This window comes from Drosophila mauritiana, chromosome 3L (genome assembly GCF_004382145.1).
Source record: "Drosophila mauritiana strain mau12 chromosome 3L, ASM438214v1, whole genome shotgun sequence".
NCBI classification, from domain to species: Eukaryota; Metazoa; Arthropoda; class Insecta; order Diptera; family Drosophilidae; genus Drosophila; species Drosophila mauritiana.
The window spans coordinates 22,684,299-22,745,246 of NC_046669.1; the positions used below are offsets into that span (position 1 = coordinate 22,684,299).

The window sequence follows — 60,948 nt, forward strand, 5'->3', positions numbered from 1 at the left end:
TCAAGTTTAGATAATATCATTTTCATCATTTGTTTAATTTCGTCAAAATCATCTTGTGTATTTTAGCTTAATTGAGTTGAAGCAGGCTGTTTATCAGGTACAATAGTGTGTTGAGTTTATGGTAGCTTATGTAGTTACCGCTTTATTTAATTACTAAGTACAATATATTATTGTTTTATGCCGTAAGCTTGTTGCGCGGCGGAGCTGAAGTTCAAGTGTGTCCAGTCTGACGATATCAGAAGATATCGTCCTCCAGGAAAGGTCTTGGCGTTAGTACCTGTTTTCGCCGTGATGCCAGACCGGGCTTCAGTCTGGGCGCCACAAGTTTATTTGATGGCTAGTTTTTATTTAAGACTTCGGCATTCTCAACATACGGCCACACTATAGGCAGCAATCGGAACAAGATAGCAACGCTTGAATATCGATAGTGGCAACGCCGCTCTCCGATATCGATTATCGTGGTGAGTTCGGCGGAGTTGCCAGGCACGAGAGATGGTGAACTTATGGACGGAAGGCGAGAATTTCAAATTGTAGAGGCGACTGAAGCAGTGGGTGAGGAAAATCTCGATGAATAATCGATAATGTCAGCTGTGACACACTAAAGTGAGGTCATACTAGATGTAGCAAGAAGTAGCTAGAATATACCAGACTGGATGCAACCCTTATTAGCCGCATCCGATAAGTTTGGTATAATTCGGTATCGGAGAAAAAGTGTTGTTCAGCTGATCGTGGTTTCCGCCGATGGCCTACGCCTCGGCTAATGTTTCCGGTTTGCCTTCTTTTCAATCAGAACTGTCAACGAGTCAAGTTACGAAAGTGCGTTGGAAAATTTTAACTTTCAGGCATACGTGTTTTTTCGTCGCGCGAAATATCGGAAGTACTGCTTTCCTTCGCCTATAGTGGTGCGCGAGAGAAGTCCGGCGTGTGTTTCCCGGCGATATTAAGCCGAAGAGATCAGCGTGTGTCACAGCCATCTCACTGCCGCCTTGCCGCCAGACCCTAGTTTCGACTGGGTCAATTACAGGTTAGTGAATTTCGAAAAAATGGTGAACTGTAGTTTTGATGCGGGAAATATAATCGCAGACGAAATTGAAGCCCGGAGGGTCTTCGCTGGGCATCTTTTACGTTCGCATCACTGCCCGGGTCCCACGGTTTTACGGAGCCGCCACCGGCGGGCAAAAGGAGAGACGGTAACTGCGCCAGGCCGTGAAGTGGAGCGCCTTCCCAGGGAGCCGGAGCGAAGGACCAGCCGCAGCAGCAGGACCGCAACCGCCCTAAGCCGGGACCTCCAGGAGGCATATTTAAATTAATCAAAAATGCAACCTTAGTAGTGCTTAAAGTGAGGTTAGAGTTTTTTTTTTATTTTTATTTTTTTTTTTTAAACTTATTGCGTTATTTATTGGATCTCTTCTCTTCTCTTCTCTTCTCTTCTTTTCGATCTCTTTTTGTGAGACTAACAATAATTATTCAAATCTTATTATATAACTTATATTAATTACAAGGTGAAGTAATTGTATTAGTTAGAGAGGCCCTAGGATTTCTTTGCTGGGCTGGAGAATCTTTGCGCTTCAGTCGGCTCTGACTGTAGACTCGCGAAAGCGACTTCGCGAGAGGATTTTCGTGTGCGGCGAGCTTTGCTTGATGTTTACTTTTTTTCATCTGAATTTCCTCATTGACAAGGTTTATGTGGAGGTCTCTATGGATGCTTTCGCTGCGTAGGTACCATGGTGCCCCAGTGATAGTTCACAGAATCGTGGACTGAGCTCGCTGTATGATTTCAATGTTGGTTTTTGAAGCGTTTCCCCATAGTTCACAGCCGTATGTCCAGATGGGTTTCAGCACTGTATTGTAGAGGAGTACTTTGTATTCCAGACTAAGGGGAGAGTTGTAATTAATAAGCCAGTGAAGATTGGCTGCTTTAAGCTTCATATGAGTCCTCTTAGATTCTATATGTCGTCGCCAGGTGAGGCGTCTATCTAGGTGAACGCCGAGATATGTTACAACGTCTGCTTGTGGGATAAATGTATGGTTCAGGGTACAGGGTGGGCAGGTTTGTCTGTTCAGTGTGAAGGTTACATGTCTGCTTTTGGTCTCGTTTATCTTAATGCGCCAGTCCGCAAACCATCTTTCCACTATTTTAAGATTGCAGGCAAGTTGCTCTGTTGCCTTTGCTGGGCATCTAGATCGGCTAAGTATTGCGGTATCGTCAGCAAACGTAGAGGCTGTGAGCTGATAGTTTGTAGGCATGTCTGCTGTGAATAGGGTGTAAAGAACAAGGCCCAGTACACTACCTTGGGGGACTCCAGCATTGATAACGCGGTCGTGTGAAGTTGAACTGTTACACCTGGTTGAGAACACTCTTTTGAAGAGATAAGATTCGAACACTTTGTGCGTGTTCTGGGGAAGCAGTTTTGTTATCTTGTACATTAGTCCTTCCAGCCAGACTCGGTCAAATGCTTGTGCAACATCTAAGAATATAGCTGAACAGTATTCCCGGTGCTCAAAAGCGGTACGAATTTCGTTTGTGATGCGATTGACCTGTTCGATCGTTCCGTGATTTTTGCGAAAGCCAAACTGATGCGATGGTATTGTATTTCGCCTTCTTAAGTAGGGAGTTAGTTGTTTTAAAAATGCCTTTTCAAACAGTTTCGAGAGACACGTTAGGAGACTGATTGGTCTGTAGGATGAGGGTTGCGTTTTGTCTTTGCCTGGCTTGGGGATCATTACTATAACCGCCTTTTTCCACCTTTGGGGATAGTATCCAAGTTTCGTAATAGCGTTGAAGAGATGGCATAGGGTCAGAACCGCACACGGTGGGAGTTCTATGATCATTTTTGGTGCCACCAAGTCATGTCCAGGTCATTTTTTGGGATTAAAATCTTTTATGATAGATGCTATCTCACTTTGGCTGAATGTTACTGGATTTATAGGGGGCAAGCTTTTAGTTACTACAGGGAGGACAAATGAGTTGCTAGCAGGATTTGGTTGGAATACTTTCTGAAGGTGATCGGCGAACGCATTAGCTCTATCTTCGTCGCTGCGTATCCAGCTTCCAGAGGGACCTCGCAGTGGAACGACTGTTTCTGCCGGTGGCTGTATGCAGTGTAGGACGGGCCCGATTGTGGCGGAGTGTGAGCGATGTGGGTGGTCTGAACGCGTATTGATTCTCCGCGTTTATTAAGGCCGTTCTTTAGTTCCTTGTATACTACACAGCCACGCCAGTTCGCTGTGTGACTTTCGCCGCAGTTGCTGCACATTTTAACAGAGATGTCTTCCTTGTTCTTATGGCAGTTCGCTGTGCTATGACCTTCACTACAGACTACGCAAATAGATTTCAGCGTACAGTACGCCTTAGTGTGGCCATATTCTTGGCAGTTAGTGCACTGCACTGGGCGATTGCGCTTGTGTGGCTCTTCCACTGTGATACGCCGATGCAGTAGGAGCTGTAACTTGTAGATTGGATGAACTTCATTTTTTTTCAGTGTCTGGCGCTCTGGCTCCAACTCGATTTTGAACATTGGTTGTGGTTCCTTATTTTTGTTTAATATGTTCATGACCATTTTTGCACTAAAGTTCTTTTCCTTGAGCGCTTCTACGATTTCAGTGGTCGAAACAGTTGCCTCAATCCCTTTGAGAACAACCTGTAGGCCCCTTGCGCTTTTTAGATGGTATGTATAAAAGTTTTTTCCTGCTTCATCCAAGAATTTGGTTAGTAGACGATGGCTATCCTCGGTTTCAGTTTGAACCTTTGTTTTATTTATGTTCCCTTTTCTTAAGGGTATTACGTAAAATGAGTTTTCTCCTATAAGTGTGGCTATTTTGTTCCCTAATGCACTTGAGCTTTTTTCGCGAATGTATTTTGGAGGAGGCTTGACCTTCTTAGGTGACTTTGCCGGTTGTATACTTTCATCAGTAGAATTTGCCAGCAGCTCAAATCTGTTGGTGTTTTCTGGCGTTTTGTTAGTGAGCATGTTAGCATTGTCGCGTGTAATTTTTGATTTCTTTTCTGTTTGTTGACTTTTGTAATTTTGAGGGCTAAGTTTTCTTTTTATTGTTATGTAGCGATCCATTCCAGTCTGTATGGTGGACCCGGCGTTCTTGTTTACGTTTTGGCTTGCTGATAGCGCAGCAGAACCGTTAAATTGTGTTTTTGTTTTGATCGGTGGCTCAGTAGGAGCAAATGCTTGCGTCGACGAAATTGAGCGAGCTGACGATACCGTTCCAGTTGTTGTTGTGATTGCAGTTGCAGTGGTTGTTGTTGTCACAGTACTAGTCACCGTAGGTAAGCGTAAAGAAATTTCGCAAGTGTTTGGAGATTGGGGGTTTTGTGACAGTAGTGAGGGAGAGCAAGAACGCGCTCTTTCTTGAGTTGTTGGCAATGGTAAACTTGTCAGGTTATGGGTGATTGACCGCTCGCTGTCTGCAGAAGTCGCGGAGACATAAGAGAAGTACGCGTTGTTTCGTTGCAATGAGAGCCGGCGATCGTCTTGCTCGCGTTGTCGCTGAACGCGAGTGTCTTTCTGGCTCATAGTGTAAAACTACTTGCTTATACTATTTCAAACACAGAATATGTATTCGAGCGATGGTGCATCGCACAGAGCGTCTCTTTCGCTTTCGATTTATTTGTTTGTATTATATTAATAACCATTCACTTCACTAAAAACAACCGATTTTATACGGAGCTCGATGAAAACACGTCTTCACACGTCAGCGACCATATACCACATCAGTGAGGTTAGAGTGAACGGAAAATTTTTGCTTGATTGGCAGTCCAGAATGCCAGAAATTAAATTAAATCAAAGTTAAATTGATCTAAGTTCCTAATTATACGTAAAAACGTTAAAAGTCAGGTCTAACCTTTACTCGAGAGTATTAATCCAGCCGGATCGCCATTTTGAAAGAAGTTAAATTTTTTTTATGTAGTTTAAGTTTAACGTTAAGCTATAAGAAGGTGTACTCGAGTAGGAGACTCGGTCATGGTGTTTTATAATTTTACTTGGATTTAAATTGAATTCTCCTTAGTGATTAAAATTTTTATATAATATGAGAACTGATCTAAGCTAATTAAATTTTTTTAAGCAGAGTTCGTTTTCGGAAAGTGTTCGTTTAAATTTTCGAGTAGGGATTTATAAAAGTTTGATCGCAGTCGTGTAATCCAAAATTATGCCTCCTTATAGTGTTTGTGGAAAAAGCCACACTTTCGTTTCAGCTCATCTGCGCCGGGAGATCGATCTTTCGCCGAGGAGTGAAAAGTTGAGTGAGTCTCATTTATAAAACTTTACTTTTTATTGGAAATATTCGGTAGTAAACCGATAAAATTTTGCTAGAGGTCATCATATATTGTATACACACTGCTAATAAACAAGTAATAATAATGGAGTGGCGAGAGCAGCCGTTTGAAAGATAAAGAAAAAAAAGAAAGAAAGAGAAAGAAAAAAAATATAACCGAATTTACGCGCGGCTCTCTCTCAAACGAAATTAATTTTTCTTCTCGTTAAAGATTCTTTATAAAGAAAACTCAAAGAAAGAATAAATAAAATTAATAATTCATAGAACAAAATTATAGAGAGAACGAAAAATTATTGAAGATTTAAATGAAAGCTTTGTTCCTTCCTAAAAATATATTTAGCCGCTAGTATCTTTAACTTTTTGTCTTTGTAATGGTCTCGAATATCGACTTAAACCTGCGTTATCTGATCGCGCAACTAAGAAAAACTTTGCTTTAAATTCCTTTGAGTTACACTAGTCTGTATTTCTATATTTACTTGTTTCCTTTAGTATGTACTTATTTTTAGATATAAATATTGTTATTATTTATTAAGTACCGATTGATATTGAAAATATGAATTTCTAAAAACCTAAATACTGACTCGGCTGATGTTTCTCCTGACGTAGGGCACTAAAGGGGCCACTAGAGCTATGCTCTTAAGGAAAGTGGTCTTAGGTAGGGTAGGGCAATACGCGAACACGATTCCACCTGTGCTTCGCAGGCGAAAAATTCTCAAACTTTCCTCCCATTCTAGAACTGTCCGCTTCCGAAAGTATTAATTTGCTTCCTCCGATTTTGTATTCTAGCTCCTTCATTTTGTTGTTGTTGCAAGCACGCTCAATTTCTTGATCTTATTAATTGTTGTCTGTAACGAAAAGAAATCTGTACAAGTAAGACCACCACACCCAATGCCATGAGCTAGAGCCGGCCTCTAAAGCGTGCGCCCGCAAGTACAGGTACTCCTGTCATCCATCATTTTAATTCGTTACACGTTACAGTTTAGTTAAGTATAATAATAAATAAGATAAAGTGGCGCCCAACGTGTGAGGCCTTAGTGAGTTTTTTTTTTTAAATTCATTAAGACTCGCGAATTAATATCTTCAATCCTTTCTTTACATTTTCCGTCTCACTTTCAAAAATTTTTGTGTTTAGAATTGGTTGTGGAGTACACGTCAAGTCAATACTAATATTGCTGACTGGCCATAACTAAGACTGATCCCAAATTTTCCTAAGTGTAGCAAAAGGAAATGTGGATTTTGCTGAGGAAAACAGAGTAACAGTAACTTCGGTTAGGTTTCTGTCCCGGTTTTATATACTTCCTTGAGCTAACTAAACGCTATTCTAAAAAAAAGATCATTAACGTAACATGACGGAAAATCTTCGCGTTACCCAAGAGAAATGCAAGATCCTCATATAGTTGACGATTTTCCTCCTTTTTACTATGCGTCTTAAATAAGATAGAGTTTCCTCTAGGTTGGAATATTCGTGCCAAGGAAGAGGCACGATCCAGGACTTCACTGATACACCTACTGGTGGTGTTGAAATTCAGTCTAACATGGAATATCTTCTTTTAACGAAACTCCTTCTACGCCTTCGTGAGAATTTTGAGCCAAAATAATAGACAGCCCTACGAAAGGAGAACATCAAGCCAAGAGTTCAGTTTTATTATCTTTTCTCACCTTATCGTTGATATTTTACGTATAAGTTTATTCTATTTTTGCTCGCCATTTTTGAACCTGTCATTTTTTGCAAGTATGATGGGGTTAGACCGATCACCAACTAGGAAATCTCCTAGTGTCTCAAACCCTGTTTGTAAATTATGTACAGCCGAGGTCAGCACACCAGATTTGTACGTGACAACCTGTCACCATGAATTTCACAGGGAGTGCATTGGCAATCATTTTAAAAAAAGTGAGATCTGTCCGAGGTTTAATCGGCCAGATAAAGTCGTCCACATATTAAATGGTTGGAAAATAAAATATTCTGGTGTAGGAGTGTCAGTGGACAACTTTATATACAGAGTCGAAGCGCTTACAAGGCAGACGTTGAATAGAAATTTCAACTTGTTGTGTAGGAACATAAGTGTTTTGTTTGAAGGCAAGGCTAATGACTTCTTTTGGCGCTATCATAAAGCTAACGGTGAAATTCTGTGGGAGAGGTTTTGTACAGCCCTACGACTGCAATTTCGACAGAGTCGCGACGATGGGGACATAGAAGAGCTGATTAGGAATACCAAACAAAAACCAAATGAAACTTTTGATAGTTTCTACGACACGGTATCCGAGTTAGTCGACCAGCTAGAACAGCCTTGGACAGCCAACAAACTTGTCCGCGTGCTAAGAAGTAAACTTCGTCCTGAGATTCGCCACGAAATTCTAAACTTAGATGTTCGAACGGTGTCGGAGTTGAGAGAAATTTGTAAGCGAAGGGAGGCATTCCTGGCTGACGTCAGAAGATGTAGTAGCTACGCGAAAGATACTCCGTTTAAACGCGAGATCTCCGAGGTCTGTCAGGAGAGTGAAGATGAGGTGAGGATAACATATGGAGGTGAGAACGACATTGAAGCTTTTTCCCTAGTGTGTTGGAATTGCCGAGTCGAAGGACACCGATACCAAGAATGTATAGCCGAAAGACGACTGTTTTGTTACGGGTGTGGTGCAGCAAACACCTACAAACCAAGTTGCAAAAAATGCTCAAAAAACTTCAAGGTCGGCATGTCGAAGTTGCCAGTCAAACCGAAGACTTCGAATGCCGCACGGAATCAGTCAACAATGACCGATCAGTAGAGAACACCGATAAAAGTGTGTCTCTACCCCTCCCTTACGTACCAATTAAACCGGCTATTAGACTGCTTCACAGCAAAATTTCGGAATTACGGAACGTCTGCATTTCGGATTCCAGAAAAACTCCTGCAATTCTTAAACGGAAATCTCGTAGTGCTCGACGCTTGAAATTGTTTTGGAAGAATGTCAAAAAATGTAAAGCCAGTTTGGATTACATCAGTTCTATTACGACAGGACCTCGAGACCCTCGACCGCTTATTGAATCGCCTGGTCTATGGATTGTTGGATTCAGGCGCATCGATTAGTTGTATTGGAGGAGGGTTAGTGCAAGCTGCGATGGAAAACAAGAAGTTTAAGTCGTTGATAGGAGAAGCTGCGACAGCGACGGGAATTCTCAACGTATAGTAGGACTGCTAAAAATAGAAGTGGAATACGGTGACATCAAAAAGCTTTTGAAGTTGTATGTCGTGCCATCGTTGAAACAGGATCTCTATTTGGGAATTGACTTTTGGAAATTATATGACCTCCTTCCCGCTAATTTGAAAATAGCTGAGATATTGTCGCCTGAGCCCAACCAGCAAACGGTGGTGGATCAGCACGAATTATGTGAAGGTGACAAAGCCAAGTTGGCCAATGTAATCAACTGTTTTCCTTCCTTTAGCCAAGAAGGGTTAGGTAAGACGAATTTGGTCTCTCATTCGATCGATGTGGGCACCGCTAGGCCTGTGAAGCAACGGCATTTCCCTGACTCCCCCGCCGTCGAAAAAGCAATGTATGCGGAAATCGACCGGATGTTACGCTTAGGGGTGATAGAGGAGTCTGAGAGTGCTTGGTCTTCGCCGATCGTTATGGTGACTAAACCAGGCAAAGTTAGAATTTGTCTTGACTGTCGCAAGGTTAATAGTTTTACGGAGAAGGATGCATATCCGTTACCCCAAATAAACGGGATACTGAGTCGTTTACCGAGAGCCGAGTATATATCGAGCCTGGATCTGAAGGACGCATATTGGCAGGTCCCTTTGGATCCTAAATCTCGGGACAAAACAGCTTTTACCGTCCCGGGTAGACCGTTATATCAATTTAAAGTCATGCCTTTCGGGTTGTGTAACGCCACGAGCACTATGTCACGGTTAATGGACAAAGTAGTGCCGGCTCATTTCAGAAACGAGGTTTTTATCTATTTAGACCTGTTTTGAGGCCCATTTGAATGTACTGAGGGAGTTAGCCCTGCAGATAAAACGCGCGGGCTTAACGCTAAACGTCGCCAAAAGTCACTTTTGTATGCGACGAGTACGCGATTTGGGCCACATTATCGGAGACGGTGGAATTCGCACAGACCCTGAAGGTGGCCGCGAATACCGATTTTCCATTGCCTAAAAGTTTGAAAGGCTTGCGCAGTTTCATGGGATTGTGAGGATGGTACAGGAAATTCGTCGCAAACTTCGCGACACTTTCTTCACCATTGACTGACTTGATGACCACGAAGCGGAAGTTTGTATTAACGAAGGAGGCAATTGAAGCGTTCAGCAAGCTCAAAGAGTGTCTTAGCAAGGCTCCAATCGCCTTCGTCTCGAAGAAACTGAACAAAGCTCAACGAAATTATACCGTCACAGAGCAGGAATGTTTGGCCACAATAGTAGCTCTCAAAAACTTCAGAGCATACGTGGAAGGACTCCCTTTTAAAATAATAACCGACCATGCTTCGCACAAGTGGCTAATGTCCAATCACCACGATCTAAATTCACGACTGGCGCGATGGGCATTAGCTTTGCAGAGATTTAAGTTCGAGATTGAACACCGTAAGGGTTCTTTAAATGTCGTTCCGGATACATTGTCTCGTGTAAACGAAGAGATTGTGGCCGCGGTGGACTTGCAAGAGGACTTAATTGTTGATTTCGATTCTGAATTTTTCCAGTCCGGTGAGTACGTAAAGTTGGTAGAGACCGTAAAGGAAAATACCTCGAATTTTCCTGATCTCAAGGTGGAGAGCGGCTTTTTATATAGAATAGCTAAGCACCTGATTGGAGAGCGAATGCATGACGAATACGCCTGGAAACTTTGGGTCCCCAAAGAGTTAGTAAACCTTGGAAAGAATACGGCGATATTACTTCTGGCCCGGTCTCGTTTCGGACGTGAGGGCTTATATGAGGTTGCGTATGAGGTTTGTAAGAGTACAAAATCTCAAAATTTCACTCTCAGACCACCATTGGGAAAAGCGCCTGAGTCTCAGCGATTCTTCCAGCGTTTGTTCATTGATTTTCTCGGACCGTATCCTAGGTCAAGGAGCGGCAACATAGGTATCTTTATTGTCCTGGATCATTTTTCGAAATACGTGTTCTTGAAACCCGTAAAGAAGATTGATTCCAGCGTCGTCATAAAGTATCTGGAAAACGAGTTGTTCATGACGTTCGGAGTCCCCGAAGTGATACTGTCTGACAATGGTTCCCAATTTCGAGCTAGGATGTTCCAGAAACTTATGGAGCAGTACGGCGTTAAGCACACGCTGACCGCTGTTCACGAGAACGAGAAGCGGTATAACATCCGTTCTCGTGTGGTATCGTTTATCGAAGGGCAAGAAGTTTATCGGCGGAATTTCAAGCCAAGCTGCTTCCAAACCGGTTACAACGCCAAGTTTGGACCGACGTTCGTAAAGTCTCGAGTTCGGAAGAAGATCGGCAACGCGTATTACGAGCTGGAGGATCTCCAAGGACGAGTTGTGGGTACCTATCATGCCAAGGACATTCGGCAGTAAGGTGCTTCCAGTCGGTCTCAGCCTAGTGTGTCTATGAGTACCCTAGTCTGAGTGTAGCGGGGGGTTTTTGTAGATTTTTGGAAAATCTCGATGAATAATCGATAGGGCGGTCAGCTGTGACACACTAAAGTGAGGTCATACTAGATGTAGCAAGAAGTAGCTAGAATATACCAGACTGGATGCAACCCTTATTAGCCGCATCCGATAAGTTTGGTATAATTCGGTTATCGGAGAAAAAGTGTTGTTCAGCTGATCGTGGTTTCCGCCGATGGCCTACGCCTTGGCTAATGTTTCCGGTTTGCCTTCTTTTCAATCAGAACTGTCAACGAGTTAAGTTGCGAAAGTGCGTTGGAAAATTTTAACTTGCGGGCATACGTGTTTTTTCGTCGCGCGAAATATCGGAAGTACTGCGTTCCTTCGCCTATAGTGGTGCGCGAGAGAAGTCCGGCGTGTGTTTCCCGGCGATATTAAGCCGAAGAGATCGGCGTGTGTCACAGCCATCTCACTGCCGCCTTGCCGCCAGACCCTAGTTTCGACTGGGTCAATTACAGGTTAGTGAATTTCGAAAAAATGGTGAACTGTAGTTTTGATGCGGGAAATATAATCGCAGACGAAATTGAAGCCCGGAGGGTCTTCGCTGGGCATCTTTTACGTTCGCATCACTGCCCGGGTCCCACGGTTTTACGGAGCCGCCACCGGCGGGCAGAAGGAGAGACGGTAACTGCACCAGGCCGTGAAGTGGAGCGCCTTCCCAACGAGCCGGAGCGAAGGACCAGCCGCAGCAGCAGGACCGCAACCGCCCTAAGCCGGGACCACCAGGAGGGATATTTAAATTAATCAAAAATGCAATCTAAGTAGTGCTTAAAGTGAGGTTAGAGTGAACGGAAAATTTTTGCTTGATTGGCAGTCCAGAATGCCAGAAATTAAATTAAATCAAAGTTAAATTGATCTAAATTCCTAATTATACGTAAAAACGTTAAAAGTCAGATCTAACCTTTACTCGAGAGTATTAATCCAGCCGGATCGCCATCTTGAAAGAAGTTAAATTTTTTTTATGTAGTTTAAGTTTAACGTTAAGCTATAAGAAGATGTACTCGAGTAGGAGACTCGGTCATGCTGTTTTATAATTTTTCTTGGATTTAAATTGAATTCTCCTTAGTGATTAAAATTTTTATATAGTATGAGAACTGATCTAAGCTAATTAAATTTTTTTAAGCAGAGTTCGTTTTCGGAAAGTGTTCGTTTAAATTTTCGAGTAGGGATTTATAAAAGTTTGATCGCAGTCGTGTAATCCAAAATTATGCCTCCTTATAGTGTTTGTGGAAAAAGCCACACTTTCGTTTCAGCTCATCTGCGCCGGGAGATCGATCTTTCGCCGAGGAGTGAAAAGTTGAGTGAGTCTCATTTATAAAACTTTACTTTTTATTGGAAATATTCGGTAGTAAACCGATAAAATTTTGCTAGAGGTCATCATATATTGTATACACACTGCTAATAAACAAGTAATAATAATGGAGTGGCGAGAGCAGCCGTTTGAAAGATAAAGAAAAAAAAGAAAGAAAGAGAAAGAAAAAAAATATAACCGAATTTACGCGCGGCTCTCTCTCAAACGAAATTAATTTTTCTTCTCGTTAAAGATTCTTTATAAAGAAAACTCAAAGAAAGAATAAATAAAATTAATAATTCATAGAACAAGATTATAGAGAGAACGAAAAATTATTGAAGATTTAAATGAAAGCTTTGTTCCTTCCTAAAAATATATTTAGCCGCTAGTATCTTTAACTTTTTGTCTTTGTAATGGTCTCGAATATCGACTTAAACCTGCGTTATCTGATCGCGCAACTAAGAAAAACTTTGCTTTAAATTCCTTTGAGTTACACTAGTCTGTATTTCTATATTTACTTGTTTCCTTTAGTATGTACTTATTTTTAGATATAAATATTGTTATTAATTATTAAGTACCGATTGATATTGAAAATATGAATTTCTAAAAACCTAAATACTGACTCGGCTGATGTTTCTCCTGACGTAGGGCACTAAAGGGGCCACTAGAGCTATGCTCTTAAGGAAAGTGGTCTTAGGTAGGGTAGGGCAATACGCGAACACGATTCCACCTGTGCTTCGCAGGCGAAAAATTCTCAAACTTTCCTCCCATTCTAGAACTGTCCGCTTCCGAAAGTATTAATTTGCTTCCTCCGATTTTGTATTCTAGCTCCTTCATTTTGTTGTTGTTGCAAGCACGCTCAATTTCTTGATCTTATTAATTGTTGTCTGTAACGAAAAGAAATCTGTACAAGTAAGACCACCACACCCAATGCCATGAGCTAGAGCCGGCCTCTAAAGCGTGCGCCCGCAAGTACAGGTACTCCTGTCATCCATCATTTTAATTCGTTACACGTTACAAAATACCGAGCTGGTGGAGAGGAGTTCGGGAAGGTTAGGTGAAGGATCGAGGTGACATCGAGAAGCCAAACGACATGGTCTACTGTGAGGAGTTTTAAAATTCCCCACAAATCTGTAGTGGCCTAGTGGCCTAGCAACAGCAAAGACGGCCGGGATGCAGGAAGAGTCAAGGGCGGTCAGGTCAAACGGCTTTGGGCCTCGGCAAAGCGGAGAGACCGTAAACTAAAGGTACCGCACTGGACCTTGGACTCGGGCTGGCCAAGGGCACAGAGGTCTAACGGTAACGGTGCGAACGTTGGGCATGCTCAAAGAAGACGCACCGTAAACTAACGGTACCTCGCTGGACCTTGGACTCGTGCTGGCCAAGGGCACAGATGTCAAGAGGACGCACCGTGAACTAACCGTACAATAATTGGACCTTGTACCCGTGCTGGCCGTGCGCAATAGTGGAAATATCGGGATCCCCACCGCCTATAAGGGGTCGGCGCAAGTACGGATCGGGACAGTTAGTGAACCTGCCCCATATCATCCTAATCCCGTTCGAGACGACACGTCGTCCGTTGTCAAGGAAGCACAGGACAACGAAGGCAAGGCGTCGCAGGAGAAACTCCACAGGAGCAACGCGATCACCGGTACAATAAATCTGCTTTAATTAGAAGAATTAGAATTGCTTTACCTTGGTCGGGCAATCACAGATATCATTAATTTAGTGAGACGAAGACACAAGCTCTCTGAGCTAGCCGTTGCAATTCGTAGTGATTAGAAATAAGAAAAACAGTTCGTTACAACGTATTTCGAAAAATGATCAACAACAAGGAAGATACATGTTTCGCCGCTCCTTGACCTAGGATACAGTCCGAGAAAATTGATAAATTAACGTTGAAAGAATCACTGAGACTCATGCGCTTTTCCTAGCGGGGGCCTGAGAGTGAAATTTGGTGCTCTAGTACTCTTACAAACCTCACATGCTCTAATATAGGCCCTGACGTCAGAAACAAGACCAGGCCAGAAATAATAACGTCTTATTCTTTCTATAGTCGTGCGCGCGTGAAAGGATCTCATCACTAATTCTTTGGGTACCCAAAGTTTGCAGGTATATTCATCGTGCATTTGTTCTCCAGTCAGGTGCTCAGCTTTTCTGTATAAAAGTGGCATTCGGCCTCTCTTGAGTGTTTTCTAACATGTAGTTTCATTGCTGTCGACCATGGTGGAATAGGTGCGCTATTATTTGATTTGATTTTTTTTTTATACCTCCCCGCTTCTTGCACATGCCTCTCTACTCTCCTCTCACACTCTACTCACTCACTGTTTTGTTCTCGAAGTTCTGTACCCTTCATCTATTTGTCGCTGGCAAATCCGATAAATGGTTGTATTGTTGTTGGCATTGTTGCTTTCCATTAGCTCATCGGTTCGTCTAATAGTCGCCGTAGAATCCGATCTCACTTGCCACCTTCGCCATGTCAAATTCAAATTCGTTGATCTCATTTAAGTTGTTTGATTAAGTTTTAAATTTTTTATGGGAATATAAGTGGTCTTGGTACTATTAAACGATAAACGTTGAATGTCATTTACAATTTTTTGTGGTATTTATCAAGGTTTAGCTGCATAGCAGCGCTGTCAATTACGCCAGCAGCGGAGCGGCAATTTAATATAAAACTTATATATACGAAGTACATATATAGATTAAAAGAAACATAGAGAGATTCATTCTTTCGAAATCACTACATTTTAAAAGTTAACTTGTTTTTCCATTGCTAACTTCCGTGATTTTGTTTTTATAGTAATAGTAAGTGGTAGAAAGTGTCAGGAGCAAACTTTCGTGCTAACTTCCGTGATTTTGTAAGTAATAGTAGCAAGTAATTGTAGTAATAGTAAGTGGTAGAAAGTGTCAGGAGCTTGCCCAAGCAAACTTTCGTGCTAACTTCCGTGGTTTTGTTTTGAAATGTAGCTTTAATAATAGTAAGTGGTAGAAGGTGTCAGGATCTTGCCCGAGCAAAACTATCAATCCCCAAGCCGAGCCCCATAACGTTCCCAGTCAATTCAGACCATTAGGCGGGCCTCACTTTATACGATATCAGCAGTACCACATCAGTCATTACAAATAATTAGCTGCACTTAATAAAATGCGCCAGTCCCAAGAAATATTTTTTTTTTACATAATTTATTAAAACTTGCTATAATTTTCAAAGCAGGATTTAAATACATTAAATATATTTTTTAAAAGCAAGACGTAGTTTCCAGCAATTGCAGATGAAGTTCCAGTTGATCCTAGTCTGAAAAAATTTAAGCTTTTAATGGGATATATAAAATAATATTTTGTTTAATAATTTTGTTATAATATACAAGTTAATAATTACAGTTAATTGGTTTTTATTTTGTAGATCGCTAGCGACCGTTTATTTTAATTGATCATTTGAAACTAAAACTAACATACAAAATGTTTCCCTAAGTCCCTAGCAATCAAGTGAAGTCGTCGGCAGCGTCGCATCGTAGAAGTGTTGATGTCGCGCTTAACCGTTCGTTGGCGTTGATGGCAGCGGAGACTATGCAGACCTCTGGTCAGCATTTTTGGCACTTGTGTTTACCCAGAACAATGTAGGAACACAAGATGTGAGAGAGAATCGATTGTAGGGCAATAACTTACATAAGCTATTTTTGTTTATTGTGTAATATCCAAATATGCCAGCTGGGAAACATAAATATTACAGGGCAAACTCCTTCAGAAGCTCCACTTCAGAAACACAATTAAATGATCGGGGAAATCGACTATAGCATTCTCTCTTGTTAACTTCTTGTATCATTCTATTCAGACTTCATAGATAGGGCATGTCCCTTACATCTTACATTTGCAACAAGCGCCGAACAAAAGTATCTTGTGCTATACATTGCTGTCAGTGTATGCTCTGTTTCTTGCGAGACATCTAAATTTTCTATTCGATTCAAAAATATTTATAACTGTTGGTAAGTTAAGATTAAGATTCAGCTTTTCGGTAATTACGCATTGAAAGATTGATTCCGTTATATTTTGGTGAGCCTCGCTATGGCCTTAGAATTTTTTTTCATCTGATTATTTCATTTTGCTTGCCGAAATATCTTTAATTGTTAGACAGATGCCTGGTAAATAATGAGAATTGAGAATTTCGCATAAGGAACTGGTTTGACGAATTTTTTGCTTAGGTTTGCTTCTAGGACTTATTTTACTTTTTCTTCAATATCTTTAATGTCACTGCTTGGGTGCTTATTGGCGGGTTAGCGGTGTTACGTTGATGTGATGTTACGTAATTATTTGCATCTTCTTCAATCTGTGTAAGTTATACTTTATTTATTTATACTGTGCGGTTATTTATTTAATATTTATTTATAACAAGAGGACTATTTACAAGATTAAACATTTTAATACAGGTTTATTTTGTCAACAGTTTATTTTAAACTGTGCTTTGATGAGACGTCTTTAAAAAGTTTGTTCGCTGGGCACGTAGCGTCGGAGACGGGTTGGGGTGCGATGTAAGCTTGACATAGTATTTCCTCTTGATTTCAGCTATTGCATTTTTGAATGAGGTAGGTTCAAGACTCAATAAATGTTTTCGTTTCGAACAAGCCATGGTTCCACGCTGATAGTTCTGAGGATCTTTGATTGAGCTCGTCGGACGATTTCCATATTGCTATTGCAGGTACAGGGTGCGGCAGCATCTTTTTTAAAATGCGCGCCATTCAGTTAGTTGATGTCATAGCGGAGCGCTAGTTGTCGCGTTCATGAGGGGCGACTGCAACGCCATCATGCGTTGGAATAGTGAGGAGGGTGAGTTACCGTTTCCAACCGGCACACAGACCCTCCAGCAAAGCCACCCCGACTTACCCTGGAATTGGTACAAAGCAACCAAAATGTAAACACTGGGTTGAATTAGGCCGCCCAACGACCGTCCAGCGAACGGCCGTTGCCAGCAGCGGAGAAATGTTTACATTACATTTCTACAGGAAACCCCTACTACTCCGGACTGGGTAATAGGAGCACGACATCAGCAAAGAACTAACCCACTCAAGAACAGTTTAGAAAACTAGACTAACTTATATAGTATAGCACTAGCTACAGGGCCTACAGCTATATTGATTTACAATGGTATTGTATCTTAATCTAGTTAATATACATTTGCCTTTTTGTTTCCAGATTTTGTGGTATAATTTAGTTTTTTTGAGGAAAAGAATGAGTTTTTGTATGTTATCTGGATTGGGTTTGCCAAGAAGGTCTAGAGGGTTAGTGTTGTTAAATATGTCTTGTTTGGTTTGTAGGAGGGATGGGCATGAGTTTAATATATGGCTTATTGAAATATCACCTTGGCAAAAGTTGGACAAGTTGGTATTGAATTTGGATTTATTTTTAGTGTTGGTGGGTTATGTTTGTGTGTCCTAGTCAAAATCGTATTATTTTTATTTGGTCGAGTCTAGTCCAATTTGGGTGGGATTGTTTGAGGTAATCGCATGTGTGTGAGGTATTCGTATTAATTGATTGGTAACAATGACTTCTTTTTATTTTGTTTTCGTTCTTTTTTGTCGCAAGATCGGCTTTATAATGTTTTTTTACACAAACAAAACATTAGAAAAAAAGTGGCAGGAATATAAGATAGACAAGCACTATTTAATAAATATATTATTATCAAACTAAGTAACATAAAAGCCCACACTAACAAGAAATAACACTTATTCATTATAAAGTAGGAATAGCTTCAATATAGACACTCTGATCATGTAAACAAAGTAGTCGATAGCCATTAGCCAGTAAACTAAACATTATACCTAAACTGTTATTTCATAAGAAACAAATAATAATATAAGATAGATAATAAGTAAACATGCCCCCTCTCTCCGACCACAGGGCAACAACACCGATCCAGCAAACGAAAAAAACGAGAGCCGAGCAAAAAATTAAACGTAGATCGCCAATACGAACCCGGACGAAGACATTTTGAGGGAAACAGACAACTTTTGTAATAAAGAGCATTCTCATTTCATACCTCAAACTGCTTAGTTGTTTTTTTTTTTGGAAGCTTTCCTCCCTCGGCCACAGGATTGTAACTCCCGCCGCACGCTGCGGAACGCCATCCGGGCCTTGGCCATCCGCACGGCCTCGTCATCGTCCGATGACACCTCCGCGTGACCGTCTCACTCCTGTCGTCATCCTCACTCTCCGAAGAAAGGTTGGCGACCTAGACCGCGCCTTTCGTCTCCATTACCGGTTCGTCGTCCTCCAATTGGACATCCGGAATCTTCTCCGGGCCCTCCATATTCCACGGGGATGGGGATCGCGACATCAGGGGTGACGCCAGGAGCTGGAGATAGGAATCGGAATCCCTACTACACATCGCTCCGGGCTGTCAGGGTTCAAGTCTTGGCTCGGACCCTGGTGATTTCTTGCATACTTACAGGTGTGCGTTAAAATTGTCAAATTTGCGTCGCTAAAAATCACAACGGAAAATGGAAAATAATGGCCCACCGCAAAAATCACTAGACTTCACGTTGATGAAGTAAAGTGCTAGCGTGGGCCCGAGAGAGATTCGCGAGCAATTGCTGAAAAACGTGCCGAAAAAAGACTCTGCCTTATCTACAAATAGTAATTCAAGAGACGTCAATGATCCTTCATATATTATGAATTATTCAAGTGAAACTGCTGCGGCTGATGATCATTGTGCTGCCCCGCAGCGTTTTCAAAAAATCAAGTGTTTCTCCAGAGACTGGCAGGAAAAAATCGAAATCTAATATCAGCAAACAAGGTGAAAACCCTTGTTCCACTGTTACCAGCTAAAAGAAGACAGGCATTACAGGGTATGCGTGAAAGGCCTGCATCACAGTACGCTACATTACCAGATCAAGGAAGAGCTGGAAAAAAATTGGTCACAAGGTTCTCGACATACATACACCGCTAAGGCGAAACCCAACAGGTACCTCAAAAGCACTGCCAGTCAACATGTTCTTCCTAAACATTGCTGCTGCGACAAACAATAAGGAGATCCTGGCGGTAAAGGCACTATGTCATATGAGAGTAGTTATTGAGCCTCTCCGCAAGCGTAACGCTCTTGTCCAGTGCCATCGTTGTCAGCAGTTTGGCCACACAGCGAAATACTGCCGTAAGCCCCACATTTGTGTGAAATATGCCGGTGAACACCCAGCCAAGGACAGCACTAGGCCACGCATCGAGCTGTGCACTTGCTACAAATGTGGTAGAAATTATAAATGTTGCAGCGTTCATTCAGCGATCCAGACCCAGAAGTGGAGTGGCTTGAAGAACCGAGGTAAATGAGCGACCAACTACACGGGGCTTATCTGGAGGTAGGGAGATCCCCTCTTCTTGAGGCGGTATATTGTATGCAGATGTTGGGTCCGTTGGGGTCCTAAAGGGTCCGTTCACCACAAGCAACCACTGAGCCTGACACACCAACAACAGAATCAGCAACAACAGCCCAAGGATAGAATCCTCAGTCGTCACAGGAGCCGCAGTCGGCTAAGGTCGTCTAGGGGTACACTTCAGCGCTCGACGGATGCTAGCAGCAGCGTTGAAGCCATCCTGCAGACGCTAAATAAAAGTAATAATTCTTTGCGCTCGATTCAAGAGAAGCAGATGGAATTAATGATGATGAAACAACAGCAACAACAGGCACATCATCAATCTGCTCACTGCTCTCCAAGCGCGTCAAGCGCCATAATGATGCCGCTGCGCATCTTAGTGTGGAACGCCGATAGCGTGTCCACGAAGCAGCCCGAAGTGAAATGCTTTGTGCGGCGCTACGAGATCGATGTCCTGCTGCTCAGAAAGACTCATTGCAAGGAGGCACAGGTACCCAAAATATTTGGATTTGAGTCCGACACTGCCAACGACCCGAGCGACGGTAACGCCAAAGGATGTGCAGCTATCCTCTTACACCAATAACCACTGACTAGCTGCAACTCATGTCTGCAGGCATCGAGACGGGCTATGGCCCTGTCAATTTTAGCGCGATCTACTGCCCTCCGAGGTTCATATGGAATACGGACGAATTTAAATGCATTCTGGATCAACAATGTTCCAAACTCCTCGTCACGGGCGACTGGAATGCATCCCACTGGCTTTGTGGCGGGGAGATGCAAACGAAGGGGTCGAGCGCTAACGAATCTGGTCCTAAGCTCAGATATGAGCTCCCTAGCGACCGGAGGTCCTACAAGATTCCCGTACGGCAGTAGAGGCTCCCCAGGCTATATAGATTTTGCTGACAGCAGGGGTATACCGGACATGCATGCTGAGTTACCGTCCGTTGCTGAGCTCAGATCCGACCACCTACCACTTATAATCACACTAGATGCAACAACTACAGCTTATCCAAAGATGGAGCGACTAATCGGTAGGCACACTTACTTGGAACGATTCCATGAGCATATTGAATCCTCTCTGAACCTGAGTATGGCGATAAACTAAGAAAGGGGCCTAGAAGAAGCTGTTGACACTCTCACCTATAATACCAAAGCTGCAGCCAGACTGGCAACTCCTAGCCCGGTGCAGAGGCCCATAGCAGCTAAAATACGGATCACCAGAGAGATTCTGCTCCTTTTGGCTGAGAAGAGGCGTTTACGAAAAAGATGGATGATGTCTCGCCACCCGCTGGACAAAGCGGATTGGATCAGAGCAAAGTGTGTTTTACATCGCGCCCTGGTTGAACATATATCAGCTTGATTCGATGACAGGCTTGCAAACACTGGTAACGAATGTGATGCGACGCACTAGCTATGGAATGCTACGCGCGCTATCAAAAGGCATTGTGCAAGGAACGCCGTTGGCTGATATTGTACATGGTCCGCTGCTTTACTGCCTGTACAGATACGCCATGCCGCGGCCAGACGTTAGCCTACCCGGGACGTCAATGTTGGCCACATTTGCTGACGACGTGTGTGTCACCTACAGATCCTGCTGCGAACACGATGCTGCTGACGGCACCCAGGACTTCGCATCAACATTTGCGGAATGGGCAAAACGCTGGAACATTGGAATCAATCAGTACACGCTGAAAAGGAAAACACCACCGGCTGTGCTCAGTCGAATACAGCCAAATATCTTGGTGTAAACTTGGATCGGAGTCTCAACTTCTCGGAGCAAGTGAGTGCGATGAGAGTGCGTATACGTGCAGCAGCGTCAAAGCACTTCTGGCAAATTAATTTGCGAAGTAAATTGTCACTCTGCAACAAGGTGACAATTTACAAGCAAATTATAGTGCCAATATGGAGGTATTGTTGTCAGATTTGTGGCTTGGCTTGCGACAGCCAAATTCGTCGCATTCAGGCTGCGCAAAACAAAATCGCCAGGATGATTACCGGCTGCGAATGGTACGTAAGGAACACAACCCTGCACAAAGACCTCAAGCTAGCCACTGTCTTCTAGGCAAAATGCACTCCACCCGGTTCCACGACAAGCTAAAGCGCCACAGAAATCGCCTAGCCAAGGCACTGTCCAAAGCTCGCCCACCAAGAAGGCTCCACAGGAGGCAGCCGAAGGACCTAAGGTCCCCCTTGACTAGAGCCAAGAGATGATGATGAATTGGTATATTGTTAATTGTTATATTTGTATTATTGTTTTGTTACAGCTAACTATTGTTAGCCGGCGCGCCTGCAAGGGCTGAATTAATAGCGACCAAGGTGGCAAAGGGGTTTTCAGCTACCCCGTATGCCTTCATAAAGTATTAAAAATAAAAACCCCTCTTAATTGAAAGACGAACTCGAGCCGCGACGAAACCTCGGTTTTCCCTTCTGCTTCTTGTGCCGTTATTCCGTGGGCCCGTACCCGTAACGGGGCTTTTCCCTTCCGCGTATGTGTGTGTTAACCGTTAACGGTTCTTGGCTGCGTACCTTCCCTGTCCTGTGGGTGCCTCAATACCTCTGACCTCTGACTCAATACTTTGTATCGTTCTTCCCCCCTTTCTCATCCAACGGTTTTTGCTACCGTTTAGCACTCGAAGTCCCCTGGCCCGCCGGCGCCCGCGTTTCCCGGCTTCGCATAACCTTTAGCTGCCTTCGACAAATGGTGCTCTTTGGCCAATTCTGTGTCCCCCACCTTGGGTTTCCACGGCCGTCTTCGGAGATTATAGCGGCTCGCCTGATCCTGCGCCGCACTCTCCATGTTCCTCCGCACCAGCTCGAAGATTTCCTTCAGCTTCTCCGCGTTCTCCGCAGACGTCTGTGTGCACATGCCTGTCCCGGTCGTCTGCTCGTCGAATAACGGCAGCCTCGACTCCCTTCCCTGCGTTATGAATGCCGGCGAGTAACCAGTGGTCTCCGCCACACTTGTGTTTACCGCCAGCTGCAGCTCCGGCCAGTTCTCTTCCCATGTCCTCTGATCGCCACCTGTGAACTGCGCGATCATTGTTTTAACGGTCCTGTTGGCCCTCTCCGTGGGGTTCTCCTGCGGGATATATGCTTCCAGAATAGCGACGGAATCGGGCTCGTCTGTGGTGTGGCCGATGTAAAGAATTCCAACGTCTAGCTCAGAGAGTTTGTAAGTTCGTCCCACCAAATTTATGATTTGTGTGATTGCCCGACCAAGGAAAAGCAGAGGTTCTGATTAAAGTCCATTTATTGTACTGATTTCACGGTGATCGCGTTGCTCCAGCGTCGTTTCTCCTGCGACGCCTTGCCTTCGTTGTCCTGTGCTTCCTTGACAACGGACGACGTGCCTGCTCGAATGGGCTTAGGATGTTATGGGCCAGGGTTTATCTTCCGTTAGGTCCAGCCAGCTTCCCAGGTCCACCTTTGCCCACCACTGACTCCACTGTCCCTTTCAACCACGCCAGGTCTTTGTTTCTCCTGCTCCGAATATCGATCTACACTTGTAGTGCTCCTACTTCCTTTTATGTCCTCCACGTTTCTCACTACCCATCACATTTTCACTGTCTGTCTTACTGTCTCCTTCTCCGCACGTTCTAGCTTACTTCCGCGCCTTCGGACTCCGTTCGTATTATTTTACAAAAAATAATATATCTTTCGACAAATCAATTTAGAATTTGACGACAAAAATTAAACATCCTAAACGAAAGATTTAATTCTTCCGAAATAAAAACCGGAATGATAGAGTAGGATAGAGAAGAAGAGAGTTGGAGTTGAATTCTTTAAAGAAATAATTCATACAAGAGATGATCTGAGATCAATTATTTAAAAACCGCTCTTAAAGGAGAAGCAAGGATTATGGTCTCTGCAAAAAGGTTTTGCCGAAAATAATACTGCCGCTTGGGAACTTTAAACCAAGTTGTATGAAAATATGAGAAAAATAGTCTCTGATCAGCTGAATCGTTTGATTGACTTACCAATTTTAGACAATGGTTCAGCAAGGCTTTATTGACTAAATAAATGAATAAATTCATTTAATAAAAGCAAATTTTTAAGAGGATGTTGACGTGATATTCGCTTATACCATTATATAAAAATTCAATTATATGAAACGCTCATAAAAAAACAAAGAAATAATTAACTATACGATACAATCGATTTCTTAGTACAAGTTTTAGCCTCTGGGCTTATCACAAGGCGAAGAAAAGAAATCTTTTGAAAACTTTTAAAATACCACTGTTAAGGAAACAGGCTGGGCACGTTGTGACAAGAGGAATTTATTCGAAATCAGCGCTTGTGTAATAGATGTTTTAAAGACTGTTCTTTTACAAAGTGTAACTCTGAATATTTATGTTTAGTTTGCAAGAAACCACATCACACAATGCTCCATGTCCCTACTGAAAAAAACAAGCATTTTTACCATATAGCATGGTCGCTCGGGTGACGCTCTGCAGCAGCCGTCTACTCGCCTGTTTTGGCCCTCTGGTGTTCAACATTATGGTTGATAGCGCCCGGTTTACTCCTGCTGGAGTCACGGAATGAAAGCCTGGTGTCTATCATGACTGCCAGGTACTTAATTGCCCAAGAGGAGGACATCGTGGTACTGCCTACTTCGACGAAGGCCGTCTCCACTGCCTTCCTGGAGCTAATCAGGACAGCCTCCGTCTTCTCCGGCGCCAGCTCTAGCCCCATTGAGCTGAGCCAATATTCAATGGCCCTGATGTTTTGGTTACACTTTTCGATCTTGCTCCTCCCGACCAGCGGTAGGCGAAGTATACCGTCATACATGGTGTTCCACAGAAGCGGGCCTTATCCCTTATCGGGATGCCGTCGGGCCCGGGAGCCTTGCCGTCCTTCAGCAGTTTTGCCAGCTCCAGGATCTCTTCACTGCTGACCGTGACGTCGGTTTCGACGTGGTCGCCTGTGGCTGGGTCGACGGGGCGTAACCCATCCATCAAAGAAAACAGATGTTCCGCTACACTGTGGAGCATCGCTGGGTCCAGTAGCTTGGGAGTCCTTGTGTAAGCCTTCTTGACCACCACCTTGTAGGCACTTCCCCATGGGTCGCTGTAGGCAGAATCGCATAGGTCGAGGAAGCATTTCCGCTTGCTCTCCCTTATAGCTATCTTTAGTGCTTTTCTGCGGGCTCTGTACTCGAATTGGCGTTCGGCAAAGGACTCCGCACCTCTAGCGCGTTGATAACGACGTCTGGCGGAGAGGCACTCACGACGAGCCGTCTTTATCTCCTGGTTCCACCAGTAGAGAGGGGCTCTTTGTCGGCTATGCGTCCTGCTCCTTTGCATGCTGGCGACGCACGCGGCCTTCAGCTGCCTCATCAGTGGGTAGGAACTGCTCTCGAAATACCTTCGTGTCCAGAGTGTCCGTCTTGTATTTTATCCTAGTTTGGGCTGCTATCTGGGCGTGGGACGAGGGAGGGCGTCCCAGGTCGGAAATGATGGGCAAGTGGTCACTGCCAGTGTAATCCTCGCTGAGTCTCCACCTCGTTAGCCTGAACGACGAGCCGCTAGTGAAGGTGAGGTCCACCACAGAGCCCAGTCCGGCGCGCCTGAACGTGTGCCGGTTTCCATGGTTTAGAAGAGCCAGGTCCAACGTCGCGAATGCCTCCAGCACCATCCTGCCTCTCGTGTTGATGGTTGAGCTGCCCCAGCTCTCTGACCATGCGTTGAAGTCGCCCGCTATGAGAACCTGGGTGCGGCCTCTAGCATCCTGACTGAATGCGATTAAGGTCAGGCTGGGAGCTAGGTACAGGCTACGCTGTACACCCACCAGGCTCGAGCTCCTTGATCTGGCATTGGGACCATTCTACCCTCAACTTACCACGCTTGATCAGCGGGTCCGCCAGATTGGCTGGGACTGTTATAACAGCAGTCTTCCCTCCATACTACGTTTGCCAGAGGCTCTTGATAGCCACCACTGCTGCAGGGATCTCTGCCTGGACCTCCAGGGCCCTCTTCAAATCGTCGAGGTCGCGAATCAAGAATACCTTTGATTGAGTTACCGAGCGAAGGCTGGCGCGGTCTCCTAGAACCGCTCCCATGTCCATCTTGAGCTTTTGCGTCGAGTCTTGGGCAGAGGCACGTAGCTCGAGGAGCAGTTCGCCTTTGGCCGTCCTCTTCACCCTTGATACGTTCTCCCCGATGGCCCTGAGCCTGGCGTCCTGCCCTTTTGTGACCAGCGACAGCACTTCGCTATACGATTAGCCAGCTGAAGGGGTGATATCCAGCGCATCTGGCCTCTCCTTCAGCGGTCTCTTCCTGCGCGGTCCGGGCGGTTGCTGCAATCTTGGTTGCGGCTTACTTCCCGCTGCAGTGGCTTGGGGCAGAGCCCTTGGTGAGCGCTTGGGTCCCGCAGCCTTCTGGTGGTCGGGTCGCGCGGACAGCGCCGTGCGATCCTTTGGCTTGGGGCTATCCTTACCCTTGCACGGTTCTTCGTGGATGGATGGGATGGCTTAGGGGTGGTCTTTTTTTTTTTCGGAAAATTAAAATCTTCTCAAGATACCACCTACCTACCACCTACGTAATTAGGAATTATGCCTTCGTACTAAAACAAAAACCTCCGCGTGCTCTTCAGTCCTTGCTCGCTCACCGGGACTGCCAATCAAGGTATGACTTCGGTGAGCAGGATGTGAGGCGAGGTCGCACTCCCTCCCTTCAGTGAAGTCTATGGGGGCTCCTCCTTCCACCCTTTAGTCGCCTTTTACGACGAGCCGGGAACGCTGAGGTAGAATTCTTCGCCCGCCGTCACCCAGAATGACAGTTTGGACTTAGACATCCACTCTGTTGGCCATCATATAGTTCGCATAGCCGCGAACAAGCCACTAGGGCTGAACGGGGTACCTGACAGCATCTTTAGCTGCTCCCTCTCCGCCGTGAACCTGGAGCAGTGCATTAGCACATGTTCTGCTGTTTCCTCACCGTCGACGCACCGTGACGGAACCGGAGTAGATAGGCCCGGAAGCAGCCATGGTCCGTAAGGAACGGGGTTAGGTGGTAGTCCAAGCATTTGTGTTGGCACTCTGCCCAAACCGTCATCTCAGGGATGAGCTGATAAGTCCACCTCCCCCGTCGCGACGTTTGCCATCTGCTCTGCCATTCACCTATTAGCCACTCGTGTGCCTCTCGCCTGGAAGCGCCACTCCGCATTAGGCTGAAAGCCTTGATCTCCAAAACAATTGGCGGCAGGCCTGCCAGCGCTAGCGCCGCGTCTTCGGATATGGTCCTGAAACCTCTAATGAGCCAGATTGGTGCAGCGTATAGCAGCGAAGCCTTTGCTACTGACACCAGCAGTTTCCTGGCCGGGTGTCTTGGGCCTCCGACGTTGGGCATAAGCGTAGCCAATGAAGAGGCTGTGACTGCTGCCTTCTTGCTGGCGTAGCTCGCGTGGTCCTTGAACGATAGTCTGCGATCTATCATTACCCCCAGGTACTTTAGGGACTCTTGGGAAGTCACCTGCATGCCATTGACGGAGACAAGCATCTTCTCCACCTTTTTCCTGCTGCTTGGTAGGACAGCCTCGGTCTTGTGAGCCACTATTGCTAGCCCGGCTTTCTCGAGCCAGAGGATGGCAGCACCGATCGTAGAGTTGCATTTGTCTTCCAACCTTGCGATTGTTTTTGAGACAGCTGTGATTGCCACATCGTCAGCAAAACAGTGCAGCTCTACTCCTACGGGCCTGTTGATGCCCAAGATCCCATCGTACATAATGTTCCATAGGATTGGTCCAAGTACCGATACTTGGGGAACACCTGCCGAAACTCGGTATCTTTTCGGGCCATCTTCCGTATCGTACCATAGGACCCGGTCCCTAAAGTAGCTGCCAACGACTATCCTTAGGTACTCCGGGATACCCATGCGGTTCATGGCTGCGAGGATTACAGGCCATTTGGCGGTGTTGAAAGCGTTCCTTACGTCCAGAGTCACTATTGCGCAGTATTCCTTCCTGCCCCCTAACCATCTATCACCAGAAAGAGCGTCCAGTGTGCTCTTTCCTTTCCGGAAGCCATATTGATGGCTTCCCAGGCCGTTGATGCTCTCGGTGATTGTCTCTTGTCCCTTGCCTTTCGGCAACAGGACTAGCTTCTGGCTTTTCCACCTTGTTGGGAAGATTCCGTCCAGAGGGCATTGCTGGAAGGTGGCCCTGAAGATTTCAGGTCTACCCAACGCCACTGCTTTTATAACAGCTCCAGGAATACCATCTAGTCCAGGGGCTTTGTTGGGTTTGATGCGCTTGGCTGCCTCGACGACTTCAAGTTCTGTGACGCACGGGAAATCTGGACAGGGGCTGCCTCTGTTGGCCTCCATAATGTGGTCTGCTTTGGAAATAGCTCACATACTATGTTAGCCAGGCCCCCGGGTCGGATGGGGTTGCCGCTCTCCTCCTTAGCTTGTTGGTAACAAGCTTGTAGGCGAGGCCCCAGATATCGCAGTCTACGCCATCCTGCAGCTCCTTAAACGACCGCGCTTTGGCAGCCGCGATGCCGTGCTTGAACTCTAGGTTTGTACTGCCTCTGGCTCGTTGCGCCGTTCTCCTAGTCCTGAGGCAATCAGACCGTAGTTGGCTTAGGGAGGCACTCCACCAGTAAACGGGTGGTTTGCGCTGTGCCTTATTTTTCCTTGGCATGGTTGCGTCGCAGATTCTTCCCAGTATATTCATGAGGCCTGCCGCCATACTCTCTTCGTCCCCAATTGGGATTTCCAGGGAATTGATCTGATAGGCCAGCATGGCCTCATCGATCTTCCTGGTGTCCCATGCTTTCCCGGCTGTTCTACTCTGCCGTCTCCTGAGCCCTCCGGGGAGAGACTGAAGGAGATCAGGGCGTGGTCGCTCAGGTAACGTCAATAAAGGACGTACCCCTATCGTTGTTAAACGTCGACTTCCGTCCGTCGTTCAGCAGTATAAGGTCCAGCATTCTCATGGCGTCAATCAAAGCTCGGCCTCTGGCGTTGGATGTCCTGCTTTCCCATTCCACTGCCCAGGCATTAAAGTCGCCGGCAATGACCTTCGGGCTTCGCCCTCTCGCATGGTCCACGAGAGCCTCCAGAAACTCCTCGAACTGGGGGTGTCGCTCGGCGGAGCGTAGCAGCTGTACATGTGCAAGTGTTTTAACTTCGTATAAGCGATACCCCGCATAGGTAAAGCAGCCAGTTCCTGGACGTGGAGAGAGCTGCAGCATTTGATAGCTGCTTTACCTGTCTCGTCAAGGATCATGGATGATTGTCCACTACCAGAGACGTAGGGTTCGCTTAGGAGCATGAAGTCAACATTGCGCTCAACCGCAGTCTGGGCCAGGAGGCTCTGAGCTGCTGCGCAATGATTGACATTGAGCTGTACTACGCTAATATGGGCGTGCATTAAGGTGGCTCTCGGCTTCTTTTAGGGTCGCTCTGTAGGTCGGGCACGCAAAGTTACCCGTCGGGTGGTTTCTGTCCACCTCGCTGCTGCAGATCAGGCATTTTGGAGCTGCAACGCACCCCTTTGCCTTGTGCCCACGCTCACCGCATCTAAGACAGCAGTCTGCCCTGTCAGTGTCCTTGCAGGTTGCTGATCGATGATCATAGCCCAGACACCTGTAGCATCTCGTGGGTCGGACGTCCTGGGTGATGCGACATCTTGACCATCCAACGATTAAGGTGCCCTGTTTAAGGACTGGTATCGCATCGTTCGCGTTCAGCAGCACTGAGGCTATCTGCGTCCCATCCCGCATTCTGCGAAGGCCCCTGATATCTTCAAGATTTATCTGCAGGCCCTGGAATTGGGCGACCTGTGGAGCTCCTCTGCTGTCGTAGCCTCGTCCAATCCGCTGCAAGATAGAGCTATTCTTTGCGTTCCCATTCGCGCAGAGGCCAAGTCATTGAGCGCCGCTTCCAGGTCGCCCTTAAACTTGGGAACGCTTTCCGAAGCTTTCCCCTCTACCTAAAGCAACAGCTCACCTTTCTGCGTTCCCCGGATTTTTCGTACGTGACTGCCCAGTTCGCTAAGGCTCGGGTCCGATCTTAGCTTCCGAAGCATCTCTGAGTACGAAGCCTCACTTGTCTTTTTTACGATGAGTGCCTCAGGTTTTTTACGCAGGCGCGTAGGCTTCACCTTGGTCCACTCTGCACCCGTGCTAGCATTCTTGGCGACAGATGCGTAGCTGCCTGGCTTGGACTCGTTAGGTCTGGATGGCACCTTTTCTTCACCGTTGCCACCCAACGTAGGGTTGCTCGGCTTGGGCGCCTGGACTTTTGGCACTTGCACCTTGGGTACCTGTGCATTGTGAAAAGCCTTTTTGGTAGGCTTTTGTACCTGTGTCTGGGTAGCACTGCTCTTCAAGCGGTGCTCTCTAGTAGTACCTTCGTACAGCTCTATCGCCCTGTTGTTAAGGGCTGAGAGTTCGGAAGCTATGCCCTTTGTCTCTCGTGTCACGTTGGGTCTCGAATGCGGATAGCAGGATGTTGATCTTGTCATTCATCGGTCGTAGCACTCGTAGATGCTGATTCGGGTTACCGACTCCTCTGGTGAGGGGTCTCGAAAGTCGGGAGCTCCTCCTGAACGGGTCGTTGCGATCAGGGGAACTGCCCTCCACTGCGCTGTCCATCAACTGAAGGATGGTCTACGGTTACCTAGGCGAAGCACCAGCCTTAGAAAGGGTTTCCCACGTAGGCCACGGATTTCCCCCTGGCTTTTGGAAGTTTGTTCCGCTTCGACTTGGACACCAGAGCCTCTGCTTACGACCTTTGTGCCCTTTCCCCCTTCTTAGCGACTTTAGCGAAATTAAATTAAATTTCAACGGTTTAATTTTTTAAATTTAATTTTGAATTTCGCGCTCTACTGTAGCAACACAACACTGATCACACGGTTGATCTGGAGAGTGAGACGTTGCCACCCGCTGCGCCAAGTTGGCAGCGCTATCAGATGTTTTATCCGCTGCAACGATCGGAAGCTAATAAATTTCCTATTTACCTGAAACAGGCGCACAATTAACTCGCGTGATTGCAGCGCAAATGTATGGCGGGACTCCACCGTGTGGTTTTGCCAGTTTGCCGCACACAACTTCTTTAACTTCGAGTATTTCGCGCAGCGTTAATTTAAGACGTCCGTCTTAACGAAGATGTAGACTTGGTCCTTAGGGGTGGTCTGTTGGCTAGCATCTGCTCTTGCCGTGCGTCCGACCTGCGAATTCTCCGCCTCCGACAGCCTTGTGCGCAGCTTTAGTTGGAGCTCCTTCAATCTGTCGAATGAGTTTTTCATTGCCAGATTAATGCTCGTCACCCCGTTATGGTTGACCTTCTTCAGAAGGTCGTCCAGGATTGCTCCCATCTCCTCGATTTCTTTCTGGGGTGTCTTTACTCACAGGGGAAAAAAAAGTTGCGACGGTGGGAGATATACCGCTCCAGCTCGGTCGCCAGAGCCCCGGATTTATAGTGAGCCGCCGACGCGGGGGGGGTTGGCTATTGGTCTGCTCCTTGACTTTTTACACTCTTCTTCTGCCTCTCCTGCTCGATTATGGATCTGTCTCCGGGTTTCCATGGAATGTTGCCAAAGAAAACCGTCGGCCGCCCATAAATGTATGCTAAGCCCGGAGAACAGATATTTAGGTGATTTCCGTAGCTGGTAGCTTTAGTCAGTGAGTGCACTGAGAAGAAAGCACCACCTATGCCTGGGGACTCGTGCAGCCGAACAGCGCTGCCAGACCTGGGAGCTTTTGCCGTTTACCAGCACTGCTATCCCAGCTGACTGCGTGATCAGCTGGCGTGACTGGCAAGTGGCAGCCACGACACCCCATTGCAACAACACAAGGGACGAAGAGAAAAAAGCGAAAATAAAGTTTTTTGTTTACTACTCTCACCCTGTCCTGCCCCATGGCGCTGAAGATCGTCGTCGGCGGGCGATCCATGGACTCTTGGGGCTCTGCCTACTGCTGGTGAGTAGACGGCCCACCATTGTGCGTTAGGGACAACCGCTCCTGTCTCTGTCAGGCCGGCGCGACCCGGAAAATTTTGAGATTTTCCAGGAGCGCCAACTCGATGCACTCGACTTCGCGCGCGAACTACCTCCGGGGAGCTTCGATAGGTATTGTAATACAGAGGAGTTGTATGATCCAGAAAGTAGCCACGGCTGTCTCCAGAGAATTTGATCAGATATTTGTTGTGAGATTAAATAGTAGTGCTTGCTGCTCAACATCGACTGCTCGTCGTCTTTATTCTTGGTCTTAAATAAACTAACAGTTTTTTTTTTTTTTTTTTTAATTCGTTTATAGAATGGCCGGTATGGCCGTGAAGCATTGCTTCGCGAGGACGATCAGGATTTGCTCACTCGTGGACCCTCCTGGCTCTCTCGGCTCTTCTGAGCTCGGTGGTTATCGCTGCGGCGAAGCTGTTGACCGCTTGCCATTCCGCCTCCCCCTGCAGCATGAATGGGACTCGGTTGTCCGCATTCAGTCTGCCGCCAAGTACGGTTTCCAGAGAGCTCCATTCCCTAGCGTATTTAACGCACGAGAAGAGAACGTGCTCAGCTGTTTTGCTCCGACCACCTCCGCACCATGGACAGTCATCCGCATCCTCGTGTCCAAAGCGCTTCAGGTAGCTGCGAAAGCAACCGTGCCCGCTGATCAGCTGCGTTAGGTGGAACGTAATATCGCCATGCTTCCGCTCTAGCCACGGCTTGAGGTTGGGTATCAGCTGCTGCGTCCAGCGACCCTTAGGCTCGTTGGTCCACCTGTGCTGCCATGTCTCCAGGGTGTTCTGCCTTGCTTCAGCTCGTATTGCTTTCTTGGCGCCGGGGGAGAGTCTTCGACCGTGGGTTTGGTTGAAGACCACTTCGTTTTCCTGCGCTAACAGGTCCAGAGGCGGTATCCCAGCGATCACCAATGCCGCCGCGTTGGACACTGTTCTGAAGGCGCAGCAGACACGGAGGGCCGAAAGTCTGTGGGTAGCATTTAGGCCCTGGGCGTAGCTTTCGGTACCAAGCGCTTTTGCCCACACCGGGGCGGCATATAGCATGGTCGCTCGGGTGACGCTCGTCAGCAGCCTTCTGCTCGCCTGTTTTGGGCCTCGGGAGTTCAACATTATGTTTGATAGCGCCCGATTTACTCCTGCTGCTTTCGAGCTAGCGTAGGCAAGGTGTTCTCGGAACGAAAGCCTGGTGTCAATCATGACTCCCAGGTACTTGATTGCCCGAGAGGAGGACACCTTGGTACAGCCTTCTTCGACGGTGGCTGTCTCCACCGCTTTCCTTGAGCTAATCAGGACAGCCTCAGTCTTCTCCGGCGCCAGCTCTAGCCCCATTGAACTGAGCCAATGTCCAATGGCTCTGATGTTTTGGTTACAGCTTTCTTCGGCCTTGCCGGGATACTTGTCGACAACGAGCAAGGCCACGTCGTCCGCGAAGCCTACGATCTCGCTCCTCCCGACCAGCGATAGGCGAAGTATCCCGTCGTACATGGTGTTCCACAGAAGCGGGCCGAGGACCGAGCCTTGCGGGACTCCACCGGTGACCTGGTGCCTGAAGACGCCTTCCGACGACTCGCACAGTAGGACCCGATCAGAAAAATAGCTGCGGATGATCCTGACTAGGTAGGCTGGGACGCTGAAGCCAATTAGTGCTTCTAGGATCCGGTCCCATCTGTGTTGAAGGCGTTCCTGTCTAGCGTGACCATGAGGCAGTACTCTTTGCTACCACCCTTCCATCTGGTGCCGTCGATTGTTTGGGCCGCTACTTCGACCACTCTGTTGACAGCGTCGACGGTGGACCGCGCTTTCCTGAATCCAAACTGGGACCGTGAGAGGTCACCCGCGTCGGCGATAGCCCTCTCTAGCCGAATGCACCAGTTTCTCCAGGAGCTTGCCAGTTCTATCGATGAGGCATATTGGCCGGAACGATGAAGGCTCCTCGGGTGGTTTCCCTGGTTTTGGGAGGAGAAGCAGCTTTTGGATTTTCCAGCAACTCGGGAAAACTCCTTCCTCCAGGCACTTGGTGAATGCCTTTGCAAACGAGTCTGGCTGGAGGTAGAGAGCAAGCCGAAGCGCCCTGATCGGGATGCCGTCGGGTCCGGGGGCCTTGCCGTCCTTCAGCAGTTTTGCCAGCTCCAGGATCTCATCACTGCTGACCGTGGCTTCGGATTCGACGTGGTCCCCTGTGGCTGGGTCGGCTGGGCGTAACCCATCCATCACAGGGAACAGATGTTCCGCTACACTGCGGAGCATCGCTGGGTCCAGTAGCTTAGGAGTCCTTGTGTACGCCTTCTTGACCACCACCTTGTAGGCAATTCCCCATGAGTCGCTATCGGCAGAATCGCATAGGTCGAGGAAGCATTTGCGCTTGCTCTCCCTTATGGCTATCTTAAGCGTTTTTCTGCGGGCTCTATACTCGGATTGACGTTCGGCAAAGGACTCCGCACCTCTCTCGCGTTGGTAGCGACGTCTGGCGGAGAGGCACTCTCGACGAGCCGTCTCTATCTTCTGGTTCCACCAGTAGACAGGGGCTCTTTGTCGGCTATGCGACCTGCTCGATTGCATGCTGGCGTCGCACGCGGCCTTCAGCCGCCTCATCAGCTCCACTGCCGTCAGCTCGCCATGGGTAGGAACTGCTCTCGAAACACCTGCGTGTCCAGAGAGTCCGTCTTGTATTTATTCCTTGCCTGGGCTGGTGTCTGGGCTTGGGACGAGGGTGGGCATCCCAGGTCGCAGATGATGGCCAAGTGGTCACTGGCAGTGTAGTCTTCGCTGAGTCTCCACCTCGCTAGCCTGTACGACGAGCCGCTAGTGAAGGTGAGGTCCACCACAGAGCCCAGTCCGGCGCGCCTGAACGTGAGCCGGTTTCCATGGTTAAGAAGAGCCAGGTCCAACGTCGCGAATGCCCCCAGCACCATCCTGCCTCTCGTATGAGAACCTGGGTGCGGCCTCTAGCATCCGCTGCCAGTCTGTCCAGTGCCCGGCTGAACGCGATTAGGGTCAGGCTGGGAGCTAGGTATACGCTGTACACCCACCATCTGCCTACCCTAGCCCTAACAAATCCGATGTCCGAAAAAACATCGGTTATTTGCTGTGTTTCTCTGCAGCACCTCCGGATCGCTGCTTTCTTGGTGCGGTCGAAAGCCCAGTCTGGGCTAGCCGCCGTTCGGTAGGGCTCGCTAAGTAGCGCGAGCTCCACTCTGCGTTCACGCACCGTCTGCACCAGCAGGTCTTGGGCTGCCGTGCAGTGATTCAGGTTTAGCTGAATCAGCCGCATCATCGCAGTGCCTTTGGTGCTCCTTTACCCGTCAATGGGCACTTCCGGGTGCCTATTTGGTGGTTGGTCGCTTGGCTTCCTCTGCTTGCGCACAAGAAGCATTTAGCTTCGTTAGGGCACTCGGCGGCTTTGTGTCCCGCGGTCCCGCATCTGAAGCAGCACTGGCTTCTGTCAACGGTGCTTCTGCAGTGGGCCGCTATGTGGCCTTCTTCCAGGCATCTGAAGCATCTTTGGCGTGGCTCCAGCTCCTTGATCAAGCATTGGGACCATCCTACCCTCAGCTTGCCACGCTTGATCAGCGGGTCCGTCAGATTGGCTGGGACTGCTATCACCGCAGTCTTCCCTCCATACTGCGTTTGCCAGAGGCTCTTGATAGCCTCCAGGGCACTCTTCAACTTGTCTTCCGAAGTAAGCTCGTCGAGGTCGCGAATCACGAATACCTAGGATTGTGTTAACGCGCGAAGGCTGGCGCGGTCTCCTAGCACCGCTCCCATGTCCATCTTGAACTTCTGCGTCAGGTCTTGGGCTGAGGCACGTAGCTCGAGGAGCAGTTTGCCTTTGGCCGTCCTCTTCACCCTTGCTACGTTCTCCCCGATGGCCCTGAGCCTAGCGTCCTGCCCTCTTGTGACCAGGGACAGCACTTCGCTGTAAGGTAAGCCGGCTGAGGGGGTGATAACCAGCGCATCTGGTCTCTCCCTCGGCGGTCTCTTCTTGCGCGGTCCGGGCGGTTGCTGCAAGCTTGGTTGCGACTTCTTTCCCGCTACAGTGGCTTGGGGCGGAGCCCTTGGTAGGCGCTTGGGTCCCGCAGCCTTCTGGTGGTCGGGTCGCTGGGCTCTCTTCGCAGACAGCGCCGTGCGATCCTTTGGCTTAGGGCTGCCCTTAACGTTGCACGGTTCTTCGAGGCCGGATGGGAGCTTGGGGGTGGTCTGTTGACTAGCATCTGCTTTTGCCGTACGTCCGACCTGCGTTTTCTCCGCCTCCGGCAGCCTAGTGCGCAGCTTTAATTGGAGTTCCTTCAATCTGGCGAATGAGTTCTTCATTGCCAGATTAATGCTCCTCACCCCGTTATGGTTGACCTTCGTCAGAAGGTCGTCCAGGATTGCTCCCATCTCCTTGATTTCTAGCTGGGGGGTCTTGGCCCGCTTTGCTAGTTGAGCTCTGGTAGGGGGTGATGTCGCTTCCAATGGTCTCTTGGGGGTGCCATCGCTCAGGTTTTGGGGTGGGGTCCTTAGTACCTTTGACCTTTTCCCAAACGCCAAGTTTTCTTCTTCTTTACTTGCACTTGTTGCATTGCTTTGTCCGACGGCCAAGTGTGCCGTCGTCGGGGCGGGGATAGGGGGAATGTTGGGTAGGGCCTCCAGAATCCGTGCCCTAGCCTCGGGATTAGCCGAGGGTGGATTTCCACCAATTTGGCTATTGGTCTGCTCCTTGACTTTTTACACTCATCTTCTGCCTCTCCTACTCGTTTCATGGGTCTGTCTCCGGGATTCCATGGGATGTTGCCAAGGATAACCGTTGGCCGCCCATATATGTATGCTACGCCCGGAGGACAGATCGTTTGCTGACTTCCGTAGCTCCTAGCTTATGTCAGTGAGTGCACTGAGTAGAAAGCGCCACCTATGCCAGGGGGCTCGTGCAGCCGGCCAGCGCTGCCAGGCCTAAGAGCTTTTGCCGTTTACCAACACTATCCCAGCTGACTGCGTGATCAGCTGGCGTGACTGGCAAGTGGCAGCCACCACAACAACACGGAAGGAAGAGAAAATAGTGAAGAGAAAGTTGTTTGCTGCTCTCACCCTGTCCTGCCCCAAGGCCCTGAAGATCATCGACGGCGGGCGATCCCTGGACCCTTGGACCTGTGCCTACTGCTGGTGAGTACGGCCCAACCTTTGTGCGTTGGGGACAGCCGCTCCTGTCACTGTCGGGCCGGCGCGACCCGGAAAATTTCGAGATTTTCCAGGAGCGCCAATTCAATGCACTTCGCGCGCGCGCAACTTTTTTTGACCATGCAGTGACTAACAGTGAATATGTATGTGTGTGTTACAATGTTAAAGTTCTTAGAAATAAGGTATATGACACAGCAGAAAGTAAGTTTTTTTGGGCGGATGTCGTGTGAGGTATTCGTATTAATTGATTGGTACCATTGACAGCAGTTCATTATGTTTTCGTTCTTTTTTGTCGCAAGATCGGCTTTATAATGTTTTTTTTTTAATTTGTGGTATTTATGTTTGGGGTGAGGATAAGTGGCATATTGCTTGCTGATTTTGCATCTTGATCGGCTAGCTGATTTCCTTTTATTCCTGAATGTCCAGGAATCCACATTATTTTAATATTAGGTGCATGTTGCATTATTAGCGATCGTATTCTGTTGCGGTTAAAGTTGTTATTATTTGTATTTTGGATTGAATCTATTGCTGATAGGGAATCGGAACAGATAATATATTTGCCTCTTCGGTTTTTAGAGAGTTCGATTGCTTCTAGGATGGCGATTGTTTCGGATGTGAGGACGAATGAATATGGATGCAGTATGCCGTATTTCAAGATGTCTGTTTCCGTTGTAATGGCGAATGTTATTGTGCAATTCATTTTTGAACGGTAAGTGAATATGAAATTATGAGGTTTAAGATTATTTTTTGTGTGTTCGTTTTCTGTATTGATCTGGAGATGTTTCTTGTTTCTTATGGATTCTGAGTGATGTGTCTATAAGGTTGGGGAGGGCCTATGACGGCCTGTATTTATGAAGTTTTACTGGCTTGTAGGGTATATTAGGTTCTAGGCTAAGTTTGATTGTTTGGTCTATTATTGGTGTTTTTCTTTTTAGTTTTTTTAAAATAGCTTGGCTATTTAAATGTTTCGTTTCATTTCTAAAGAGGGAGTATTTGATTCGTAGAGTAAGTTATTTTTTGGGGTAGAGCAGTAGGCTCCTACTCTTGTTTGGCTATAACCGTTGCCTTTGCTACATTTAGTATTGTATACGTGTTGCAATTTAATTTAAGACTAGATAGACATTGTATTAATTTAGCTTATTGTGGAGTTTGGGTAGAAGTAAGTTTATGTGTATGTTCCATTTATATTTTTTTTTTTGTGGTCATTCCTAGAACTTTTAAGGAAGTAACGGTAGGAATTTGGATGTGTTGCAGCTTATATTGCATGTACAGTGGTGCTTTCTGCATATGTGGAGGTGTTGGTATTTGGATAGGGATAGCGATGCCCCTGAGTAGGAGTCCAAATATATCGTTAAATAGGTTGTCTAAGCTGAAGTATTGAAATTTATTATAAGGAAGAAGTCGTCGGCGCATGCATTAAATTTTATTTCTTTATGTAAGGATATGATTTAGGATAATTTATTGAAGGTTATGAGGAATAGTATCACGGATATGGGTGAACCTTGGGGGATTCAGTTGAATAGGGGTAATTGTATTGATGTATGCGGACCGACGCGGACAGTTATTTTCCTGTCACTCAAGAAGTTTTTTATGTACTTTATTATATTGGGGACTGTTTTCCAATCCTGCAATTGCTGAATTATGGAGTGCACACCTACTCTATCGAAGGCTCTTAAAAAATCAAGATTGTGTGCATTTTTGTCTCCGTTATGAGAAAGTCTACATAAAGTAGACAGTTAGAAGTCGATTTGCCTTTTTTAAATCCGAATTGGTTGTCGTTAAGTAGATTGTTATGTGTTACTAGACACCAGCCTTTTCGCTATTATTTTATCTATCGTTTTTGCTACACATCAGTTAAGAGAGATGGGTCGGTATGAAGAAGTTTTAGTTTTGTTTAGACTCCTTTTGTAGGCTTGTGGTATGTGGCTATTGAATATTTCATTAGTTTTGTTATTCTGTTTTTTGTTGTGGGGGAGCTTTTTTTGATCATTTGATATGAAATTCTATAATACCAAATACCAAAATTTTGCGTTTTTGCGTCAATAGTTTTTTTTTTTGTTTTTGTTTTCTACAGTAATTGTATGGATTAATTTTTTCCAGGCAAGTTGTATTTGTTTTCGTAATTGGTCGAAGTGTTTATTGCACCACGGAACCCTATATGGATGTGTGTTAGGTGAGGTTTGTGGGATAGAAAGGTTCGCGCTAAAAATAATAATTCTATTGATTTGAGCGGCGTCTTTGTTTACGTTGTGGGAGGTGGGGTATTTCTTGTTAGTTTGTTAAGTGAGTGCGTTGAACTATTCCCAGTTGGCTTCTTTTAGTTTAAAAAACGGTCTGTTGAATTAATGTGGATTTGTTGTTAAGAATAGGGTGGGGGGCTAGGATTGGAGAGCAGAGTGTGAGGTCTATGTGTGTGTAAGTATTGTGTTTATTTTTTTTTTATTCGACTTACGGTAGAAAAATTAAAATCTTCTAAAGATACCACCTACCTACCACCTACGTAGGTGGCATGCACGATTCATAAGCCTTATTGGAATTATGCCTACGTACTAAAACAAAAACCTCCGCGTGCTCTTCTGTCCTTACTGCCAATCCCGCACCAATCACTTCGGAGAGCAGGATGTGAGGCGAGGTCGTACTCCCTCCCTTCAGTGTAGTCCATGGGGGCTCCTCCTTCCACCCTTTAGTCGCTTTGTACGACGAGCCGGGAACGCTGAGGTAGAATTCTTCGCCCGCCGTCACCCAGGATGCCAGTTTGGGCTTAGACATCCACTCTGTTGGCCATCTCGTCTGATCGGACACGCTTCATCATATTAATGATAAGGCTGTGTCCCAGCTCCCAAGCTCCGCTGTTCGCCAGCATAGCCGCAAACAAGCCACTAGGGCTGAACGGGGTACCTGACAGCGTCTTTAGCTGCTCCCTCTCCGCCGTAAACCTTGAGCAGTGCATTAACACATGTTCTGATGCTTCCTCACCGTCAACGCAGAACAAGCATTGAGCTGACTCTACGTGACGGAACCGGAGTAGATAGGCCCGGGAGCAGCCATGGTCCGTAAGGAACTGGGTTAGGTGGTAGTCCAAGCATTTGTGTTGGCACTCTGCCCAAACCGTCATCTCAGGGATGAGCTGATAAGTCCACCTCCCCCGTCGCGACGTTTGCCATCTGCTCTGCCATTCACCTATTAGCCACTCGTGTGCCTCTCGCCTGGAAGCGCCACTCCGCATTAGGCTGAGAGCCTTGATCTCCAAAACAATTGGCGGCAGGCCTGCCAGCGCTAGCGCCGCGTCTTCGGATATGGTCCTGAATCCTCTAATAAGCCTGAGGGCCATTGACCGTAGCACCGAACGAGCTCCTTTTAGGTCTGAGCCCCTGCTAGTGGCATTGCTCCAGATTGGTGCAGCGTATAGCAGCGAAGCCTTTGCTACTGACACCAGCAGTTTCCTGGCCGGTGTCTTGGGCCTCCGACGTTAGGCATAAGCCTAGCCAATGAAGAGGCTGTGACTGCTTCCTTCTTGCTGGCGTAGCTCGTGTGAACGATAGTCTGCGATCTATCATTACCCCCAGGTACTTTAAGGACTCTTGGTAAGTCACCTGCGTGCCATTGACGGAGACAAGCGTGTTCTCCACCTTTTTCCTGCTGCTTGGTAGAACAGCCTCAGTCTTGTGAGCCACTATTGCTAGCCCGGCTTTCTCGAGCCAGAGGATGGCAGCACCGATCGTAGAGTTGTATTTGTCTTCCAACCCTGCGATTGTTTAAAGTAGCTGCCAACGACTATCCTTAGGTACTCCGGGATCCCCATGCGTTTCATGGCTGCGAGGATTACGGGACACCTGGCGGTGTTGAAAGCGTTCCTTCCTTAGAGTCACTATTGCGCAGTATTCCTTCCTGCCCCCTAACCATCTATCACCATCTTGGCGATGATACTAACGGCCGAAAGAGCGTAATTGCCTCTATTCTTGTATACAGGATACGTTCAAACAGTTTTCCTACTATATCCAGTTGGCATAGAGGGCGGTAGCTGTTTGCAGCATGTGCTGGTCCCTTGCCTTTCGGCAACAGGACTAGCTTCTGGCTTTTCCACCTTGTTGGAAAGATTCCGTCCAGAGGGCATTGCTGGAAGGTGGCCCTGAAGATTTCAGGTCTACCCAGCGCCACTGCTTTTATAACAGCTCCAGGGGTTTGGTTTGGGTTTGATGCGCTTGGCTGCCTCGACGACTTCAAGTTCTGTGACGCATGAGAAATCTGGGCTTTGGAAATAGCTCACCTACTATGTTAGCCGGGACCCCCGGGTCGGATGGGGTTGCCGCTCTCCTCCTTAGCTTGTTGGTAACAAGCTTGTAGGCGAGGCCCCAGATATCGCAGTCTACGCCATCCTGCAGCTCCTTAAACGACCGCGCTTTGGCAGCCGCGATGCCGTGCTTGAACTCTAGGTTTGTACTGCCTCTGGCTCGTTGCGCCGTTCTCCTAGTCCTGAGGCAATCAGACCGTAGTTGGCTTAGGGAGGCACTCCACCAGTAAACGGGTGGTTTGCGCTGTGCCTTATTTTTCCTTGGAATGGTTGCGTCGCAGATTCTTCCCAGCATATGAGGCCTGCCGCCATACTCTCTGCGTCCCCATTTGGGATTTCCAGGGAATTGATCTGATAGGCCAGCATGGCCTCATCGATCTTCCTGGTGTCCCATGCTTTCCCGGCTGTTCTACTCTGCCGTCTCCTGGGCATGCCCTCCGGGGAGAGACTGAAGGAGATCAGGGCGTGGTCGCTCAGCGTCATGACGTCATGGACCATCCAGTTGTTGTTGTCCACTAGCCCTCTGCTGACAAAGGTAACGTCAATAAAGGACGTACCCCTATCGTTGTTGAACGTCGGCTTCCGTCCGTCGTTCAGCAGTATAAGGTCCAGCATTCCCTATATGTGACCATAGCCCAGACACCTGTAGCATCTAGCGGGTCGGACTTCCTGGGTGATGCGACATCTTGACCATCCAACGATTAAGGTGCCCTGTTTAAGGACTGGTATCGCATCGTTCGCGTTCAGCAGCACTGAGGCTATCTGCGTCCCATCCCGCATTCTGCGAAGGCCCTGATATCTTCAGGATTTATCTGCAGACCCTGGAATTGGGCGACCATGCAGCTGTGGAGCTCATCTGTTGTCGTGGCCTCGTCCAATCGGCTGCAAGATAGAGCTATTCTTTGCGCTCCCGTGCGCACAGAGGCCAAGTCATTGAGCGCCGCTTCCAGGTCGCCCTTAAACTTGGGAACGCTTTCCGAAGCTTTCCCCTCTACCTCAAGCAACAACTCACCTTTCTGCGTTATCCGGATTTTTCGTACGTGACTGCCCAGTTCGCTAAGGCTCGGGTCCGATCTTAGCTTCCGAAGCATCTCTGCGTACGAAGCCTCACCTGTCTTTTTTACGATGAGTGCCTCAGGTTTTTTACGCAGGCGCGTAGGCTTCACCTTGGTCCACTCTGCACCCGTGCTAGCATTCTTGGCGACAGATGCGTAGCTGCCTGGCTTGGACTCGTTAGGTCTGGATGGCCCCTTTTCTTCACCGTCACCACCCAACGTAGGGTGGCTCGGCTTGGGCGCCTGGACTTTTGGCACTTGCACCTTGGGTACCTGCGCCTTTTGAGGAGCCTTTTTGGAAGGCTTTTGTACCTCCGTCTGGGTAGCGGTGCTCGCTAGAAGTACCTTCGTACAGCTCTATCGCCCTGTTGTTAAGGGCTGAGAGTTCGGAAGCTATGCCCTTTGTCTCTCGTGTCACGTGCCGTTGGGTCTCGAATACGGATAGCAGGATGTTGATCTTGCCATTCATCCTGGTGAGAATGCCCCTCAGGTCCTCGTTCTGGAGAGCCGTGGTCAGGCCCGAAGACCGATGAAGGGAACCAGCTGGGGACTTCCCTCCCGTCTTTTGCGATGGCACCGACTCCTCTGGTGGGGGATCTCGAAAGTCGGGAGCTCCTCCTGAACGGGTCATTGCGATCAGGGGGACTGCCCCCCACTGAGCTGTCCATCAACTGAAGGATGGCCTAAGGTTACCTAGGCGAAGCACCAGCCTTAGAAAGGGGTTCCCACGTAGGCCACGGATTTCCCCCTGGCTTTTACGGATGGAGGTTTGTACCGCCTCGACTCGGACACCAGAGCCTCTGCTTAGGCACCAGCACGGTGAGAGGATGATATTTGGTCTGTCCGCGACCTTTGTGCCTTTTCCCCTTTCTTAACGACTTGTGCGCTCCCAGTAACCATTAACAAAATTAAATTTAATTAAATTTCAACGGTTTTGAGTTGTTTTCCCTCGTTTATTTGTTGTTGGGGTGCCCCAATTAAAATCTCTCGTAAGTAGAGATGGTGTTTGTTGTATATTAAATGTGTTTTGGAGTGTCTGGTTAGTAATGTGGATTGTGTATTGGATTGACTTGTGCACTAGCAGTGCTACGCAAATATTTGTTAATAGTTTGTAGTTTATTGGGGTTGGAATGTTATGAGTGTATTGTATATGGGTTTCTTGGAAGGAAATTATGTGAGGGGAGTATTTTTTGATTAGAATAAGGAGTTGGCTGTAGTTGTTTACATATTCCTTTAAATTTTATTGGAATATAGTAAGAGACAAAGATTATATCTTATAACTTAACTTAAAGGTAATGTTAACGGTTTAGGCTTAAGTTTTGTGTAGAGTTTAAGGTTCTATATGGGTTCGCTGTCGTTGTTGTTAGTGTGCTTGTTTTGGTTTAGAGCTTTAGCCTTTATTTTGTATGCTTTAAGGTTTGTAGAAAAGTTGTTAGACTTGTCTTTCGGGAAGATTTTTATTTTTAGGTCTTCGGTGAGTTGTGGTGAGAATGGCGTAGATAGTTTCTGGTAAGTGTGGGGTCAGTATCCTTCTCTTCTAGTTTGTCGTAGCTGTGGTGGTGATGGTGTCGGAGTGGTTGGTTGGATAGTAAAGTTGTTTTGGCTGGTCCAGTTGTTGGTGTCTTAGATGAAGTGTTCTTTGCTGTTGATGTGGGTGTGTAGTGCGGATTTTGATGTTGGGATTGGGTTGTATTTTAGTGAACATTCGGTGACTGAGTGTTTTTTGTCATCTGGGTTGTGCCGTTTGTAAGTGTTTTGGCATAGGTGTCCCTCGGTTGGAAACTGTGTCATTCGAAATATATACGTTGGGCAGTTTTGTGGTCAACAATTTGTGTAGTTTTAATGGCTGTTAATTCCTTGTTAATTCCTTTTATGAACGTAGGGCATTTGCGAGCAATTGGGTTGTGTTGATGGTTAAGTTCTGGATTGTTTCGGCAATTAAAGCAGTTTTTTTTGTTTGTGCATTTTTCTCCGTCGGTAGTGTGTTTTATTTCTGAACAATTGGAGCAAGTTTCTAAACTTTTGCATATGAGTGCTGGATGACCGAAGCGGAGGCATTTTTTGCATCGAAATGGGAGTGGGATATAGTCTCGTACTCGGACTGTTTCGTAACCGATTGCTAATATCTCAGAGAGCTTATGCGACTCAAAGGTAATAATAATTAATCCAGTTTCAACTAAGGTGATGTTGTTGCTGTCAGAGTTAGAGATGGGCATTGTCGCTTCATTATTTTTTTAACGTCAGTTCCATTTTGTGGTTTTAACTCTTGTAGAATTGTGACATCGTCGATGTGGGTAAGGTCGTTGCAATAACTCTCTTAGAGAAGTTTAATGTTTTATGTTCAGTTGCTGTTAGTTTCAAAAGTTTTCTGGCTTGTAAATCAATTTTGGTTTTTATTAACAAGCTGCCGTCTCTTGTTCGTTTGCATCCCTCAACTTCTCCTCCACAGGCAAAGTCCACCGATTTTTTATGATAAGTGGTGATATTCTTTCAAAAGAGTTGTTGTCTTTCTTTTTAATAACAATACATTTTTGATCGCCTAATTGGGATTGATATGATTTTGGGGTAATTTTGTAAATGTCTGGTGGGTCTGTCATGATTGTAGGTTAATGGCTTGAGCTTCGGTTAAAAATATGAAAACATATCAACATATTTTTCAAAAGTGTTGGCGTTGCAGTTTTGTGCGGTTTGTGAGCGTTAGAGTGGACGTGGCAACATGAACATGGCCAGATCGCCTCAGCTATCGACCCTGATCAAGAATTTATAGTGACGTATTTTGGTGGTCCAAACCGGCCAGTTCAATTATTTCAAAGAACTATACCATAATATATCCCAGTTGCACAGAATCCGTTTCTAATAAAGAATTATTTGGCAGCGGTACTTAGCCGTTCTTGTAAACATCTTAAAGCCTGACCTAAGCACATTTGACTGTTTTAAATCTTCTCTTAATCTTAAGAATCCAAGAGCGAGGCTCTTCCGATATACAAATATTGTCAAAATACTGAGGCTTCCAATCCAATTTACATTTGATTTTTAGTCTTAAGCTGAGATCAAAAGAATAAAGACGTGAAAACTATTACTCCGATAATTTTTCATTTCTTAGCGTTGTCCTTAGTCAACTGACGGGACTCAAGAATATCACAACAAATTTTACTATATATATGGTCGGAAACGCTTCCTTCTGCCTGTTACATACTTTTCAACGAATCTAGTATACACTTTTACTCTACGAGTAACGGGTACAAATACCGTTAACGCAAAAAGCCTTTCTGAAGCCTTTGATAAAAAGTGAATGAAACATAATAATTTTTTGTTCAGATATTTTTAAGTAGCTTATAAACTTACATAATTAATAATATCCAAGCCTTCTGTTGAAAAGATAGTTCCATTGCAGTAGAAATATTGCAAGGTAAGTACCGTCCATTCAAAATTGAAGTTTGTCCAGTTGAAGCTACATTTTCTACTGAGATGAGCATAAGCCTCGACATGTCGATAATCTGAAAATATTTATTCATTGAATGTTGAAGCTTGTACCAGGTAAAAAAGGAAGCCTATAAATAATTTATATTCTGTTGCGTACACCCTCTGTTGAGATACTAAGACTTAAAAGATTCCCACCTTGTTAAGTCACACTGAATGCAGCGGCCGCGATCGTTCACATTGAAATTCTATTCCATATTCATCAGTAGGGTATTGACTACCAAAATAAGGGAAATTGTGAAAACTAGTCCTTGGCTCTGGGACCGATAAAAAGGTATAAAAAGACTCCAACCCCCCGATAGAGCAGACCATTCCTTCTAGGGAGGTGACGTTCTCGACATCGTAATGGAGTCATTCCCTGGAAGAGACAATCTAAAGAGCTGGAAATTTCGGTACAAAATGAAAGGTAGTGATTTCGTGGTCCAGAGAGTCCAGAGAGGACATTTTCGTTCCGGGCTTCAAGAGTCCTGGACTAGAATGTTACGGGGCAAGCAAAAGGAGACCTCGTGAAGGAAGATCTACTTTTTCAAACAAACAGAGGTCAAGTCAAGAGGGCACCTTGTAACGGAAGACCTAATTTTCAAAGCAATCAACAAGAACTTCCAAGATAGGTGGCAAAAAGTACAAGGCCTTCGACAATACAGCCAATGTGATCAAGCAGTCGACCAAAAAGACGAGATCCTAAGCGTGCAACAAACCCTTAATTTCATCGCGGTAGTTTTGGTGTTTCTGGCAATATTGAGATTAGTAAAGACCTGCAAGTGTCAGTGCAGAAGCGTCGTTACCATCGTCGTTACCGCATCAACCTGCAATGCTTCTATAAGTTAACACGCGCAAGCTTAAGTTTGCTGACAACGCTGCTACGCCGGATGCCGTCGCGACGGAGTTGAAGCCGAAACCAGAAACCCGCACGCGCAAGCTGCCTGACCGCCCGTTGCAGACGCTGACGCAACATTCAGCCGACTTTCCAGCGGCAGCGGCGGCTTCGTGGTCCGGCGGAGCTTGCCCTAAGTTTCAGTTTTAATTTGTTCTCCAATTGTCACGTACAATGAATAACAACAAATAAATACAATTAATAAATAACAGTCTTATTCTAATTTATTTGCTAAGTGAAATCCGCCTGTCACAATGTAAGTTATTGAAGATGCGGGATGCTTCCCTTGATAGAATTTCAACGCCTACTAGATGACAAGGGCGAAGAATACCAGTGGTCCGAAAATAAGAAGTCAAGGAAGTTTTATAGCAGCCTACGTGGCCGTGCACACCGACTTCACTTAACCCTACCAGCCACACTTAGCTTAGCACGTATTAGTAGCAACCCCCGATCACCCTCGAACGACCTCGACATGGCGAGCCGCATTGAGGCCCAGTGCCGTTGACGAACAGATGCCGCATTTATAACCGTTGCGACGCCGATCATCTCCTAGGCACACCAAGGACAGGAAAGCGACAGACATGATATCCCCATTAAATTCACCTGCGGGAAACTAACTCCCGTCAGCGTTTTGGGGCGGACGTTGACAGCAAGCCCCGAAAGCCCAAGCGATGTTGGTTGTAGAATTTGTATTGAACACTGAATGGTAAGTCAAGACGGTGCAATCTCTCAAGCCTTCGACGTTGATTTGTGGAGTTCAGCATGATGACAGCTAATGGGTTAACATGTTCTTTTTTTTTTGCTCATGCTGTATTTTGTAATTTCTTCCACCACTGATGGCAAGTTATGGTCTTTTTTGATAGTGGCATTCCGCACATAGAAGAACGCATTTATTATATGCCTTAATAGTTTATTCTCTGCTCTTTCCATTTTATGTTTGTGTATGAAGCTGCCCTTCAGCTCAATGCCGTATGTCCACTCTGCCTTAATGATGGCCGCGCCCAGGAGGAACTTGTTTTTGGTGGAAAGCTTACATCTTCTTTGAATCTACCAGTACATACATATGCCTACTTTTGGTATTTTTTGGCGTGACTATTCCCGTGATGTTTTCTTTCCATGTCAGTTTGGTGTCCGGGTAAGTCCGAAATATTTGGTAGTTGGTTTCTGTACCTATACAGGTGGAAAGAGGCCTGTTCTTAAGGCAAAAGTTGAGTGTGTCGATTTGTCTGCATTTATTAACATCTATTTTTGAAATATCATTTTACGACCACCAAGTCCTCTTTACTGGGCCTAGTATAGTACTGGACTAGTACTAGTATATACCGAACTAGTATCGAAAGTCTACTGGAACAGGTTGATCAAATTTTGCACAATCAGAACAAGTCTTAAGCCTTAGAAATGCATAAAGTGAGAAAGAAAATACAGACCGTTGAAATAAGACATCTTAACTCGTGTTACTTGTTAAATACATAACTAAAAAATGTAATAGCCCTTTTTGAATAAGTTATTATTGTACTTAGAAATAAATCCAGTTATATCGGTGTGGACTTTGGACAAGCAACAAAAGAATACATCGTGAACTAACAGGACAGATGTGAACCTTGGACTAGAACGGGCCGTGCCCAAAAGAGGGAAATAACGGGATCGCTGCGACCTATACAGAGACTGCGCAAGCGCAGCTCGTGACCAGTCAGAGCACGCGGCGAGCCATTCGTTCACGTGGACAGTCGAGTACGGGCTCGGTCAGACAGTAGGAACAGAGTCCAAAGGCGTTAATAGTCAGTGAAGAGGCCAGTAAGTGAGAACGCACACAGAGCCAGTGAACAAGAGATCCGCAAGTGAGATCGCGCAGAGTCAGTGAATAAGCCAGGGAGTGAGAACGCGTAGTCAGCCGGTAGAAAAAAGGGCCGGGAGCGAGAACAGTGTACATCAGGAACAACAATACGCTGTTGATCACTGCAAGGGATGAAGCAGAGGAGCGCGGTGATCCTCTGACCCGTATCCTCGGGAGAGGACAAGGACCTTTCTTGATCAAAAGAGACTGTGGAGTCATTGGTTCTAAGAAGAGCTCTGGCTCAACCTTACAGACGATAGACCTTGCGGTCGCGGCTACGTGCGACGACAAAGGAACGACTCCTCGCAGCGAACGGCGAAAACCGAGAATTATTATAATAAAGCTGACTCAAATTTGGTAGGGAAATTACACAAATCATACATTTGGTGGGAAAAACAAAGACAAAATATATACTTATTTTCACCCAACATAGAAAAAAAGCTTGTCCAAGAAAAATTTTGAGGAAAAATACCACACACCTAGTAAAAGAATCTAAGTCATCCCATTCACAAACTTATATTCTCTGATAATAATAAATAAGAAAGAGAAACACAATAAGAATATTAAAAACGTGAAATATATTTTATCACATGAAAATTACTATCTTTGTCGGGTCACGCAGCCGCCAGCAATACCTAAATTTATATTTGCTTACATTAGACACAGTTAAACTTAACGGAACCTCAGCTGTAAAGAAATATCTCCGTTATCTTAGCTCCCATCCTTTGCGCTCTCTCCCATGTATTCTCGCACCTACACCTTTGGCTTAGCGTTCTGCTTTCGCTCTGCAATTATCATTCACTTTCGTTAACTTGTACATATCGCATCAATGCCAAATCTCGTTCGCTAAACCGAAGAAATACGTATCGTTCGAAATCGCTAAATGCCCTACAACCATACGAAACTACCACAAACTACCATGATCTCATAGAAAAATGTTTAAATTTCGCGTTCGCATTTCCACTAGCTGAGTAACGGGTATCTGATAGTCGGAGAAGCCGACTATAGTATTCTCTCTTGTTTTTGTTATATATTTTATACTAACCTGTTTAAATGTTTTATTTTTATTCACGGATCGTTTTCGTCTTCTTATTTCCTCAGTCCCATCAATTGTTTCAGAAGGCTCAGTTACTTCCATAGGAAGCATCATTATACTTTGTTCATCTTCTTTACTCTGAAAAAAATTAAACAGTAACTTAAAATAAGAGGGAACTTAAAAAATGCTTTTTCTAAATATGGGTATGCATTAATTAGGCCATTTGCTATTCTACGCATTGATCAGTTTTACTTTTATTAGACACCGCATTATTGTGCTAATAACTCCTTTAAAAATTTAATTTGTATTGAATTTTTTGTTTTGCATTGCCTTATTAACGTTATTATTATTCAAATATAGCTTAGAAATAGTAATAGCCGAATCTATGTACAGAATATATCAAAATAAATTTCAAAAATGACTTTATATTAGAATATTTGTCATTCGAGTATTCATGTTGCGACGTGTCAAAAATTAATAAGGCAGTGATTGTTGAGTGCTTGTGTCCGCACTTCGTGCCTCAAGATATGACTTTTGCAATAAACAGCTCTCATATTTTTATTTATTTTATAAATTTGTATAGCTTAATAGGCTTGGAATTCGGGAATCTAAAGGCCCCTAACCTTTGTTTAATATTTGTAAAATACGTATTAAAGTTTTTGAAATATACTTAAAAATAATAAAAAAAAACCACATGTGTATAAAAAAATGTTTAGTTGAGCAGTGCACAAATGACAGTAGTGCTATCTCATTACGGTTTTTTGTAAATAATTAATGATATATATATTACACATAATTAATTATCAACATAAATATAAAAATGTAAACGGTAGCTAATTCGATCGACGATTTTATCAAGGTAATTTAAAAAAGTTTAAAATTATAATAGTCATATCAAATGGCTTGTCTTGTCGAGTGTCTTTGGTCGCGTAGTGCCTTCCAATCTTATGATCAAGCGCCTGAGAGCTAGGCTCTGGTGACCCCTTTGAATCCAGCTACGCACATTAACACATTAGCTGAGTTCAGTTTGGTCTAATTTTAAACATTTATGATTTATTCTTATTGTCTATATTCGATAGTGATCAATTCTAGTATAATTCTTAGAATATATAGATATCCAATAGTTAAAAGAATACAATTAGGAAATTAAAATTCAGATAATCAGGAAAACTTCTTCCCCTTTAGTTCTCAATAATGTATGTTACATTTTTTTTTACAGAAATTCCTACGTCATATGAATATTATATATACCATAAATAAAATTACATGTTCCCTTGTACCTTTGCTCTCTTCGATTAATTAAAATATTCACTTTTAGGATTAGCATCATAGAGACCTAGCTACATAGTAGCTTGTTTTACTTTGGAAATAGTATCAATGTCTTAATTTGGAAATATTATCAATGTCTTAACGCGCTAATGGAGTCTTATCAATAGGATTCTAGTTTGTCAAAAATGTTCCAATATTGTAATACTAATTTTTCTAGAAACTTACTAATGCTAGCAGGGTCATGTATGGTCTATGGTTTTTATTTCCATCCATGTTGTGTTTTTTTCTTGGATTACGACTTCTAACGTTGATTCTATGGTCAGACGTTTCACTGCTCTGTATATTACATGTGCTTGCCGGGCCTCTTGAGTGGGGTAAAGGTGGAGCAGTTGTTCGACCTGTGTCTAAATATGTGTTTAGACATAAGTAGGCAAACTATAAATATGTTCTATTTATGGGCTGCAATAAACATGTCACGGGACAGCATAAGTGGCAACTACAGATAAGTACGATTGCAGCGGCCTATTGCCGGAGTGTCAAGAGATATGAAAACGCGGGAAGCCTCAAACATAGATTTAAGAATAAAACTCAGCTGCATTTAACAACGCAGACTGCGGCGTCTTACAAGCGCTGCATTATATAATTAGATGATAAGAACCTATATATGATAAGAATGAATAAAAGGCGAAGCCCTCGCAGCACCGAGTGAGTTAGATTCAAACACCCGAATTGAACTCATTAAGTGTACGCACAAGTTATAGTGTGAACATTTTGTTACCACTGGTGGGGGAAACAACAGAATCCGGCTCGAAGGACCAAAATGTTCACACTATACACTCTTAGTCATTTAGTTCTTAATCTGGCCCAATAATTGGTTCAAATGCGTCATAGAATGTTGTGGTTCTGCCATGTTGTAGGTTTTGGTATGTTTATAGATATACACAGTTATTTTGTTTTATAAAAGTTCACGGAACTAAAAATTTTCATAAAATTTTTTTTGCGACCGTTTGTTTGTGATTTATTGGAAATCACTGTTTTTAATTCGCTGACCAGGATTGCTATTTTTAAGCATATCCTATAATTGATCAGCACCGTACTTAAAAAGACTTCCTATTGATTGTATTGCGTTTTTTAACTGAATAATATTTATTGAATTTATTATTTATTGAAAACCAAAACTTTTATTTTCGAGTTTGTGAGTCTGGGCTTGGAATGTGGGAACGTGACAATTTGACAATTATGTTTAAATTAGGCAATGGATGTTTGGTCTACTGGTGGGTGGGTAGTTTTGGGTTATTCCACTATTTTATGACGAGTGTTAAATATATTTACGAAAATATACATTAGCACCCTAAACCAACAAGTAAGCAACTCTTTATTTTGTCATTGAAATGTATGTACATTTTACAAATATACAAATGTATATAAACATATACAAAGGGGTAGCAGGTTAGCCCAAAAGAAGGGGTCAAGTCGATCTCCAACTCAATCGATCTAACTTTCACAATGTTTGCTTAACGAGTAACTTTTTTTTTTGATTACAACGAATACGTTACCATAACTATGCACATAAGCACTTGTAGTGTAAACATTCCAAACGATAAAAATGCTAATGTTGTTAGTGCGATGTCCGATATGTCCTTAAAATTTATTTCTTTCTTATTTTTTGATAAATCGGTAACAGAATTCAGGCGCTCCGAATGTTCCTCATAATCGGATGTGTATTCCTTTTGGGGATGATCATAACCTTAAAGAAGTTTTAGCATAAGATATATAAACGATATTTATAACCTGAAATATACCATTTTTATTGTTTTTCTTCGAAATTAAGGCAAAATTATCCTTGAAGATTAATTTGTTGTTAAATTCTCCAGGAGACTGTAAGATAAGATAAATAGGTAAGATAATTCATCCGTTTAGGAATCAGAGTTAACTTACAATGAAATGGGATCTAGGGGCCAATGAAGGGGCACCCGTATAAGCATAGCCAGTAATGTCCCCGTAATCATATTCTTCTGTTGCTGCGGAACTCGGCTGATTTAGATCTGACGACCTTCGATATCGATTCCCACTTCCATAGGTATACTGACTAATTTCCTTTGAATTTGTATCGCGGTAATATATAGCCATTAAGCTGTAAAAATTTTCAAAAATATATATTTATTATATATATTTATATATTTAAATATATATAAATTTAAAGCATGAGAGATAGCTATAGTCGTGTTTTGTCGACTAGTGGGAATGCGAGGAAGAAATTTCAAATTTATTTGGCATATCCTCAATATTGGTATTCACGATACTAAAAGGGTACAAAGATTCGGTTAAAACTACCAATCGTTTTCCCCCTAAAAAGTGTATTTATTCCTCATCAGGATAACTAGCCACATAGATATAACCATGTCAGTATATCTGTCCGTCCGCATGAAAGTTTAAACCTTGGACACTATAAAAACTAAAAGGTTGAGATTAAGTATACTGATATCTACGCTTTTTTTATATTGTTTACAACGTTGCCACCTCCACTTTAAAGTCCACAAACCCCCTTAAATTGTCATTATACCAGTTACTTGTATAATAGATTAAAAGGGTATACTAGATTCGTTGAAAAGTATGTAACAGGCAGAAGGCATCGTTTCCGCCCATATAAAGTATACATATCACCAGGTCACCACGTCACCAGGTTAGCGCCCCTTAGGCAAAAATCCTTGATGTGAAATATTTAAAAAACTGTTTAAGCGAGAGCTTTGGAAATTTGTTTCCCTTAAAAGTTGAAAAATTCTTGATATATGTATATTCTTAATTAGGATCAATTGCCGAGTCTTTAACTGTGTCCGTCTGTCCCTATTAACGTCGAGATCTCAGAAACTACAAAAGCTAGAAGGTTGAGTTTAAACATACAGATTCTAGAGACATACCCGCAGCGCAAGTTGTTTGATTCATGTTGCCACGCCCACTTTAACGACCACAAGCCGCCCGAAATCACCACGCCCTTGCTTTTGCAAAATGGTTTGATATTTTTTATATTTATATTAGTCTTGTACGTTTCTTTTGATTTGCCGAAAAGGTGCTTACCCAGAATCGTCACGTCTGCATTGGGTCTAGGATCCCCAGATTCAATGCGCTTTACGGCGGCCACCACCTCGCCTCGCTCAGATAAGCTACAGATTCTGATAGTTATTGGGAATTTCGAATGTTAATAATTCCCTAAGTCTTTACCCTCCCTACGAAGACACCAAAGGTTGAGTACGATGCATTTGCGAGGCGCGCTTTGAAATCTCCCCCCAAACCGAGGATTTAAGCGTAACCAGAATATCATCAAATTTCTCACTCAAATCCCTTTCATTTCCGTCAAAATCAAGTTTTTCGAGCTCCTTGAGAATTTTTTGGATTATTTCTTTCGCATCAAAAATGCAACCCTTTTTTATCAGAGGTAACGTTTCCAGAATTGGTAACAGCAACAACAACAGACGTATGTTGTTGTTATGTTACCAACGGAGTAACTTTTGTTGTTTACTGTCATAAATTGTATCTGAATATTACATGCACAGGTTATTGTTCAACAACGCAATCGTCAGCAGTAACAGCTTCGTATTATTCGCACTACAATAATAAGACGCGGTTTATATAGCAATTTCAAAGGATAAGATTTTAATTGGTTTAGCGAAGGAGATTCTGCATCGATGCGATATGTACAAGTTAACGACAGCGAGTGATTAAAGCAAATGAAGTTCATCATTATTTCAACTTATAAATTAAAAAAAAAACACAAATCTGGAATTAGTATTATAACTTTTGCAGTTTAAAACATAAATTTACCAAAAAAACGAAAATATATTTCATAAAAATAATACAAACGTAACGCACGACGTACTGACATAAGCACCTAAAAATCATGTCTTCTCTATTTTTTCGTAAATAAATAAAATATCGTACGCATCTTGTTTCTAGCGTTTTTGGTTTAACTGTATCCAAAGATGGCATATTTACAAAGTATAAATTTAGGAATTGCTGGCGGCTAAGTGACCCGACAGACCTGTTCCATCAAAAATGACTCGCTGTCTGTGCGATAAAGTGAAGGACACTTGTGCACTGTCCCAATTTTAAAATATTTTTGTAATGCGGCAAGCTAAAGGTGGATTAAACAGATTGATCAACAGTTTTTGGTGTTATTATGAGAGATAAGAGAGATAATTATAATGTTAATTATCTCCTTTCCAAGCTATTAGAGGAATCTTCAAAGCGCAAGAAAGCCGCTGGTGGTAGGCTGCTCCACAGCTGATCAGCTGTCGATCACAGAAAATCATCAAATGTTGCAAAGATCGGCAGCTAAAAAGTTTCGGAGCAATCCGATCAATCGTGTGGAGAAGGTAGTCCAGCTTGGGATATATCTGCACTGATTTCACATCGTGTGATTCCAACTGTCTCGATTAGTTTACCACATCAAAAAAAAAATTGTGTCCGGAATACCGCATAAGTTGGCCCTTCAGATACACAATCATCAGTGCCAAAACCACAAAATCAGCCCTCTGGGTGGTTCCACTCGAGATACAAATTTTCTTTTCTAGTCTTTCCCTCGATCAAATCACCTGATGTACCGCCTTATATACAAGAGAAAAGAAACGCCAATAACATAAAAGTGGAAACATTTAAATTTTTTTACGCTTGGTATAGTTTATCGTTCAGCTTCCAGTTATTTCTTTCCGCATAAGCTCAAAAATAGGACAAAAAAGGGCCTGGGAAATCACACCAGAGATTTAGCTAAAGAAGAGATACTTAACCACAGTATACACAGTATGTCAAGAAATTGTTTACACACTGTGAAATAAGTTGAGTTCTTTGCCTAATTACCGCAATTTGTTATGAAATATAATGAAACAATATTTATTTCACAAACAAATTAAAAATATTAAATATAGAAGAAAATAAACCACAAATTCAAAGTTTGCAAACTCTTGGCGCTGTCAATAAACTCTTTAAACAAAACACTAAACCTAAATTTAATCCTAAATTTATCAAAAAATTCAATTTTTTATTTATGAATACATATCTTCCGAACGAGACCCCAAATTTGTGATTTTAAATTTTAGATAAATGTGAGTTTACAAAAGTGCGTGGTTCAATTTGTTACTCTTGAGATCTCGGCACCGAATGCTCGTCATAACTCTTGTGGAGTTATGAAAACCGACGACCAGTCCGGGTCCCTGCCTGCTTACTCGGCTAGCTTGTTTCCGTTTCCTACGTATATTCTCGATTAAGATCAATAGCCGAGTCGAACTGGACATGTCCGTATGAACGCCTTGATCTCAGGAACTTTAAATGAGAAAATGTGTAGAGTAAGCATGCAGCTTCATAGACTCTTGTAAGATTTTATCGATTTGCAAAAAGCTTTCGCCACGCCCACTCTAACGCCCATAAACCGCCCAAACCTAACACTTTCCCCAATATCTATCGATATCCCAAAAAAAAAAGAAATTTCGCGTTCGCATTTCAACTGGCTGAGTAACGGGTATCTAGTCGGGGAATCGACTCGGGAAAGCGTGTTGCGATTAAAAGAAGCGGTATGTGTGGAAAAAAGTGGGTTCGGGCGCGGCTCGATGCCACAACGAACGGCTTGATCGGACGAACGACCGTCGGAAAACGGTGGCGGTTGTCGGCAGTTCGATGTGATGAAGAGGTACGACTGGGCGAGTTGGTCGATTATAGTTGGAAGTTTGGGAAGTTGTCATATGACGTAGTAAGGGGATAGGGTCAAACAGAACATCTCGATGGCAACAAACATTGCATACAGGGGAGGACTGAAAACAAAAAGCACCTGGTGTGCTTAATAAAAATTGAACAATTGAACGTCGTACAAACAGGGTGGCTGCCTAGTGTGGGGAGGATTTCAGTTGATTACAAAGATATTATTTTAATATTCACATGTATTGGACTGTAACGCACAGGATGGCTGTCTAGCGTAGGAATGGATATACATATGTCGCAGAGTTGTTACTTTCTCGTGGCGAGTTTGCCATGCTGACACACAAACTTTTCGCGTGAAGCGAATTCCAACCGGCGTTTGCCATCGTTAGCTTGCCACTGCTCGCACTTTCTACTCGCGCATCGATCTATGCTTCACACACGCTAGCTGGACTACACTCGGCGACTGCGCGACAACGACGCCACCTCACTCGTAACGGCATTTTGGCATTTTGGTCATATTCTACGTTGTAGTCAAATTCTAAGAATGACCTCACAATATACCAAACTTCTTGCGCATCAGCGTCTTGCAAGCGCAGTGGTCAAACCACGTTAATAATGTGACAGACACGTACAGTGGTCAAAATAAATTCCCAATGCGACATATATATAGTAGCATAATATGCTTCACATATTACGCTTACAAGCATTGTACTTACAATCTTGGACATGCACAAACACATGAAACCAATTCACATTCTTGCTTACATATCATTCTTTTGTACACATATAGAAAAATCAAACCCCACACCCACAAATACACTGAATAGACATTCCCGTTTCTCGCGACTCACTTCGAGCCGATAAAATCTCTGTACAGTAGTCTTAAGCTGACATTCTTGGAATAAAGACCGAAATAACCGAAATTTGTTCGTGTTTCAATTTAAAGTTTCAGCGTTGATCTTTGTCGTTGTTATTGACGGATCATTTATTCGACTAATAAATTAATAACTACGTAAGTGGCGCAGTCGGTAGGATGATACTAATTGATGCGATATTAAACATATTCAATTCTCTGTGTATCATCCGCTAAAGAACTACAACTACAACTACAACTTCAAAAGCTCGCGTCGGTAAATCGGTACAGTCAGTTCAGAACCAAAAACATATCCGAAACCACAGAGTGATAGTGAAATTGAAAAAAAAAAACTTAAAATTATATCAAATTTTAAGAAGACGCCTTTGAATTCACTGAGTAGTAAATCCACAAAAGGTTACTCAAAACAATGTGAAATAGCTAAGTGCGCAACACTAAATAAACGTAACTACAACTAAGTGAACTACAATAATAAACGTTAAACTAAGTGAAAATTAAATAAACGTAACTACAATTAAGTGAACTACAATAATAACCGTTAAACTAAGTAAAAACTAAATAAACGTAACTACAACTAAGTGAACTACAATAATAACCGTTAAACTAAGAGAAAACCAAATAAACTTAACCACAAATAAGCGAACAATAATAATAACAGTGAAAATAAGTGGAAATTAACCCTTTCGCGCCCAACGTTGCTTGTGAGCAATTTCTGTTTTCAGAACTAACTGTAAGCGAGCCTCTTGTTTTATCGGCTCATTCTTTTTGATAGCACCGTGCTTTTATGTGCCTACTCTGAATACGAAAAGAAATGAGCAAAGACACAAACCATTAATTAGAACACAAATCCCATCCAAATCACAAACCTAAATAAAGACACTAACAAAAAAAATTCAAACCAACAAACCACGATGGCCGTAGCAGCACCAGCACAAATAGAATTGTCTGAATCAAACATGATTCAAGTAGAAAGACAAATACACGCAATAGAGGTTTTCAACGGAGATCCCAACACTTTGTACACTTTCATCAGTCGCGTCGACTTCATCTTGGCTCTGTATCAGACCACAGATGAAAGACAAAAGCTAATAATCTTTGGACACATCGAACGGAACATCAGTGGCGATGTTATCCGCACTCTCGGAGTAACCAACCTCAGCAGCTGGAGCGAACTCAGGACTCAGCTTATACTTAACTACAAGCCCCAAGCACCGAACCACCAACTTCTGGAAGAATTCAGGAACATACAATATCGAGGTAACATTCGACATTTCCTCGAAGAAGCTGAAAGAAAACGACAGATAAGTAAATTAGAACTGGAAAATAATACTAACGAAACCATTCTCTATACTAGATTAATACAAACCAGCATCGAAAATCTAATTCAAAAACTTTCAAGCCACATTTATCTCAGAATAGTTAACTGTAATATTCCAAACCTAAGATCGCTAATAAATATATTACAAGAAAAAGGTCTTTATGAGGCACCAACCTAAAGTAAAGATAATATGAAGCCAAATTCAATTCCAAACCGAATAACAACCAACCCCCAAAATAGACAAATGAATAACCAAATTAGACCTTTTGTACCCTTACAACCATTCTATAATAACGTCTATCAACCCTATCACCAACCACATTCTCATATGCCCAGGTTTATCCCAAACACGGTTCCTCAATATCAAAATAGACCCATTTACCCACAATCTAACATACCCATGTCACAAGTACCCAGACCAATCCCAGCTTTTAACAGACAAAATATTTTTGACCAAAACCGATTTGGACCTAGCCACACTAACATGCCCACAACATATCCTCAAAACAGAAACGTACAAACTAATAACCCAATAAAAAGACCGAGACCATCAGACAGTGGACAGTCTAAGATGAGCACAGGAGAGCTAAGATACCAGGAAGTAACGTCTAATCAACCCGAAAATCCTTATAATTATAACTACTATTATCCCTGCTATCCAGAATATTTTCACCCTCAGCCTTATCCCTACCAATTGAATTATACTCAAGAATCAATTCAGTTTCCCCCTGAACAGAACAATTCAGAGATAACAGAAGAGGAAATACCAACAACAAATGACAACGAACCAGTTGACCTTGAACAAGCAGAAAATTTTCGGTTAGTAGCCCCGGGTCAAACCAATATATTAATGATAAAACATAATAATACTGAATTGAAATGTCTATTCGATACAGGATCTACGATAAATATGCTCACGCGAAATATTTTTCAAACGCCAATACAAGAAACCAATCAGCTAATCCACACTAGTAATGACCCATTAATTATTAACACACTTACGAATATACCACCTAATAACTACTTCCCTGTTGCCCAAGACTTCTTTATCCACCCGTTCTCGGATCATTATGACATGCTGATTGGACGCAAATTGTTGTCCGAAGCCAAAGCAATAATCGATTATAAAAAGAAAACTGCTACCCTATTTAACAAAATATATAAGATAAAAGACAGTAATAACATTACAGAACGGAATCATATCCAAATGGACCCTTCATTTCCACAAGACCCCACCTATTTAGAAACCTCCACACTTCAGGAAAACTTGTTCCGACTAGAACACCTTAACGTAGAAGAAAAACAAAAATTAATTAACCTACTGATAAAATACCAAGACATTCAATTTCACGAAGGTGACACGCTCACGTTCACAAACCAAGAAAAACATGTTATCAACACCACACACAATATCCCCGTCTACTCTAAAGTTTATAGTTTCCAACAGACATATGAAAAGGAGGTAGAAAAACAGATCCAAGACATGCTAGAACAGGGTATTATCCGAGAAAGTAATTCACCGTACTGTAGCCCCATTTGGGTCGTACCTAAAAAGCTAGATGCTTCCGGATAGCAGAAGCTTCGTATCGTAATAGACTATAGGAAATTGAACGAAATAACAATAAACGACAGATACCCCATACCAAACATAGATGAAATATTAGGAAAACTAGGGAGGTCAAATTATTTCACAACAATAGATCTTGCAAAGGGCTTCCATCAAATAGAAATGGACTCAGAGTCAATAGCCAAAACTGCCTTCTCTACAAAATATGGACACTACGAGTACACGCGAATGCCATTTGGGCTTAAAAATGCCCCCGCTACATTTCAACGATGTATGAATAATTTACTCCGTCCGCTTTTAAATAAATGTTGCCTAGTATACCTAGACGACATCATAGTTTTCTCCACATCATTAGAAGAACACCTTCAAGCCTTACAGGCTGTTCTCGAAAAATTATCACAGGCAAATTTAAAAGTACAACTAAACAAATGTGAATTCTTAAAACAAGAGACAACTTTCTTAGGACATGTTATCACTAAAGACGGGATTAAACCAAACCCGGATAAAATAAAAGCTATAGTCAAGTATCCATTACCAAGAAAAACTAAAGAAATTAAAGCCTTCCTAGGACTCACAGGGTATTATAGGAAATTTATACCTAACTTTTCTGACATTACCAAACCACTGACCAAGTGCCTAAAGAAAGGAGCAACAATAGATATAAACAGTTCAGAATACTTAGAAGCATTCCAAAAGTTAAAATTTTTAATCTCTGAAGACCCGATCCTAAAAATACCGAATTTCGAGAGGAAATTTACATTAACAACAGATGCCAGCAATGTAGCTTTAGGAGCTGTTCTATCACAAGACGGACACCCTGTTAGCTACATCAGCAGAACATTAAATGAACACGAAGTCAATTACAGCGCCATAGAAAAAGAATTATTAGCAATAGTTTGGGCCACTAAAACCTTCCGACACTATCTCTTAGGACGACATTTCGAAGTAGCTTCCGACCATCAACCTTTGTTAACAAGATGGAAAATTAGACTTTCGGAATATGACTTCGAC

At 44.3% G+C, this 60,948-nt stretch overlaps 1 protein-coding gene across 1 annotated transcript; it reads right to left on the minus strand.

The window, feature by feature from the left end:
- Nucleotides 1-15,371: 15,371 nt before the first annotated feature.
- Nucleotides 15,372-58,320, minus strand: LOC117139380. Its single transcript, XM_033301638.1, has 7 exons — nt 58,207-58,320; nt 52,432-52,627; nt 52,296-52,371; nt 52,050-52,240; nt 49,234-49,362; nt 45,346-45,497; nt 15,372-15,480 (listed from the first exon to the last, which is right to left on the minus strand). The coding sequence occupies exons 2-7, from the start codon at nt 52,621-52,623 to the stop codon at nt 15,372-15,374; spliced, it is 849 nt and encodes a 282-aa protein (XP_033157529.1). The 5' UTR covers nt 52,624-52,627; nt 58,207-58,320.
- Between the last annotated feature and the right edge of the window lie 2,628 nt (nt 58,321-60,948).

Coding starts and splice junctions, on each gene's coding strand:
- LOC117139380 (XM_033301638.1), bottom strand. CDS start 52,623: ATGGCTATATATTACCGCGATACAAATTCAAAGGAAATTAGTCAGTAT. Junction 52,372..52,431: donor CCCCTAGATCCCATTTCATT/GTAAGTTAACTC, acceptor CTTATCTTACAG/TCTCCTGGAGAATTTAACAA. Junction 45,498..49,233: donor AAAATAAAACATTTAAACAG/GTTAGTATAAAA, acceptor AAATATTTTCAG/ATTATCGACATGTCGAGGCT.